We start from the raw sequence: 72,089 nt of genomic DNA on the forward strand, positions 1-72,089 counted from the left end.
ACAATGCTGATGAGTCTTAATCTTGACAGAGAACAAATACCTGATGGAGAAAAAAAGACTTCAGTCTAATACTCAATTTCTTATTGACTTCTTTGCTGTGACTGTCTACAAGATGAATAGAGTCTCCTATATATATTCCATTGCCACAGAGATCTACTCTGCTGTGTAATTGGTCACATGGACATATTTATAATGGACGACATACCGAGGATTTAAGAATGTTGGCCTAGAAACTAAAATGTCTTACTAGTAACTGATAAGAGAAAAGTGAAATCCAGAAGTTGATATACTGCCTCCTTAATAATGAAAATGATTTTGGACACTGGGCTTCGAATGAAACTAAAAATATGGACCTCGTTCGGCTACAAATAATGTTCAGTTTAACCATACATTATGGTTTTTGCATGTATTGAAAATATTTAAAAATCAACTTATGGTTGCTTAAACCTATTACTCCAATTTTCATGAAAGCTTTGCTGATTTTGCCAAAGAGTTCACTTTTTGTTTATAGGTAAGATAGCTATAGGGGAAAAAAGGAAGTTTATGATGTCTTTATTCATTTTAGTAATATAGTTATTATCTTGTGATAGTTTATATCAAAAATTATGTTTATCCCATTTACTTTGCATGACTTCTAAGATCTTTGTAATGTCTCTGTGAGCTACAAAAAGGCAAGGATTACTATCACTATTTTACAGGTAAGAAAAGAAACACAGTGTTCCTATTATTTGTTTAAATGTTTTAACACTGGGTTCTAAATGAAAAACCAAGTCTCTTCACTGAAAGATCTCTGTACACCACACTAAAATAATGATTCTGGGCTTCCCTGGTGGTGCAGCGGTTGAGAATCTGCCTGCCAATGCAGGGGACACGGGTTCAAGCCCTGGTCTGGGAAGATCCCACATGCCGCAGAGCAACTGGGCCCACGAGCCACAACTACTGAGCCCGCGCGTCTGGAGCCTGTGCTCCGCAACGAGAGAGGCCGCGATAGTGAGAGGCCCGCGCACCGCGATGAAGAGTGGCCCCCGCTTGCCACAACTAGAGAAAGCCCTCGCACAGAAACGAAGACCCAACACAGCCAAAAATAAATAAATAAATAAATTTTAAAATAATAATAATAATGATTCAGATATATATATATATATATATATATATTTTTTTTTTTTTATGTGACCATATAACTCTTTACTCTGTACCCTGGACTGCTATGGAAACATCATGCAATCAAAGCTTGGCTAATAAGGTGATTTTCCCCAGAAGTCTGAACTGTTGAGTGAGCAAGGCAAAGACAAATGAAAAATTCCAGGTTTGTCCACTGTGCCAGCATCCGGCAGGATGCAGGAGGACCATTGTTGGAGCCACCCTTAAGCAGACTGCTCCTGCAGATGATACAGTCCATATTCTGTTGCCTATCTTAGACCCTGAGCATTTTCTGAGCCTTGCTCTTCAGACTTCCAGCAATGCTATAAGCTAGCATATAAAACTCTAGCAAATTGTATATCAGCCTAAATTAAGAGGGGTTGATTTCTGAATTAGGTTAGAAGATCTTGACCAGTGCACCAGGAGAGCACAAAATTGACTACTTCAGTAGAAATAAGAACAGCAAATTGAGGTGCAAGGTATACAGGCTCCAGTTTTGAAATTTCTACTTAGTACCTGTGCAAAATCTTGCCAAGTAATACACATTCTTGTTGCATTCCTTCTACAGTAAAAATGAAAGCACTTGGTTAATGATCTCTAAGGTACTTCCCATATCCAAGATTCTATAACTGTATGATTTCTTTTGGCATGAAGACAGTGAGCCAAAGACAATGAATTAGAGGAAATAGAAATGGATCAAGCCTTAAAAACAATTTAACCCAACTCACAAGTCAGCTCAGTCTCTCACTAAATTTAAGGTGCTTTTCATCCACTCAACCTGTCTATTAAAAGGTAGAATAAACTCTCTCTTGAGAGCTATTACAGATATAAAGACTAGATAGTTTTCTATATACCATGTTAGATATTCAAATAAAATTTGTCATTCACATCACCAAAAAAAGAACAAAAAAGTGAAAATAGAAGCAGCCTTAAAAGGGACCCAGATATTGGGTTTAGAAAACATAGTTCTTAAAAAAAACCGTAATACGTATGTTCCAGAGAATAAATGACAAGACAAAAATTCCACTAACCATAATCTTTAAAAAAAATTAACTATATTAATTAAATGGAATATCTAAAAGGAAAATAGAAGTCTGTAATTGAAAATAACTAAATAGATGGGTTTAGATGCAGATTTGACACAGCAGAAGAAAATGTTAGTGATGTGGCAAATAGATCAGTAGAAAATAAGCAGGATAAGGGTTGAAAAGAGGAAGGGGTGGAAAATATAACAAACATTTGGGACTAAACCACATTTAAATTGAGTCCCAGGAAGGAATATTGACAGAGAATAGGGAAGAAGCAATAGCTGAAAATTTCCCTCACAAATTAAGAATTCAAGAAGTACAAAAAAACCACAAAAAGGTGTTTTGTCATTGCTGTTGTTGTTGTTGTTTTGATTGAAAAACGGCTGACTTCCCACGACTAAGATAAAATATTACACACACACACCACACACATACACACAGATATGAATTCCTTTAAAAAGAGAATTTTGCATAAAACACAGATGTAAGTATTTGTGGCAGTGTTCTGAAATCTTGATACTGTGTCCAGACTGTATGTTTTTTCCACAGCATGGAATGGTACATATGAGGATTATTTAAGAAAATGAAAACTTGTTTTTAACTTGAAAAAAGAAAAAGAGAATTTTGCTACATGGTGTTTATCTAAAGTATTTGAAAACTTATGTCCACACCAAAACCTACACACAGATGTTTATAGAAAGAAGCTTTATTCATAATTGCCAAAACTTAGAAGCAACCGAGATATATTTCAGTGAGTAAATGAATAAATGAATTGTGGTACATCTAACAGTAGAATATTATTCAGAACTGAAAATAAATGAGCTATCATGCCATGAAAAGACATGGAGGAATCATATTTCTAAGTGAAGAAGCCAATTTGAAAAGGCTACATACTATATGATTCTGACTGTATGACATTCTGCAAAAGGCAAAACTATGGAGACAGTAAAAAGGTAAGTGGTTGCCAGGAGCTAGGGGAGAGGTAGGGATGAACAGGTAGAGCACAAAGCATGTGTAGGGCAGTGAAACTATTCTGTAAGTTACTATAATGGTAAATACATGTCATTGTATATACTTTTTTATTGGGGTATAGTTGCTTTACAATGTTGTGTTAGTTTCTGCCGTACAACGAAGTTATTAATCAGCTATACGTATACATATATGCCCTCCCTCTTGGACCTCCCTCCCACCCACTCCATCCCACCCATCTAGGTCACCATACAGCACCAAGCTGAGCTCTCTGCACTATATAGCAGGTTCCCACTAGCTATCTGTTTTACACATGGTAGTGTATATATGTCAATCCCAAATTCCCAATTTATCCCACCCCCCATTACCCCCAACGTGTCCACACATTCATTCTCTACATCTGCATCTCTATTCCTGCCCTGTAAATAGGTTCATCTGTACCATTTTTCTAGATTGCACATATATGCGTTAATATACGATATTTGTTTTTCTCTTTCTGACTTACTTCACTCCTTATGACAGTCTCTAGGTCCATCCTCATCTCTACAAATGACCCAATTTCATTCCTTTTTATGGCTGAGTAATATTCCATTGTATATATGTACCACATCTTTTTTTTTTTTAACATCTTTATTGAAGTATAATTGCCTTACAATGGTGTGTTAGCTTCTGCTTTATAACAAAGTGAATCAGTTATACATATACAATATGTTCCCATTTCTCTTCCCTCTTGCATCTCCCTCCCTCCCACCCTCCCCATCCCACCCCTCTAGGTGGTCACAAAGCACCGAGCTGATCTCCCTGTGCTATGCGGCTGCTTCCCACTAGTTATCTATTTTACATTTGGTAGTGTATATATGTCCATGACACTCTCTTACCCTGTCACATCTCACCCCACCCCCTCCCCATATCCTCAAGTCCATTCTCTAGTAGGTCTGTGTCTTTATTCCCGTCTTGCCACTAGGTTCTTCATGGCCTTTTTTTTTTTTTTTTTCCTTAGATTCCGTATATATGTGTTAGCATACTGTATTTGTTTTACTCTTTCTGACTTACTTCACTCTGTATGACAGGCTCTAACTCCATCCACCTCATTACAAATACCTCCATTTCATTTCTTTTTATGGCTGAGTAATATTCCATTGTATATATGTGCCACATCTTCTTTATCCATTCATCTGTCAATGGACATTTAGGTTGCTTCCATGTCCTGGCTATTGTAAATAGAGCTGCAATGAACATTTTGGTACATGACTCTTTTTGACCTATGGTTTTCTCAGGGTATATGCCCAGTATTGGGATTGCTGGGTCGTATGGTAGTTCAATTTGTAGTTTTTTCAGGAACCTCCATACTGTTCTCCATAGTGGCTGTATCAATTGACATTCCCACCAACAGTGCAAGAGTGTTCCCTTTCCTCCACACCCTCTCCAGCATTTATTGTTTCTAGATTTTTTGATGATGGCCATTCTGACCGGTGTGAGATGATACCTCATTGTAGTTTTGATTTGCATTTCTCTAATGATTAATGATGTTGAGCATTCTTTCATGTGTCTGTTGGCAATCTGTATATCTTCTTTGGAGAAATGTCTATGTAGGTCTTCTGCCCATTTTTGGATTGGGTTGTTGGTTTTTTTGTTATTGAGCTGCATGAGCTGCTTGTAAATCTTGGAGATTAATCCTTTGTCAGTTGCTTCATTTGCAAATATTTTCTCCCATTCTGAGGGTTGTCTTTTGGTCTTGTTTATGGTTTCCTTTGCTGTGCAAAAGCTTTTAAGTTTCATTAGGTCCCATTTGTTTATTTGTGTTCTTATTTCCATTTCTCTGGGAGCTGGGTCAAAAAGAATCTTGCTGTGATGTATGTCATAGAGTGTTCTGCCTATGTTTTCCTCTAAGAGTTTGATAGTGTCTGCCCTTACACTTAGGTCTTTAATCCATTTTGACTTTATTTTTGTGCATGGTGTCAGGGAGTGTTCTAATTTCATACTTTTACATGTACCTGTCCAATTTTCCCAGCACCACTTATTGAAGAGGCTGTCTTTTCTCCATTGTATATTCTTGCCTCCTTTATCAAAGATAAGGTGACCATATGTGTGTGGGTTTATCTCCGGGCTTTCTATCCTGTTCCATTGATCTATATTTCTGTTTTTGTGCCAGTACCAAACTGTCTTGATTACTGAAGCTTTGTAATATAGTCTGAAGTCAGGGAGCCTGATTCCCCCAGCTCCATTTTTCGTTCTCAAGATTGCTTTGGCTATTCGGGGTCTTTTGTGTTTCCATACAAATTGTGAAATTTTTTGTTCTAGTTCTGTGAAAAATGCCAGTGGTAGTTTGATAGGGATTGCATTGAATCTGTAGATTGCTTTGGGTAGTAGAGTCATTTTCACAATGTTGATTCTTCCAATCCAGGAACATGGTATATCTCTCCATCTATTTGTATCATCTTTAATTTCTTTCATCCGTGTCTTATAATTTTCTGCATACAGGTCTTTTGTCTCCTTAGGTAGGTTTATTCCTAGATATTTTATTCTTTTTGTTGCAATGGTAAATGGGAGTGTTTTCTTAATTTCATTTTCAGATTTTTCATCATTAGTGTATAGAAATGCAAGAGATTTCTGTGCATTTATTTTGTATCCTGCTACTTTACCAAATTCATTGATTAGCTCTAGGAGTTTTCTGGTAGCATCTTTAGGATTCTCTATGTATAGTATCATGTCATCTGCAAATAGTGACAGCTTTACTTCTTCTTTTCCGATTTGGATTCCTTTTATTTCTTTGTCTTCTCTGATTGCTGTGGCTAACACTTCCAAAACTATGTTGAATAATAGTGGTGAGAGTGGGCAACCTTGTCTTGTTCCTGATCTTAGTGGAAATGGTTTCAGTTTTTCACCATTGAGGACAATGTTGGCTGTGGGTTTGTCATATATGGCCTTTATTATGTTGAGGAAAGTTCCCTCTATGCCTACTTTCTGCAGGGCTTTTATCATAAATGGGTGTTGAATTTTGTCGAAAGCTTTCTCTGCATCTATTGAGATGATCATATGGTTTTTCTCCTTCAATTTGTTAATATGGTGTATCACATTGATTGATTTGCGTATATTGAAGAATCCTTGCATTCCTGGGATAAACCCCACTTGATCATGGTGTATGATCCTTTTAATGTGCTGTTGGATTCTGTTTGCTAGTATTTTGTTGAGGATTTTTGCATCTATGTTCATCAGTGATATTGGCCTGTAGTTTTCTTTCTTTGTGACATCTTTGTCTGGTTTTGGTATCAGGGTGATGGTGGCCCACATCTTCTTTATCCATTCATCTGTCAATGGACATTTAGGTTGCTTCCATGTCCCGGCTATTGTAAATAGTGCTGCAATGAACACTGGGGTGCATGTGTCTTTTCGAACTATGGTTTTCTCAGGGTATATGCCCAGTAGTGGGATTGCTGGGTCATATGATAGTTCTATATTTAGTTGTTTAAAGAACCTCCATACTGTTCTCCACAGGGCTGTATCAATTTACATTCCCACCAACAGTGTAAGAGGGTTCCCTTTTCTCCACTCTCTCTCCAGCATTTATTGTTTGTAGATTTTTTGATGATGGCCATTCTGAACTGTGTGAAGTGATAACTCACTGTAGTTTTGATCTTCATTTCTCTAATGATTAGTGACACTGAGCATCTTTTCAGGTGCCTCTTGGCCATCTGTATGTTTACTTTGGTGAATTGTCTATTTAGGTCTTCTGCCCATTTTTGGATTGGGTTGTTTATTTTTTTTGATATTGAGCTGCATGAGCTGCTTGTATATTTTGGAGAGTCATCCCTTGTCAGTTGCTTCATTTGCAAATATTTTCCCCCATTCTGAGGGCTGTCTTTTCATCTTGTTTATGGTTTCCTTTGCTGTACAAAAGCTTTGAAGTTTAATTAGGTCCCAATTTGTTTATTTTTGTTTTTATTTTCATTACTCTAGGAGGTGGGTCAAAAAAGATCTTGCTGTGATTTATGTCAAAGAGTGTTCTTCCTATATTTTCCTCTAAGAGTTTTATAGTGTCCGGTCTTACATTTAGGTCTTTAATCCATTTTGAGTTTATTTTTGTGTATGTTAGGGATTTTTCAAATTTCATTCTTTTACATGTAGCTGTCCAGTTTTCCCAGTACCACTTATTGAAGAGGCTGTCTTTTCTTCATTGTATATTCTTGCCTCCTTTGTCATAGATTAGGTGACCATAGGTGAGTGGGTTTATCTCTGGGCTTTCTATCCTGTTCCACTGATCTATATTTCTGTTTTTATACCATTACCATACTGCCTTTTTTTTTTTTTTTGCTGTTACATTTAGGATTTTATTCATGTTGCTCTTATTGTGACAGGAAAGCCAGCTGAAAATTTCTTAAGCAAAAATGAAACCTTTTTGCTCCTGAAACTAACACAATATTGTAAATCAACTATACTTCAATTTTTTTAAAAAAGGAATACTGTCCCCTCCAGCTCCTTTTTTCTTTCTCAAGATTGCTTTGGCTATTCGAGGTCTTTCGTGTTTCCATACAAATTGTGAAAATTTTTGTTCTAGTTCTGTGAAAAATGCCATTGGTAATTTGATAGGGATTGCATTGAATCTGTAGATTGCTTTGGGTAGTATAGTCATTTTCACAGTGTTGATTCTTCCAATCCAAGAACATGGTATATATCTCTCCATCTGTTTGTGTCATCTTTGATTTCTTTCATCACTGTCTTACAGTTTTCTGAGTACAGGTCTTTTACCTCCTTAGGTAGGTTTATTCCTAGGTATTTTATTATTTTTGTTGCGATGGTAAATGGGATTGTTTCCTTAATTTTTCTTTCTTATCTTTCATTGTTAATGTATAGGAACGCAAGAGATTTCTGTGCATTAATTTTGTACCCTGCAACTTTACCAGATTCATTCATTAGCTCTAGTAGTTTTCTGTTGGCATCTTTAGGATTTTCTATGGGTAGTATCATGCCAGTGATACTGTCAAACAGTGACAGTTTTACTTCTTCTTTTCCAATTTGGATTCCTTTCATCTCTTTTTCTTCTCTGATTGCCATGGCTACTAGGACTTCCAAAACTATGTTGAGTAATAGTGGCGAGAGTGGATATCCGTGTCTTGTTCCTGATCTTAGAGAGGAAATGCTTTCAGTTTTTCACCATTGAGAATGATGTTTGCCATGGGTCTGTCAATTATGGCCTTTATTATGTTGACGTAGCTTCCCTCTATGCCCCCTTTCTGGAGAGTTTTTATCATAAACGGGTGTTGGATTTTGTCAGAAGCTTTTTCTGCATCTATTGAGATGATCATACGGTTTTTATTCTTTAATCTGTTAATGTGGTGTATCACATTGACTGGTTTGTGTATATTGAAGAATCCTTGCATCCCTGGGTTAAATGCCACTTGATCATGGTGTATGATCCTTTTAATGTGTTGTTGGATTCTGTTTGCTAGTATTTTGTTGAAGACTTTTTAGTCTACGTTCATCAGTGATATTGGTCTGTAATTTAATTTTTTTTGTGATATCTTTGTCTGGTTTTTGTATCAGCGTAATCAGAGAAGAAATAAATGAAATAGAAATGAAGAAAACAATAGCAGAGATCAATGAAACTAAAAGTTAGTTCTTTGAAAAGGTAAAGAAAACTGATAAACCTTTAGCTAGACTCATCAAGAAAAAAAGGGAGAGGATTCAAATCAATAAAATTAGAAATGAAAAAGGAGAAATTACAACTGATACCACAGAAATACAAATGATCATAAGAGACTACTATAAGCAACTATATGCCAATAAAATGGACAACCTGAAAGAAATGGACAAATTCTTAGAAAGGTGCATCCTTCCAAGACTGAACCGGGAAGAAACAGAAAATATAAACAAACCAATCATAAGTAACGAAATTGAAACTGCAATTAAAAATCTTCCAACAAACAAAAGTCCAGTATCACATGGCTTCACAGGCGAATTCTACCAAACATTTAGAGAAGAGGTAACACCCATCCTTCTCAAACTCTTCCAAAAAACTGCAGAGGAAGGAACATTTCCAAGCTCATTTTACGAGGCCACCATCACCCTGGTACCAAAACCAGACAAAGGTGTATATTTTTTTGAAAAAAGAGAATTTGATTTCTCAACAAAAACAATGAAATCCAAAAGACAATTGCATGACATTTTAAAATGCTGGAAAAAATTGCTAAGTTAGAAATCTTTCTCAGGCAACAGTATGTAGAATGATGGCAAAATAAAGGTGATTCTAGATGAATAAAAATCTGATATAATTTGTCACCGGCCGATCTACCCAAACAATTACTTTAGGACCTCTTCAGGCAGAAGCAAAATGACTCTAGGTAGAAACATGAAAATGTAGGAAAAAATAAAAATCAAAAATAAAAGGTTAACATGTGTATGAAATATAACTGAACATTGACTACAAAAATGATAATAATGTCTCTAAAAATGAAATAAAATATATGTGAGATTAAAATCATGACTATAGTAAACAAAAAACAGGAGAGGTGCAAATGGAGTTAAGTATTACAATTTCCTAGAATTATCTACAAAGTGGTAAAAGTACTATTTTATATTAGGACAAAATATGCCAAGGATACAAGTTGCAATGTTTAGGTTAACCCTTAAAAACAACAGTTAAATAATGTAAGCCTTACACGCTAATTGAGAGGAATAATGAAATAATAATGACAAATACAACCTCAATTAATCCAAACAAGACAAGAAAGATGAGAATAAGGGACATAATACATGTGAAACAAATAAAAAACGAAAAGAAAGATGGTAGATCAAAATCCAATATATCAGTGACTTCACTGATAGTAAATGGACTATCACAATTAAGTGAAAATATTGTCAGACATGATTAAAAAGAAATGTTCCTTACAAGAGTCACACTTGACAGATGACAGAAAGGTTAAAGTAAAATGACTGAAAAATCAAAAAGGAAGTAAGAAATGTCAAAGAAGTGCAATCAGATCCATTCAAATGACAATGTCATTCCTGTGTTGTCTTGGGGTCCTGAGATGGACTAGTCTTAAGTTTGGGGAAGAAGGGGTAGGAACTTATGTTCCTCATGGATGGGAAAGAACTTCTATTCCACTGTCCAGTAGAGCACTCTGCCTCTTATAAACTACAACTGGTCTTCATTTGTCTGGTTGGGCAAAGGAAAGAACTCACATTGCTCAGTCTCTGACTTTTCCAGTGACTCTGCAGTAAGCAGTTCTGCCAAAGATAGTGAGGGTGGAGGTGGGGGAGAGCAGTGATTCGGAAGCACATTGTCCACTGGTCCAAGTCTCAGTCTCTAATTAGTTTTATTCTTAATGAAATCCATACATTGATCTCTATCTATCTGCTCCTCATGACTAATTTGTCAATCGGTTCAAAGCTCTATAGTGATTTAAGAGGGAGACAAATGATTAATCTCCAACCTGCACATAATAAGTAGGTGTGAAAGTTCTCAGGGAAAATGCACCTATTTTTAATTTTTATTTCAGTTCCACAAACATACGCTCATGCACACAGTAAAACATGCCTGCTCCTTTATAAATGAAATAAGATTAAATTACTATCAAGCGCCACATTTATAGGAAAGAAAATAAATTGTAGGGCAGCCTGAGCAAGTTCATATCAACTCTGGTAGGATCTGTTCCCTGCACCCTCTTGACATCCTTTAGGGAATTACCCTAGGGAGGATCTGAGGTACGAACTGCATGAATGAATGTTAAGACTTGGTCAAGGCACAGCCTCCAATTGATTAACTGCCAGCAATTAGCCTTTGATAATCCATACTAGTGAAAGATGAACAAATATACAAATCTAGTTTCAGAACATAGGAGAGCCAAGACTTTCTTGCTATATTCACCTTCTCAATTGGTCTGAGATTAAGCAAGAACATGGAAAATATTTTCTAGAAAGGTTCCTAAATTTTGGCAAATAAACAAAGTTTTCTTTTACTTTCTGAAATAAAGTATACCTAATAGAAACCATTTATTATTTTATTAGTAGTAGCACTTCTGACATTCTTTCTCCTAGTTTCTTCAAATTTTTTCCTATAATTGAGATTCTCATTGTTAAGTGAGTCTTTAGACTCTGCATGCCCTTCTTAATTACAGTTGGTCTTCCTTTTTAATGTTTGGCTTTTTAAAAATCTTATTACTTATTATTACCAATCACCCATACTTAATGATATACACAAAAGTACCTTACACTTTTACTTTTTGATACCTTAGACTTAATGATATGCAATTGTTTGATATTCCTTTTTGTAGAGATGTGTCACTGTTCTCAGTTAGAGCTATTTTGAACTAGCTTTCATCTTTTAGCATTTAAATGATCTAAGTCCTATGTAGCTTGTTGTATTTTTCTTTATTGTTTACTCTTTCTCCCCTGTTAATGTCATCCATTGAAATTTCTGCTGCTTTTTTAAACTCCTGCTCTTTGTTTTAAAATATTCAAGTCAACCTTAGACTTCTTTATAACTCCCACACCCTAAGCATTGTTTTACATCTCACCTGAAAAAAACTTTAATAAACTTTGATTTTACAGCCTGCTTTGAAACTCTTTAAATTATAGAAGTACATGTGAGATAATATGAGCTGAAAAAGACCTAAGGAAAAAAATCTATTTTGAATCACACATTTCCAAGATCCTTATTTTATGAATAAGAAAACTGAACCACAGAGAAGTGATGTGCCTGAGTCAAGTCACACAGACTTTAGTGTCTAAGGTTGTGATCAGAATCACATCTTCTGCATACCAGGCTGGTACTATTTTCATTATAACATGTTATTGCTTGTACTAGTCCATTGGTTGAACCCTTCTAAGAATACTGACAGTTTCTTACCAACTAACCATAATCAAAATTAAATTCATACCTCCATTAACCAGAATAATCTATAATGCAGCCTTATGGCATTATGTGTAAATATGTGTACAAATGTTTACATGTATATATATGCCACATATATATAATGCATACTACATATATAGTATGTATATATAGTATACACATATATAGTATGTGTATATAACATATATAGTACATACTATGTATGGTATATAGTAGATACAGTATATATATAGTAGATACAGTAGATAGTAGATATAGTATATAGTAAACATGTATGTAGTATATAGTATTTACTATGTAGGAATTGGCCACAATGTCTTATTTTTGCTATCATTATCTACTTCTTTCCTTATCAAATATAATGAAACAAAAACAATCCAAGTTTGCTATTTTTTTATGAATAAGGATCTTGTAGGTAATGAAGGTATCCATAAACATGAATTACCATGACACAGGTCCTTAAGTAGAGGAATCAGGCTGAATTTTTACTGATTCCAGGAATGCAAACAAATAGTTTGATAGTTACTCCTTTCCGCCATAAAAGGGATTTACTGTTCTTCTAAACATAAAACACAAGCAAAATTCCAGTTAATGGGCTTGTTCTTATTTGTTGATTCAATGTTATTTTTGACTGATGAAAAAAACAACAATCTACTCTAACACTGGTTCTAGTTTTAGAACCAAATGGTAAAAGATACAACTGAGCTAAAATTCAGTATGCTTGAACACAACCTATGAGTCAAAAGATGGTGAAAGATGAAGCTATATAAGCAGACAAGTACGAGAACGTGAAGCAATTATAAAGATTACGAATTTTACCCTGAGTAAAAATGTCAGATACCAAAGGATTTTATACCAGGAAGCAACAGCACCCCTTTTTTATCCTGTGAAAATGGAAATCTTTGCAGTTGATCTTTCTAACACAATTCTGATCACGACAGTCTTCTATTTAAAATCTTCAATGATTCCCCATCATTTGCAGCAACAATTTAATTTTTTTATTCATTCATTATTTCCCACCACTTTTGATTTAGACATTAAATCTAGACATTTTGAAATTCCACAAACAGAATACCTGTTTGCAGATCCATCACTAGGGCCATGTGATTTCTTTAGTAGAATGTCCCGTCACCTCATCCTTAATTCCTATTTCCTCTTACCTCCAGTCTTCAGCCCCAAATTCCCCCAAAACTTGTATTGGTAAATATAAATCTCCTCTTATCATCCTGGGCCAAAGACAACTGTACACATTTCCAATGTCAATCCCAAATACTTGGTCCCTCTTTCCTTTAGGATTCCTAAAACTTTGCATTTGAATCTCACAGCACTTATCTGACTGTATTATGCATTCACCCAGTTTTTCCTTTACTGGATTCTAACAGTAGCTGTGACTTATGCATCTTTGTAACCTTAGCATATCACATAGAGTTGGCATTTAATAAATGTTCGTTAAATAAAAGAAGGAATGAATGAATTTACTGTGAAGAAGAGAAAGACTGGGCTTCCCTGGTGGCGCAGTGGTTGAGAGTCTGCCTGCTAATGCAGGGGACACAGGTTCGAGCCCTGGTCTGGGAAGATCCCACATGCTGCGGAGCAGCTGGGCCCGTGAGCCACAATTACTGAGCCTGTGCGTCTGGAGCCTGTGCTCCGCAACGGGAGAGGCCACGATAATGAGAGGCCCCCGCACTGCGATGAAGAGTGGCCCCCACTTGCCACAACTGGAGAAAGCCCTCGCACAGCAACGAAGACCCAACACAGCCATAAATAAATAAATAAATAAATAAATAAATAAATAAATAAATAAATAACAAAAGTGATTGTTAAAAAAAAAAAAAGAAGAGAAAGACTGATGAAAACTAGGGAGATCTATCTGGTTTATCAGATTAAAGTGTTTGAGAAAACTGAAGGAAGTGTGAATCTGAATAATATAAGAGATGTCAGAGAAGGATACATCAATACCAATTCAGATGAAATTCTTTATTCCTAAGTAACGATTCTGTACTGGACCTTAATCTTGCTCAACAAGAGTTAAAAATGGGGACAGAGGCATGCAAGGGAAGTTCTCTAATATTTTAACATAAGTTTCTTGTTTACTTCTCATTTAACTGTGAGTATTGCCTGACTAACAACATCGAAATACATCTAAAACAACTTGGCAATTGCAAAATATTTCATGATACTACCAGACAACTGATTAAGGCAGCTTGAATTCAGTGGAGATGAATTACACAGTGAGATCACTTAACATGATATATAACTTAAATTATCACCATCTTGTCTATAATGTATGCACTTAACTTCTTTTGAGCTTGTGAGGTAATGACTGCCTTATGTTGGCCAGAAATTGCAAAAGCATTGACTTGAGATTTTTAAACATCTCTGTCACACTTACACCATAGCATACTAGACAAAGATGTCAGCAAATTTTGTAAAATAATGAGGTACCCATACTTTTTTCTTGAAAAAAAAACTGTGTAAGAAAAAACTTAATTTTGTCCAAAAAAGGCATCTCGCCTTTGCCCTCAGATACTAGTAGGTAATCTCTAAACTCTTAGAATGTCATGTCTGCCAGTAGTGTCTTTTTTCAGGGTTGGGGCTGGTTATGCTAGAAAAACCAACAATAGGATTTAGGGTGGGGGCTTTGGATCACACAGTATCAGTTGACCTGGAGACTAAGATCAACAAAGTGGGTGATAAATCAATTCATCATGCACACTTGATGGAGCCCCAGTAAAAACTCTAGAGTCAAGGCTAAGTTGAGCTTCCCTAGTTGGCAACACTCCGTGCGGATAGTCACACACTGATGCCTTGTAAGTAAAGCATTCATGCCTCCGTGGAGGGAGAATAAAGGAAGCTCCACGTTTGGTGTCTGCTCTATGCATTTCTTCCCTTGTCTAATTTTCTTCTGTATCGTTTACACACCATACTAATAAATATAACAGCTTTCAGTGAGTTCTGCAAATCTTTCTAGCAAATTATTGAAACTGAGGGTAGTTTAGGGAAACCTCCCTGAGCCTGCAGTTTGTATCATAAGTCAGAGCAATCTTATGTGGACCGTGGCTCCAAGTTCATAATTGCCTAAAACTTTTACAACTTTCAAATACTTCCTACCCTATTCCTAGTCTGGGCCCTCATCTATTATTTGTTGTTTTATTCTCTGACATTATCTGGAGTGCTAAATGTATACCAACCAATTTTAGTTAGAAGAAGAAAGCCTATCACTGCTTTGTGTAACTTTGTTTAAAACTATTATATAAAGTAAGTCACATTTTTTAGTGACCAGTTATATGGTTTATCAACATTTGGTATGTATAGTTTTCTTGCCCATCTGAATCACCAGAGACCTAAATATTTAAGTGAAACTTGTTAATAATAGTGGATTTTCTGTTTGACGATTTTAACTCTTAGATTCTAAACTCTAAACTCTTAGATTCTAAAATAACATTTAACATTTCTGCAACCAAAATCAAAACATATCCCAAAGAAGTCCTCCTTCTGTAAGGAAGACAAATGAATAATACTTTTAAGACAGCAATTGCACAAGTCCAGAATGTATGAACAATCCTTGTCATCTTCCTGACTCCAGTACACAAATTATGACTAAATCCAGGCAAAGTGACTTTCACAATATCTTTTAGTTCAGATCAAGTGCTCCATCTCTACCAATGCCATCTAGGCCCAAGCACCTATCATCTCTTGCCTACACTTTGCAATAGCTTTAGTTTAAACAATTTAATGATGAACATTTTCTAACATACAGAAAGACTGAACTAATTATGCATTGAATAGCCTAATACCCATCTCCTAGTTTCTACATTTAAGATTTTGCTAGATTTGCTTTACACATGTCATATTTCAATGTATTCTTAAGAAAATATTATGACATAGATATTATTTGCCACATTTTATAAAAGAGTAAAGTGTCTCAAAGAGGTTAACCAACTTCTCCAAGTTCACTTTAAAGGAAAAAAAAAAACCAGATGAGTTGTTTATTTGGCCTGAGGAACTTGTGGGCCAATGTATATGTGCCTACCACAAAAAGAAGGAATCCTCAGGTTTTCTTGCTAGGACACCAGGTACCCAAGAATTCTGTCCAAACTTTGCATAAGAGAAGGCTCTGCCCAATATATATGGGCATCACGAAGTGGAACTCATTATACCCACTGCATGGGCACCATCTGATGATCACAGAACCAATTCTGCATAAAGTGCAACAGCAAACACACAGAAAGCATTGTTGGTTTGCAACTTCTGGAGTTCCCAGGTGAAATTCCAAACTGGTCTCCATACAGAGAGGAAAAGGGGAGACAGTAGAAGGAGGCAGGTCACTCCAGATTGGTAGGTGACAGGGTTAATAAGCAAGGGGATTCACATACAAGGCTTTTCTTAGCCGCAAGGTAACTAGGTCTTTGCACCCACCCGCCAGAATCTTAAAAGATTATAGAGAGGCCTTAACAGGGTTCAGTTATGTACATAATCCAGATGGTCTCAACAACACATAACTCTCTCAAGGCTGCATCCTTGAAAAAGCTTCAGCTACAGGAATGGTGGACAGAACACGCATTCCAAAGACTGGGGAGGAGGTGAGAACTCTCTGATCGCTCAGGTCCAGCTCCGGGGTCAACCAGCGGCCACATCTTCTAGATGACCTCCTCCAACAAGCCTGAGTGTTCAAGCATTCTGTATTGGTTTTCTATTGCTGAGTAACAAATCGCTACATACTAGCAGCTTAAAACACACCCAGACATTAGCTCACAGATCTATAAGTCAGAAGTCTGGGCAGGCTCGACAGGGTTCTTTGCTTTCGGGTCTCACAAGGCCAAGTCAAGGTATCTGCTGGGCAGGGCTCTTTTCTGAAGGATCTTGGGAAGAATCTGTTTCCAAGCTCATCCCAGGTGTTGGCAGAATCTAGTTCTTAAAGCTGTAGGTCTAATGTCTCTGTTTCCTTGATGGCTTTCAGCTGGGAGTTATTCTTAGCTTCTAGAGATCATTACATTCTTGCACATGTGGCTGTCACCTTCAAGTCATCAATGGTACTTCAGGTCCTTCTCCTCTTTTGAATCTCTCTAAATTTCTCTTTGGCCATCAGCCAGAGAAAACTCTTCTTCTAAAGGGCTCATGTGATTAGTTGTACCCTGATACTCTCCCTTTTGATTAAACACACAGTCAACTAATAACCTTAATTACATCTGCAAGATCCCTTTGCCATTTAAAGTGACATAATCACAAAAGTGGTAGCCCATCACATTCATAGTCTTAGGGATCAAGGAAGGTAATACTGGGGAACCACAGGTTACCTGGGCAGAAACACGTATTGACAAATCCTTCCTTCTGTTTATTGAGATTCTGTGAGACACTGGGTTACAGTGGTATGCCATTATAATCACAATTTTGTTATATGTACACTTGTTCTTTTTTCACTGTGGTCTCTGTGCATGAAGAAAACTGTGGGTGATAACTGAGCTCTCTGAGGCAGGTTTTTCCACAAGCAGAAGTTAATAATGCAGCTTAAAAAATTAACCTGACCCTTAGTACCATGGTCAATTCTCATAAAAATGTCAGGTCTCTTTCAGTGCTCTACTTTTATTGGAAATGACACTATTTAGTCTACAGCAGTCAATATTTAAAAACAGAGTAAAGTTGGCTTCCTGTATCCCAATACACGTGTGTGACCCTGAATAAGACTGTCAACTTATCTGGGTTCAAGTTTTAGAAAATTAGTGTACTTGAGCAAGATGCTCTCTACACTTGCTTGTTGATGTATGAATTTAATCAAGATTCCCTCAAAATATGGTTTAGTATATGCCAGATAAGCTGAAGGTGAGCTCCAAATGGAAAGCACTATGATCAAATTATGAGAAAGCAAGATAGCCACTATTATTAACATCCCTATTTTACAGATTCTGAAAAACTAAGCTGTAGACGGTTAAGTGCTTGCCTAAGATTTCCCAGCAGGTATGTTGTGGAGTTTGGCCCTTAATAAGGCAGTATGACATCTGAACACTTTACACCTAACCATATCTCTATGTTGTTTCTAAAAAAAAAAAGAGAGAGTCAATTGGATAAAAATCAAAATAAAAGTGTTACTGTATAAGATGCTCTTTTTTTTTTCCTGTGGGAATTCAAGATTCATTATATATAAGGAAACAATTGGTTGTAATTCACTTGTTAGTAAGAAGTGAAAATAAAATTAAAACCTAAGATAGACCTCACTCCAAATGCTATAATCAATTAATAAATCTCTCAATTTCAAGCTCTTTCATGGAAAATCTGTCATCCCTTTTAGCTACAAAAATGAAGCACAAAGGCCACCCTGACATAAACAGAGAGATTCCACAGAGTGGTGAGCACTTCCATTTCCTGAAATGCATCCCTTGTGTACATTAGGTTGTGAATGTTACTCAAATCAGAAAAACACAGTTTAAATAAAGCTGCACCAATTCAAAATTCAAAAGAATTCACATATTATTGTGAGAGGCTGAGTGATTCCAAAAGCTGTAAAAGAACTTTTCCACAACATCATATAAATTAGTTATCCACATGGAATTTTGGAACTTGATTAATACATTGAAGTTGTGCAATTAAATGCACATATTCTTACAATGAGGAAACTAAGAGCTAGGGAGATTACCTATGTAATTTTTAGCAAGACTCATTGGTAGACCTCAGATCAGACACTACTAAAAACTCCCTGATGGGTGGGATAGGGAGGGTAGGAGGGAGGAAGATGCAAGAGAGAAGAGATATGGGAACATATGTGCATGTATAACTGATTCACTTTGCTATAAAGCAGAAACTAACACACCATTGTAAAGCAATTATACGCCAATAAAGATGTTAAAAAAAAAAACAAAACATTAATTTCATATAGAAGCCAAAAAAAAAAACAAACTCCCTGACTTTCTTTTTCACCACATCAGACTATTTCCCTTCATTTTACAATAAAAATTTTCCCTTCAAAGTAATCATATAGAAATGTCTCTCAAAGTCTAATCTCAAAGCCATGTATATAAGAATTACCTCAACCAGCCTGTTAAAACAGTCTTAGGCTTTACCTGTAGCATACTAAATCAGAAAGTCTGAAACTGTTACCACAGTAAGCATGTGTGTAAGCATTTTGTAGGTAAAGTTTAAGAACTACTGCCTTTTGAAATATAAATCATTTAATTGTTTACTCATAGTACTGCAATAAAAAGATCCCTGTTTGAGTTCACTTCATTTCCTCAGTGATTCTACAATTATCCCAAATTTCCTTTCACCATTTCAAATGAAAATCAGCTTGTATATTCATTGAATTAAAGATAAATATTCTGAAATTCTTAGTAAATTTGCCAATAGTTGAATGCATATTACATGCCATTGATTAAGGCATCCTATGCAGTATAACCAAGATTTTCAAACAATGTAAAAACTGTTTTAAAATCTGGGTTTTCTTATTTTTAACCATCATAATATTGAAGATTACAATTGCTTTTATTCTGAAGTTACAATTTCTTTAGAGATAACTCAGTATATGAGGAATCTGACTCATGGTTAAAAACCTACCTGTGATTTTTTTCAGGCCTAATCCTAGGCAATTATCTGTCGGGCTACATGGGGGAAAGTTGACCTTCCCATGCCAGGCTTGGTGCACAGCAGCGCACAGCAGTCTCTGAAGGGAGTTGCAATTAAGGAAACAGGCCCCCTAGCCTGTCAGGCTTTCACATATTTCCATTTCTAACCCAGGCATTCATTCCCAGGTCTCTACATCTGAAGTCATAGGCAAAGGTCTTCTTGGCACCTCCCGAGGCCTCCTTATTGGGGAGAAAGCAGAAACCTTAAACTTTCCCCCACTCTGACTCAGCACCCAGGACTTTTCCACTCCTACCTCTTCCCCGTTACAACTCCCTATAGTCCATAAAACTGCTGGAGCCTTTTGTTCAGGTTTCCCTCAAAAGTAAGATGACTACCACCCACCACGTCTGTTCTAATCTACCTGACCCTTGATGGGTGTGCCATTCAATAGGGGACAATGGAATCGGTGTTTCTTCAAGTTTTTTATAATTCTTGCTTATACAATCATAGTAAGTAATGAAAGGCTTAATCCTTTCATTTATGGCTTGTTGCTTTAATTGGCAACTCTGACATCTGGAAGCTCAGTTCTTGCTCTCTCTGATCAGCTGAGCTCCTGACAGTATAAGAGTCATATTCCTTTTTTTAAGAGATCATCCTCTTTGGCTTTGTTAATAATAAGCACCAATTATTTGGCTCTAATTCTAGGACACTGATTTTCTCCTGCCCTGGGTACTCCTGGTTCTCAGGCCTTCAAACACTGATTGGAATCTGCACCATCGGCTCTCTGGCTCTCAGGCCTTCAAGCTACATCATAGGTTTTTCTGAATCTCCAGCTAGCAGTGGGCAGATGGTGGGACTTCTCAGCCTTCACAGTCAAGTGAGCCAATGCCATATAATAAATTTCTTCAGATAGATAGATGATAGATAGATAGAGATCTCCTATTGGTTCTGTTTCTCTAGAAAACCCTGACTAATATAGACCCTTTAGCGATAATTCACCATAGACCTGTTGCTAATGATATTTAGTACACCCAACCACTGCACATTAAACATTGACATTAAACGTTTGCTTATCGGCAGTTCCCTGTTTCAGCTCCAATATGTAAAAAGCTGAAAATTGTTATTACCATCTGTTATGAGCTGAACTGTATCCCCTCAAGATTCATATGTTGAAATTCTAACTCCCAGTACCTCAAAATGTGACTGTAGTTGGAGATAGAGTAACTAGGTTAAAATGAGATCCTGGGCCCTAATCCAATATGACTGGCTAGTGTCCTTATAAGAAGTGGAGATGACCGATAAACACAGAGGGAAGACCATGTGAAGACACAGTGATGAGACAGAGATGGCCATCTATGATCTGAGGAGGGAGGCCTCAGAAGAAACCAACCCTGCTGACACCTTGATCTAGCCTCCAGAACTGTGAGAAAATAAATTTCTGTTGCTTAAGCCACCCAGTCTGTGGTGCTTCGTTATGGCTGCCCTAGCAAATCAATACACCATCCTTACAGTAAGAGAAAGCTGGACAAACTGAACTCAACGACTCTTCTCAGACCTATCAAAAAAACTGAGATTGTAGGGAAAACTGCAACCTGAAATCTAGAAAGCTAGAGGACTCCAGAGTCAGAGCTGAGATCTGCTTACACAGAGCAAGAACTGTTAGAGCCCTAAACTAGCAGAAATACTGAAACGGCAATTTTGCCAAATTGCCTGAGGCTTAGTGTGGCCTACAGTGACAATGAGAAACTCTTGGGAGCCACAGTCTTAGCCCTCTTGCCACACACACACTTAGTTCCCCAAACACACACTTTCCTGGGCTTCACAGTCAGAAACTGCCCAGGTTTTCAAGTGTGGTCTGTGCATACTGGCTTCCTTCCAAAGAGTACACTGTAGAAAGGGGCAAAAAAGAGTCACTTTACAGTAGAGAAACTTGACAAAACCATCTCAGCAAGATAATTAACATCAACAGTGATGCCATGTTAACAGTATATACCTTTGACACATAGTGTGGTGAGAATGGCACTTTACCTGTGTGGCTTTCTCCCAAAAATCCATGACCTGAGTCTAATCATGAAAAAAAAAAAAGAAAAAGAGACAAATGCCAATTGAGGGACATTCTATAAAATTTCTGGTCAGTAATCCTCAAAACTGTCGAAATCACCGAAAACAGAGGAAAGTCTGAGAAAATATCACAGCCAAGAGGAGCCTAAGAAGACACAATGACTAAAATGCATTTTTACACCCTGAACGATATTGTGGAATAGAAAAAAGAACATTGGAAAAAAATTAAGGAAATGAGAGTAAAATACAGACTTTAATTCATTTTTTAAAAGTTGCTTAATACTTGCTCAAGTTTCTCTGTATATTTAAATATCATATATTATTATATATATTATTCTTTATATATATATAACTTATACTATAGGTAATAAATATATAGATGTGTGCACTTACACACGTACACACACATCAAAAATAAATCCAAAGGACCGTCGCCGGGCAGCCCGTGGTGGCTCAGGCGGCGGTGCTGGTCCCTCCTACAGCAGAGCCTCCAGAGAACAGAGACCACACAGACGTCAAAGAGTGAAAGAAGAACCTATTCCTGCCATGACCATATCACCACAGTGCAACAGGCACCTCTAGGTCAGCACCAGCTTGCAATAAAATATGTAACGCAACGCAGGACTCACGTGGCGGCAGTCTCCTCCAAGTGAACAGTGCAATGGCGAGTCCTCTGCACGTAATGGCGACACACGCCTTGCGGCCGCCTCCCTGCCGGCCAAACGCCAAAACCGCGCACAACCCGTTGGAGCAGTTCTAGGAGCTGAAGCGGGGCAAGACCGCAGATGGAGAGAGCGTGGTCATTGCCCTGAGTGTGGACACAGGCTAGCAGCCGTGCGAGCAGAGGGCGTCCAGAACCGACGGCCAGGAGAGCTCTTCTTACTTGAATATCAACTCCGTGGCGCCCACAGGAAACACTGACTCTCGCGATGCTCGGAGCGCATCTTCTCAGTGGGTAGAGGGCCCTGCGCTTGCGCTTTACACCTCAGCACGGAAAACACAAAACCCAGACGGCCTTAAAACTCCTTAAAGACAGAAGTCACTCTTGAGCAAAACCACCCGCGACAAAAGCAGGCTCGGGCTCCGATAGGGTCTCGCCGTCCAGCACTCGGCTTCCCGTCAGAGTGAAGCCTCCTGGTCCTTCTGGGGAGGACGCGCCTGGTGCCCGTGGACCTGCCGCTGGGCCCCAGCGGAGCCACCGCCCCCCGGCGCTGAGGCCGAAACAGTACTTTGTTGCTCCCATGTGGAATTAGACTATTTTGAGGTGTACTTTCTTTACAAAACAATGGGGCCTTTGACATTTCAGGTCACTCCATTTCTACTCTGGAAATTTGGGAATTCTAAGGATCCTTTTGTGTGGATTTCAGTTGGGGAGAAGGAACAACGTAGTCTTCTTTGTTTTGGTTGGTTGTTTTCAGCGGGTGGAATGATTTACTTCTGTCTGTCCAGATAAAGTCAGGTGGAGCTACTTGGTGACATCGGCAAATTTTCCAGTTAGAGCAATTGCCTGATGAATTTAATCCACCTCCACTTACCGGTGTAGGACAGTCAGACAGACAGACACCCGCGGGCTGCGTGTAACCCTGACGGAAAGACCTTGCTGCCGGACGCCTGGTGCTGCACTTAACTGCATAATTTTCCGCTCTAAGTAAAACAAGTCTACGTATTGTGTATGTTTACAAGGACAGAACTAATACTACTTCATTTGGGGGGAAAAGAGTCAATCTGTTATCATACACCAGACAAATGTCACAGATCTCTCCTTGGCACGTTCGTATTTTAGGTGCCAGCCGTCACCAGCTCTAAGCATCCTCCGAGCAGCTGGCTGTGGCATGATGCCGCCGGATTATGTTGCAGTTTGTCCCACTCGTGGCAGGAGCAGCTGCTGGGGTGGAGCACAAGCTGCCTGTTCCTACAAGGATCTTGGAAGGAAGCACCCTTCAGGTAAGCTCTGGAAACACCTAGGTCGTTTCCTGACTTGTAATAGGAAATTCCCCTCAACTTTTCAGAACTGAATCCAGTACTAAGGCTGCCTTCTCTCCTACAAAAGATAAAAAGCAGAGGAAAAGGAAACAAAGGTGAGGTTGAAAAGTAGGAGGCGCCACCTGGCCTCAGCCCATGCTCCTCCAGAAGACCACTCACCTTTGCAGAGTGTTCCGGGAATCATGACTGAGCAGCCATGCTAATAGAAAGAGAACTTTGGCCTTATTGTGAATTTTTAAATGTAATCAATATAACATTATTTATTTAAAGGTAGTTGCTTTGGTATTTAATATTTTTAAAGAGCGGAAAAGCTCTTTATTTTCCTGGTGGAGTGAAATGACTCAGAATGGTATATTTAGGCAATTTTAAAACAGGTATTATTTACCTAAAGACAAATTTAATAAATCTGTTCTAAGTATCGTGTGCCAATCCACGGTATGGAGCTATCACAGTATTATTGCAGATAATGCATATTAAAATTATGAAATTACTGCAAAAATAAATAAATAGAATAAATCCAAACAGTACAAAAATATATAAGGTGTATAAAAAGTAATAGATTTCATCCCTTCCCGTCCTGCTCCTATTCTCACTATTTATAGTGTTTTATGTATCTCCAGCATTTTCATACAAGGATTTATGTCTATGTCTTTTTAAATTTTTAATCAGTTTGTACTATACATATTGTTTTGAAACTTGGTTTAATTTGCTTAAAAATAAAAAATAAATTTGTTTACTTGTCATTCCACTAGTTACTGAGTGTATGCAGGATGAAGAATATGTCTTTTTCATTTTTGTAAAATTAACTCTTACAACAGTGTTTGGCATATAGTAGGCAATCAGTAAATATTTGTTGAACGAGTAAATGGGTAATTTAAATTTCTCAAAGCATAACTCACCCACTGATCATTTAAATTATGTTGTGAGAGATGCTAACTTATTTTGAAGCTGAAAATGGTAAATTAGAACTTTTCAAAATAGAAAGAGGGCATTTATGTGAACTTGATAGGCTTTTTGGGGGGGTATATTTCAATTTTTTAGAGTTCAATATCTGGAAACATAAATGAGATAAATTAACCACAGAGTAAATGAGAACTCTGAAACAGTTGGCTCATTTTTTTCACTTTTGCATTATTTTCTGGGGAGCACATTTTACGCTACATGCAGAAAAGGAAAATAGGGATTTTTTAAATAGTATTTAGGTATAATCCTTACATTTTTAAAAAATCTAGGTGTAATTCCATGGAATATAACAATTTAGCATACTCATAACATTTCTCCAATTTCCCAGTGCACTCATATTCATATGGTTTTCTCAAGCTTCTTGATATGAGTGTGTTCTGCCTGTTGCATAAAATATACCCAGATGTGAAATTCAGCACCTGCTTCATGTTTCACAAAACATCAATGACTTCGTTACATAGGAACGAATGGCAGAATTTAAAGAAGATATCAAGTGGCAATGGGAGGCAGGTTTACGTGGTATCTGCAAATGTCTTGAAATGTGAACTGAAGTTGTTAGGGTAGGCAGCTAGCTAGATGTGAGCAGAGAAGGGGGGATAGGCCAAATGGCAGGAAACCATACACCTTGTGAACAACGGAGATCCTTTAGCAGAAAAAGAAAAGCAGGAACCTCCAGACTGACAGGAAACCACACATTTTGGGGTGACAAGGGTCCTAGAGGCAAAGAAAGTTGGGAAAAGGCAGGAATCTCTGGCATCCAAATGCAGCCTTTTGCTCGTTGTGCCCTCATTACAATAAAATTAGCCTTGCAGATAAGAAGTTCCCATGATGCACCAACCTACGGCAGGACACTAACCATCAAAGCTAAATAAGGACAAAAATCCCTTCTCCCCTTTGTTACTCTCTGGCAACAAAGTCATCATGATTCATAAAATGTCTCTTGGCTTTTGCATTCAGTGCATTGAGTGGGAAGGAGAGGAAAGTTTTTTCAGCTTCCCTCAGTCTTGCTTCCTCTTCCACCCAACAAAAACTTCATTCTTTGGGTAAAACACATTTCTCTCTTGCGTGCAAATCAGCCACATACATTTCTCTTTCAACTGGCCCCTAGTCAACATTGCTTTTGAGGTCCTTCCTAGCTCAAGGTACTTTTTTTTTTTTCAAGTAAAGAAAGTTTCCTAATTGAGAGGCACTGTGCCAGTTGTTAAAATAATTATAATAAAACTATCACTGCATCATTATACCAAAAACAATAGAGGCATAAGGTAATGTTAATTCAGGGAAAAATTCAAGAAGTAAATAGAGACATTCTAACTATAATCAGGGTAAAAGTGTTCCAGTTGCATCTTGTTTTATTTGATAGAAGCATAATCATAAACAGAAATTCTAGAATTAAACCAATAAAAGGGAGAATGCTCTAACAAAGATATTGAGCTAAAAACAGAATGGGCTGTCTTGAGAAGTACTAAACTCTCCATAATTTTTACCCTTCAAGAAAAGGCTGGTGACACTTCAGGAGGTAATTAAGTATTTCTACTTCGGAGAGAGGATAGGTTAGATGAGTTATGTCTTTTCCACCTATGTGAAGATATGATTCAGAGACAGAGGTATTTTGTTGTTGTTGTTGTTTAAATCTAGAAATCCTCCTTTTAATTAATCTGTAAATTGTTAAACACCAGTGCTGAATAGGAAATTATATGAAGTAAAATGTGTAAAACTACTAAAGGCCGTTGACATAGCGCACATTCATCTGAGTCTACTTGCAAACTTTTAGCATTTAGGGGATACCTATGATATGTTTTTTTGTTTGTTTGTTTGTTTGTTTTTAACTTACACTATTTCACTCCATTGAATATCTGGGAATATGGTCCTAATAGCATTGTTTAAGGACAGTGGAAAGAGAGGATTAGTTCAAACAGGAGACTATCTCAGAAGCTGTATGGTTATAGTGGATAAAATATTATAGTGGAATAGGGGTACATTTAAGAAGGAAGATAAGAGTGAACCAGGTAGAATTAAGAACAGTGGAATCAAGAGGGCTCAGTCCAATGCACGTTGAGACTCTCACACAATAAAGCCTTTTATAGCTTTCTTGATTTGGTCCAAAAAAAATTTGCCTTTGGAGGGAAAGCAATTAAAATCGTACTTTTCTAGAGCTGTCTTGATATTTTTTAATTGAGGTATAATTGACATATAATTTATATTAGTTTCAGGTGTATAACATAATGATTCAATATTTTTATATATTGCAAACTATCACATTAGGTCTAGTTGATTTTTTTTTAGTTTAATAAATGGCATACATAGATAAATAAATTAAAGATCCCTTCAGAACTGCAGTCCTAATTGACGTCTTCCAAAGTGACATTGAATTGATAATGGCTCTAATGACCCTTTTCACTCAAGGTCCAACTCTAAAACCCTGGCTGCAAGATCCTGCCTTTGTCCTCTCTTTGTAAGTAGAAATTCATCCTTCCCCATCTTGAATCAGCTTTCTGATGACAGCTCTGCCTTGTCTGAGCATTGCTTGGTAGGCAAAACACCGCATTTGATTAAGAAAAAGAAAATGCCTTTCTGCGTTTAATGTAAAAGCAAAAGTTAAATTTCAAACTCCACCTAAATATTCAATGTTAAGAATGTACTTTTTAACATCTTTTAGATATTTAATGGCCATCATGTGTCAATATTTTTCCCAAATATTGCATTTTGTGTTTCTTTTATTGCATTTTCAATCTATGAATATTTTTTATATTCCTATTTTCCTGAAGAATCGTACCTCTAAATAATTTTAAATACCTATAGACAAGCATTAATACATATTTATAAATATATAAAACCCAACATTCATATCTTAGCACTTTCAAAACCTGCCAACTGTTGGTGAATGTGTGTTTTATTCAGTCAACCTTGTCGCTTTCTTGTTTTATGCCCAAGGCTTAGCGATTGGAGTTTCAAAGCATCAAGCTTTAATGTTTTTGACTGACATAAAATTTTTCTGTAAAGACTTTTTTTTGCCAACTTTACCTTTTCTCATATTTTCCGTTGTTCATAATCACAAAGCTATATGTCTTTGTGAATTAATAAATACTGCCATTTATTTAAACCCCAGTACGGAGTAGGATATTTTTCAAAGCAGAGGGGAAGAAAAGCTTTGCTTAATGTATGTAGACTGTTTAACAATCATTTTTTCTTTGCTTAATAAATGTAAATGTGAAAAGATAATGCAAGACATTAGACATGCAAATGAAGAGTTGACTACAAAGAACTACTAGTGTATCTATAATTAAGTTTAAGAAGAGCTTCTGTTTTCACTGCTTTATGGCTGCTATTCAAGTCAACAAAAGCTTCATATTAAAAAAAAGAATATGATTTTCTTTCACTTCCACTCTTTGTTAAGAAACTTAAAGGGAAAGGAGAATAAATTTTAAAAATCTAGTCCCTATTATCAGATACCAGAGTGGAGATTGATCATGAAATATGATTATGTTAATACATACTGGCTTTGTTGGGTATCACATAATCCTGACAAAGACCACTAGACTTTGAATCAGGAGCTCTGCATTCTAATCCACGTTATGCAATTAATTAGCTGTGTGAACTTTAACAACTCGTCTAAACTCTCTCAGACTCAGTGTCTTTATTAAGTCATGCTGACCACATGGCTTTCAGAGCCTCTTCTAATGACAGTTAATTATGCTGAATAATCAAAACAAAATTATTCTTTCATGCTGAAAGAGAGAACGGAGTGGGGAGGTGTTCTCATTTTCTGAAGATGGCCAGTTAACATGTTAACATCCAGGACCTTAATTTTACAACAATAGAGACTTACATGAGAAAAGAGACTAGTAGTGAAAAATGCTGCTTCGGGGTGATATAAAGAGGAATGATTTGTATAGGAAATGATCTATCCTTGAAGTCCTGGGAAGAGATTATCTGATTCACTTCTGGGATGGAGAGAGATAAAATAAATCTGGACCCTTAGCCTTCCATTACTTTCAAGGACATTAACAGATAATGTTGTTCATGAATGAATGATTATTAGCTGTTCTAGAAATTGCATATAGAAATGCCCAGCTAGGTGCACAAGAAATGGTTATAGCTAAATATGTTTATCGTGTCATTTTTCTTCCCATTAAAGTGGAACTCACAAGGATACCTCAGAATTGTTATAGGAAAACTCTTTATGTCCTTTACTGGACATTTGATATAAATAACAGTTGTATATAGTGTTTATCTTATTGAAGTTTATATTTTTGAATAATTTTCAGAAATTTAAGAGAGGTGGCAAGGTGTAAAGACTAAGAGTTCAGTCTCAGGATCTAGACTATCTTACTTGTAAACTTGGCTTTGCCCCTTACTATCTGTGAGACCACAGGATGTTGTACACGGTATGCAACTTCTCTGTGCCTCAGTTTCCCTGTTTATAAAATTGGAATAATACTAGTACCACAGTAATATTGCACTAGGATATAATGCTGAGGAAAGTAAGTGATATATATGTGGTTCATATTATCATATCCTCATTGTCATTATTAAGCACCCAGCAAAGTGGGAGTGCTCAATAAATGGTATTAGCAGTGCATGGACAGATCATTTCCATATAATATAGGAACTCTGGGAACCAGTATGGCAACTAGAACAGGGATAATTTAGTGATAGAATTAGGTTTAGAGTTCTGCCCTCTACCATACTTTAAGGTTCTTGGGGGAAGCAGGGACTGCTTCAGATACGTTTTTGTGTTCAAGAATTCTAACAGCAAGAGCACTTATTTATCGTGTCCTTTCCTTTTTCATAGCAACACAGCAGAAAATTATTATGAACTTACTGAAAAGAACCCTATCTCAAAGGCAGGGTAAGATTGAGCATTGTGGACTTTAGCCTCATCATTAGGTAGGTAATCTCCACAGAAGGGTGGAAATCAGCTTCCTCGAGGCACAGAGTAATTTTTTTCAGAGATTGGAAAATAACCCAATTGTGTGAGAAGAAGTGATACAATAAGATCATTTGTATTTTGAAGGTTGAAAGGAAATTGTGATCCAGACCTAAAGATGTAAATTCACTCTATGCTCAGGAATAATGTGGTTCTGAGCTTATGAGGTGGTGGATACCTAATCATCAGTATACACCCTGTACATTTCCTTCTCCTTGAGTAGGGGCTGAGCCTATGAATAGGATGAGATTCACTACCATGATTATGTTACGCTATATGGCACAGTTGGCCTTAAGAAAAGCAGATTTTGTCTGGTGAGACTGACCTAATCAGGTCAACCCTTATAAAAGACTAGTCTCTTTCTAAAGACTGAGATTTGACAGGAGGAAGATTCTCCATTACTGGATTGGAAGTTGGAGGGGAAGGGAACATGGAAAGGACTTGAGAGTGGCCTCTAGGAATTGATAGTAACCTCTGGACAAGAGCCAGTAAGAAAGTAGAGTTTGTCCTGTAACCACTGAGTTCTACAAACAAGCACATGAACTAGGGTAAATTCTACAAACAAGCACATGAGCTAGGACAAATTCTACAAACAAGCACATGAGCTAGGACAAATTCTACAAACAAGCACATGAGCTAGGGAAAATTCTACAAACAAACACATGAGTTTCCAGAGACGAATGCAGCCTGGCTGACATCTTAATTTCGGCCTTGTAAGACAGCTCTCAGCTGTGCCATACCCAGACTTCTGCTCCACAGACCTGAGAGTTAATAAATGATTATGATTTTAAGCCACTAAGTTTGTGGTAATTTGTTGCAACATAAAAAACTGGTACATGTGCTGAAAACCTGTCAAGTTCACAGTGGTTGAGTCAAGTTTTCCAAACTTCTAATTTTCACTGGAAAGCTCAAATTTTATCAACAACTACTGCAGGTTGAGAAGATCACTTCATTCATTTGGAGAAAATGTGCATCAAAATCCCAAGTTTGAGTAACCACAGTTTTTCAGGCATTTTTTCAAGTTACAGAAAGTAAAATACAAAAGCTTTTTACCCACCATTGCTTTTGTGCCATCAAAATGTCAACATAATAAAAGGGCAAACGATGTTTTCATATAATTATAGAAAAAAATTTTTGATCTTCAAATCACCTGAAATTATCTCAGGGACCCCCAGGTATTCATGAACTACACTGACGAACTATGAACTATTGGCTTAAAACAAAAAAGTACTCATGAATAGCAAGGGTAACAGCAGACAGATAGGATTCCAGAGTCTCCCTTCTTGATCCTGGAAGTCAAATGATGTTCCCAGCATTTTGTATTGATACAAATAAGTAGGGCCAAATCAGGGATAATATAATTTCAAGAGGAGGCTACTGTCAAGCAGAATCAGAGTAGGCAAGCACTTTTCTCATGGTGCTCCCAGTTGCATGGGATCGCCTATGTTGTGGGTCCATCATGACTCACAGATACTTTCACTAGGATTTTAAGAAATCCGGAATCATATTTACTTCTCAGTCAGCCCTGGAACTTTTCAGTAGCATAGCTTGCCTATGTGATTTCACTTTTGTCCTGAAATGTTTTTACTGTATTTAGTACCTGTGAGCTTTCAGCAAATTTTATGATCTATAGAATCTGTTCATAAATATTGATAAACGGAGCTTACCAGACATCGTTGTGCCACACATATATCTGAAAGGGATATTATAAAATGTGGTAATATTATACATAGGTATCAATCAAATGAGAGAGGGAAAATAAGATATAACTTTGCCAACTCCTCTTTTTCATACAGGCATCCATTTGTGTCTAAGTTCTAAACACATGTCTCTTTATAAGATGTATAATAATTCTATTCAAAAAAATATATCCATGATGGAAATTATTAGCATTCTAAGTTATTCTGACTAGAAGACATCCTTAGCAATGAATAGAAAAAGGTTAAATGAAAGGTTATTTTCTTTCATTTTTTTCTTCTTAGTTCACTGCTATATCTATAAAAATTGACATGAAATACAGTGATGAGGAAGCTCTGAAATGGATAAAATGGGGATTCTGAAATTCCTTCAAGGAGAGATATATGGTACTTGAGGATTAATAGGAAACATAAAAACAAGAGATGGGACTTCCCTGGCGGTCCATTGTTTAAGACTGCGCTCTTCCAATGCAGACAGCACGGGTTCGATCCCTGGTCAGGGAGCTAAGATCCCACATGTTGTGGCATGGCCAAAAAAAAAGTCTTCTTTAAAAATATATATAAATAAATAAAAATAAAAGCAAGAGATGTGTCCACATCATAGGATTACATTTGTTCATATTGTATATGTCAGGAACTTAGTGCCTCATCCTGATCTTTGACAGCCCAGGAATTCTACTGAGCAACTCATTTAAGCCTATTTTTAATACACAGAGCCTCAGTTTTTCGATTTTTCTTGCCTAATGACCTTTCCTTGTTTGAAATTCTCCCATCCTCCTTACGCACCTCAAACTCTTTCCGAACTTATTGGTTTTGTGTATCACCTCAGATTAGGTTGAAATGATGTTTACTAAATTCTTGTGGCTGATGTTAACTGTATCCCTTTTGCCTTATCCCTTAAGCCACTGTTTAGAGTTGATATTTTCATCTAGTGAACCCAAAGACACAAATGTTGAAGGGACTGTGAGTTAGCTGAATAGTCCAAAGTTTACTTGGCTTGAAATCCCAACACCAGAATCCAAATACAATATCTACTACTTAAAATATAAATTAAATCATGAATTAAAAAGCTTGGCAATTTAAAAGTAACCAATGACTATGAGTGGAGTAGGATTCTTTCTTTCTCCTCATTATTTTTAATGGCTATTCTTTGTCTTTTGATTCTCAAATGAGTCCTTGTACCTCTTTAGATTATTTCTGCTCACTTGAAAATTCATTCTCACTAACTTGAAGACTTTATCTAATATAATGACTTTGATTCTAAATATCTGATGATGATAATAATGACCCCAAACTTTATACCTTCAGCCTGGATTTCCCTTGAAATTTCAGACTTGTATATTCAACTGCCTATATGATATCTTTACTTATTCCCTCAATTTATCTCATCTTGAGCATTCAGAATTAATTTGTCCAAAATTGAAATATTGGTCTTTCTCTCCAAACCTGCTAATACATAGGCTTTTCCCCCTTGTTAATGGGAATTCTATCCTTCCAGTTGCTCAGGGGAAAAAAGAAAAAACTTTAAATCGTCTTTCCTTTTTCTCTCATTCTCCCAATCAAGATAATCAGCTGCCTCTATCTTCATAATATATTTAGATTCTGACCACTTCTCACTGCCCCCATACAAGCACACTGAAACAGGCCATGTCCATGACTCATTACCTGGCTAGATTATCTGCTTTTGCTCTTGTTTGCCAACAGACTATGCTCCATAAAGCTACCAGAGCAAGCCCACTGAAATAGTCACATCACTTTATCCCTTTGTGCAGACTCTTAACACCTTCCTATCTCAGAGTAAATTCCAGGATTCTTACAACAGCTGTTTTATCAAACAGATCAGGCATGCTTCTGAAGCAAAATTATTTTTTGTTTTCTCCACTGTCTTTATATCCTTTCTTGAAATATGTGTGGTTTGCTCCAGATCTCCATTAGGATATTGTTAAAATGCTACCTTCTCAATTAATCCTTCAGTGAGAAATAAAATGGCCCCTCCTAAAACTTACTCCCTCTCCTCCTTTCTTTTTTTTTTCACACCAATGCACTTATCATCAACTAATATATTTACTTTCTTTGTTTATATTCTGCCTCATCCAAGTAGGATTTCACATTCGTGAAGCCAGGGGTTTAGTCAGTTTTATTCACTGCCATCTCCTCAGTGCCTAGAATAGTTTTTTGTGTATAAGAAATATTTTCAAATGAAGGAATGAATGGATGAAATGAATTTATGAAGAACATTAAACTCCTACATGCCAAATGAACATCAGATTATTTTCCTGCTACTTATTTTTGTAATAGGTTATACTGTTCTTTATTGAAAATTTTTAACAATAGTAGCATAATGAAAAGGAATAAAAATTTACAGGTGATTATGGAAAAAACTCAATAATGAGTGAAACTGAGCTGCAAATCTTTGGGAAATACATTTCTCTGAGTCCAGCTTAAGCTAGGGCTGAGCCTATTCTTTTGATGCTAGAGAGCATCAGGAGTGATTTGGGTATTTATAATATAATCAAAATACACATAACTGTAAGGCTTGCTGAGCATGTAAAAATTCATTGAAGAAATCAAGAATTTAAGAGCAAGCAGTACATTTTATTATCTGACTAAATCGCTGCTCAGCAATTCTCGTTACCAAAATGCTTGCACGTGCACACACATAACACACATATACACACACAACTAATTATATTAGAAAAATGTGAAATTTAAAAATGCTTGCTTTCACCTTTGTGAAATTTCGCATGTGAATAATAGATTTACTTTTTTTCTATATATAAATTCTACAAACCTTTCCAAATCATGTTTAAAGATTGCATATGATTTATTTAGTCTATGTGGACATAGCACTCCTAATAAATCAGGCAGAAATATGTAGTCCCCACACAAGATGCACAGCAAACACTTTATTTTTCTGATTCATATTTATAGAAGGACTGTATTTCCAAGGAAATTTTGTACTCCAAAAATACTGCTTATAAACCTCTCCTCAGATTTCTATGAAGGAAGGAAGAGTTTGCGGAGTTACCAGCACAGGCTGTTCCTCACGTGGCCTATTTTGCTATTATTATTAACAAACTCTATAAGCCACCTTGAAATGTTTAATAATCTATCTCCAACAGAGCTTGTCTCCTGTTTTTCTGGTACAACCTCATTATTTCTTTTCTGTTGGTCTCTTTACCTACTCACCCTTTCTCTTTTCATTGGTTTGATGATTCTTTCCCTTTATTAGACTTAATCATGCCCTTTCTATAATCTGAAATGATGTCTCTACATATCTCTCCTATAGCAATATATTTTGACCCTACCATATGTCCATATTGAATGCCTTTGTCCTGTTTATGTTTGTTGCTATTTGTTCCAACAATTAAAATATAAGCTTCTGTCCAATGCCTAGCAAATATCACTGTAAAAATAAATAGCAGGGATCTTCAAGATGGTGGAGCAGTAAGATGTGGAGATCAAGTTCCTCCCCACAAATACATCAAAAATACATCTACATGTGGAACAACTCCTACAGAACACCTACTGAACACTGGCAGAAGACCTCAGACTTCTCAAAAGGCAAGAAACTCCCCACGTATCTGGGTAGGGCAAAAGAAAAAAGAAAAAACAGAGGTCAAAGAATAGGGACGGGACCTGCACCACTGGGAGGGAGCTGTGAAGGAGGAAAAGTTTCCACACACTTGGAAGCCCCTTCACTGGTGAAGACGGGGGTAGGTGGGGGGGAAGCTTCAGAGCCATGGAGGAGAGTGCAGCAACAGGGGTGCGGAGGGCAAAGCAGAGAGATTCCTGCACAGAGGATCGGTGCCGACCAGCACTCACCAGCCTGAGAGGCTTGTCTGCTCACCTGCCCAGGTAGGCAGAGGCTGGGAGCTGAGGCTCGGGCTTCAGAGGTCAGATCCCAGGGAGAGGACTGGGGTTGGCTGTGTGAACACAGCCTGAAGGGGGCTAGTGCGCCACAGCTAGCCGGGAGGAGTCCAGGAAAAAGTGTGGACCTGCCTAAGAGGCAAGAGACCATTGTTTCGGGGTGCATGAGGAGAGGGGATTCAGAGCACCGCCTAAACGAGCTCCAGAGACGGGTGCAAGCCGCAGCTATCAGTGTGGACACCAGAGACAGGCATGAAACCCTAAGCCTGCTGCTGCAGCCACCAAGAAGCCTGTGTGCAAGCACAGGTCACTATCCACACCTGCCCTCCTGGGAGCCTGTGCAGCCCGCGACTGCCAGGGTCCCATTATCTAGGGACAACTTCCCCAGGAGAACACATGGTGCGCCTCAGGCTGGTGCAATGTCATGTTGGCCTCTACCGCTGCAGGCTCGCCTCACCTTCCGTACCCCTCCCTTCCCCGGCCTGAGTGAGCCAGAGCCCCCTAATCAGCTGCTCCTTTAACCCCGTCCTGTCTGAGCGAAGAACAGATGCCCTCAGGTGACCTACACACAGAGATAGGGCCAAATCCAAAGCTGAATCCCAGGAGCTGTGCGAACAAGAAGAAAAAGGGAAATTTCTCTGGGCAGCCTCAGGAGCCGTGGATTAAATCTCCACAATCAACTTGATGTACCCTGCATCTGTGGAATACCTGAATAGACAATGAGTCATCCCAAAATTAAGGCAGTGGACTTTGAGAGCAACTGCAGACTTGGGGTTTGCTTTCTACATCTAATTTGTTTCTGGTTTTATGTTTATGTTAGTTTAGTATTTAGAGCGTTTTATCACTGGTAGATTTGTTTATTGATTTGGTGGCTCGCTTCCTTTTTTTAATATATATATTTATATATTTTCCTTTTTCTTTTTTGTGAGTGTGTATATGTATGCTTCTTTGTGTGATTTTGTCTGTATAGTTTTGCTTTTACCATTTAGTGTTCTGTCTGTCCATTTTTTTTTTTTTTTGTATAGATTTTAGTTCTTGTTATCACTGGTGGATTTGCTTTTTGGTTTGGTTGCTCTCTTCTTTCTTTCTTTTTTAAAATTATTTTTTAATTTCTTTTATTTTTAATAATATTTTTTAATTTTTATAACTTTCTTTTATTTATTTTGTTTTTCTTTCTTTTTTTTCTCCCTTTTCTTCTAAGCCAAGTGGCTGACAGGGTCCTGGTGCTCTGGCCAGGTGTCAAGCCTGAGCCTCTAAAGTGAGAGAGCCGAGTTCAGGACATTGGTCCACCAGAGAAATCCCAGCTCCACGTAATATCAAACAGCGAAAGCTCTCCCAGAGACCTCCATTTCAACACAAAGACCCAGGTCCACTAAACAACCAGCAAGCTACAGTGCTGGACACCCTATGCCAAACAACTAGCAAGACACGAACACAACCCCACCCATTAGCAGAGAGGCTGCCTAAAATCATAATAAGTTCACAGACACCCCACAACACACCACCGAATGCAGTCCTGCCCACCAGAAAGACAAGATCCAGCCTCATCCACCAGAACACAGGCACCAGTCCCCTCCAACAGGAGACCTACACAAGCCGCTGAAACAACCTTACCCACTGGGGGCACACACCAAAAATAAAGTGAACTATGAACTTGCACCCTGTGAAAAGGAGACCCCAAACACAGTAATTTAAGCAAAATGAGAAGACAGAGAAATACACACCAGATGAAGGAGCAAGGTAAAAACCCACCACACCAAACAAATGAATAGGCAGCCTATCTGAAAAAGAATTCAGAGTAATGATGGTAAAAATGATCCAAAATCTTAGAAATAGAATGTAGCAAATACAAGAAACATTTAACAAGGACCTAGAAGAACTAAAGAGCGAACAACACAATAAATGAAATTTAAAAACCTCTAGAAGCAATCAGTTGCTAAATAACGGAGGCAGAAGAACGGACAAATGACCTGGAAGATAAAATAGTGGAAATAACTACCACAGAGCAGAATAAAGAAAAAAGAATGAAAAGAATTGAGGACAGTCTCAGAGACCTCTGGGACAACATTAAATGCACAAACATTTGAATTATAGGGGTCTAAGAAGAAGAAGAGAAAAAAAAGGGACTGAGAAAATATTTGAAGAGATTATAGTTGAAAACTTCCCTAATATGGGAAAGGAAATAGCCAATCAAGTCCAGGAAGCACAGAGAGTCCCATACAGGATAATTCCAAGGAGAAACATGCCAAGACACATATTAATCAAACTATCAAAAATTAAATACAAAGAAAAAATATTAAAAGCAGCAAGGGAAAAGCAACAAATAAATAAAAGGGAATCCCCATAAGGTTAACAGCTGATCTTTCAGCAGAAACTCTGCAAGCCAGAAAGGAGTAGCAAGACATATTTAAAGTGATGAAAGGGAAAAACCTACAACCAAGATGACTCTATCCAGCAAGGACCTCATTCAGATTCGACAGACAAATTAAAACATTTAGAGACAAGCAATAGCTAAGAGAATTCAGCACCACCAAACCTGCTTTACAACAAATGCTAAAGGCACGTCTCTAGGCAGGAAACACAAGAGAAGGAAAAGACCTACAATAACAAACCCAAAACAACTAAGAAAATGGTAATAGAAACATACATATTGATAATTACCTTAAATGTAAATGGATTAAATGCTCCAACCAAAAGACATAGACTGGCTGAATGGATACAAAAACAAGACCCATATATATGCTGTCTACAAGAGACCCACTTCAGACCTAGGGACACATACAGACTGAAAGTGAGGGGATGGAAAAAGATATTCCATGCAAATGGAAATCAAAAGAAAGCTAGAGTAGCAATTCTCATATCAGACAAACTAGACTTTAAAAGAAAGACTATTACAAGAGACAAAGAAGGACACTACATAATGATCAAGGGATCAATCCAAGAAGAAGATATAAAAATTGTAAATATTTATGCACCCAACATAGGTGCCCCTCAATACCTAAGGCAAATGCTAACAGCCATATAAGGGGAAATCGACAGTAACACAATCATAGTAGGGGACTACAACACCCCACTTTCACCAGTGGACAGATCATCCAAGATGAAAATAAATAAGGAAACACAAGCTTTAAATGATACATTAAACAAGATGGACTTAATTGATATTTATAGGACACTCCATCCAAAAACAGCAGATTACACGTTCTTCTCAAGTGCTCATGGAACATTCTCCAGGATAGATCATTACTTGGGTCATAAGTCAAGCCTTGGTAAATTTAAGAAAATTGAAATCATATCAAGTATCTTTTCTGACCACAGTGCTATGAGACTAGGTATGAGTTACAGGAAAAAAGCTGTAAAAAATACAAACACATGGAAGCTAAATAATAATACACTACTAAATAACCAAGACATCACTGAATAAATCAAAGAGGATATCAAAAAACACCTAGGAACAAATGGCAATGAAAACACAATGAACCAAAACCTATGGGATGCAGCAAAAGCAGTTCTAAGAGGGAATTTTATAGCAATACAATCCTACCTCAAGAAACAAGAAACATCTTAAATAAACAACCTAAACTTACACCTAAGGAAGTTAGAGAAAGAAGACCAAAAAAAAACCCAAGTTAGCAGAAGGAAAGAAATCATAAAGATCACAACAGAAATAAATGAAAAAGAAATGAAGGAAATGAAAGCAAAGATCAATAAAACTAAAACCTTGTTCTTTGAGAAGATAAAGAAAATTGATAAACCATTAGCCAGACTCATCAAGAAAAAAAGGGAGAAGACTCAAATCAATAGAGTTAGAAATGAAAAAGGAGAACAACTGACACTGCAGAAATACAAAGGATCATGAGAGATTACTACAAGCAACTATATGCCAAAAAAATGGACAACCTGGAAAAAATAGACAAATGCTTAGAAAAGCACAACCTTCAAAGACTGAACCAGGAAGAAATAGAAAATATAAACTGACCAATCACAAGCACTGAAATTGAAACTGTGATTAAAAATCTTCCAACAAACAAAAGCCCAGGACCAGATGGCTTCACAGGCGAATTCTATCAAACATTTAGAGAAGAGTGAACACCTATCCTTCTCAAACGCTTCCAAAATATACCAGAGAGAGGAACACTCCCAAACTCATTCTATGAGACCACAATCACCCTGACGCCAAAACCAGACAAAGATGTCACAAAAAAAACTACAGGCCAATATCTCTGATGAACATAGATGCAAAAATCCTCAACAAAATACTAGCAAACAGAATCCAACAGCACATTGAAGGGATCATACACCATGATCAAGTGGGGTTCATCCCAGGAATGCAAGGATTCTTCAATATTTCCAAATCAATCAATGTAATACACCATATTACAAAACTGAAGGATAAAAACCATATGATCATCTCAATAGATGCAGAAGAAGCTTACAACAAAATTCAACACCGATTTGTGATAAAAACCCTCCAGAAAGTAGGCATAGAGGGAAATCACCTCAACATAATAAAGGCCACATATGACAAACTGATAGCCAGCATCGTTCTCAATGGTGAAAAACTGAAACCATTTCCACTAAGATCAGGAACAAGACAAGGCTGCCCACTCTCACCACTATTATTCAACATAGTTTTTGAAGTTTTCGCCACAGCAATCAGGGAAAAAAAAGAAATAAATGGAATCCAAATCGGAAAAGAAGAAGTAAAACTGTCACTGTTTGCAGATGACATGATACTATACATAGAGAATCCTAAAGATGCTACCAGAAAACTACTAGAGCTAATCAATGAATTTGGTAAAGGAGCAGGATACAAAGTTAATGTACAGAAATCTCTTGCATTCCTATACACTAATCATGAAAAGTCTGAAAGAGAAATTAAGGAAACAGTCCCATTTACCATTGCAACAAAAAGAATAAAATACCTAGGAATAAACCTACCTAGGGAGACAAAAGACCTGTATGCAGAAAACTATAAGACACTGATGAAAGAAATTAAAGATGATACAAACAGATGGAGAGATATACCATGTTCTTGGATTGGAAGAGTCAACATTTTGAAAATAAATATACTCCCCAAAGCAATCTACAGATTCAATGCAATCCCTATCAAACTACCAATGGCATTTTTCACAGAACTAGACCCAAAAATTGCACAATTGCACAATTTATTTGGAAAAGACCCCAAATAGCAAAAGCAGTCTTGAGAAAGAAAAATGGAGCTGGAGGAATCAGGCTCCCTGACTTCAGACTATACTACAAAGCTACAGTAATCAACACAGTATGGTACTGGCACAGAAACAGAAATATAGATCAATGGAACAGGATAGAAAGCCCAGAGATAAACCCACGCACATATGGTCACCTTATCTTTGATAAAGGAGGCAAGAATATGCAATGGAGAAAAGACAGCCTCTTCAATAAGTGGTGCTGGGAAAACTGGACAGCTACATGTAAAAGAAGGAAATTTGAACACTACCTAACACCATACACAAAAGTAAGTTCAAAATGGATTAAAGACCTAAATGTAAGGCCAGACACTATAAAACTCTTAGAGGAAAACATAGGCAGAACACTCTATGACATAAATCACAGCAAGATCCTTTTTGACCCACCTCCTAGAGAAATGGAAATAAAAACAAGAATAAACAAATGGGACCTAATGAAACTTAAAAGCTTTTGCACAGCAAAGGAAACCATAAACAAAGTGATAAGACAACCCCTCAGAATGGGAGAAAATATTTGCAAATGAAGCAACTGACAAAGGATGAATCTCCAAATTATACAAGCAGCTCATGTAGCTCAATATCAAAAAAGCAAAAACCCAATCCAAAAATGGGCAGAAGACCTGAATAGACATTTCTCCAAAGAAGATATACAGATTGCCAACAAACACATGCACGGATGCTCAACATCACTAATCATCAGAAAAATGCAAATCAAAACTACAATGAGATATCACCTCACACCGGTCAGATTGGCCATCATCAAAAAATCTACGAACAATAAATGCTGGAGAGGGTGTGGAGAAAAGGGAACCCTCTTGCACTGTTGGTGGGAATGTAAATTGATACAGCCACTATGGAGAACAGTATGGAGGTTCCTTTAAAAACTAAAAATAGAACTACCATACGACCCAGCAATCCCACTACTGGGCATATACCCTGAGGAAACCGTAATTCAAAAAGAGTCATGTACCACAATGTTAATTGCAGCTCTATTTACAGTAGCGAGGACATTGAAGGAACCTAAGTGTCCATCAACAGATGAATGGATAGGAAGATGTGGCACATATTTACAATGGAATATTACTCAGGCATAAAAAGAAACGAAATTGATTTATTTGTAGTGAGGTGGATGGAGCTAGAGTCTGTCATACAGAGTGAAGTAAGTCAGAAAGAGAAAAACAAATACCGTATGCTGACACATATATATGGAATCTAAAAAAAAAAAAAAAAAAAAAAAACTTGTCATGAAGAACCTAGGGGCAAGACAGGAATAAAGATGCAGACCTACTAGAGAATGGAATTGAGGATATGGGGAGGGGGAAGGGTAAGCTGGGACAAAGTGAGAGAGTGGCATGGACATATATGCACTACCAAATGTAAAATAGATAGCTAGTGGGAAGCAACCACATAGCACAGGGAGATCAGCTCAGTGCTTTGTGACCACCTCGAGGGGTGGGATAGGGAGGGTGGGAGGGAGGGAGACGCAAGAGAGAAGAGATATGGGGATATATGTATATGTATAACTGATTCACTTTGTTATAAAGCAGAAACTAACACACCATTGTAAAGCAATTATACTCCAATAAAGATGTAAAAAACAAACAAGAAACAAACAAACAAATAAAAACAAAAAAACAAACAGAAAAAGCGTCATGAACCACAATTTTCATTGCAGCTGTATTTACAATAGTCAGGACATGGAAGAAACCTAAGTGTCCATCGACAGATGAATGGATAAAGAAGAAGTGGCACATATATAAAATGGAATATTACTCAGCCATAAAAAGAAATGAAATTGTGTTATTTGCTGTGAGGTGGATGGACCTAGAGACTGTTATACAGAGTGAAGTAAGTCAGAAAGAGAAAAACAAATACCGTATGCTAACACATATATATGGAATCTAAAAAAACAAAAAAAGAAAAATATGGTTTGAAAAACCTAGGGGCAGGACAGGAATAAAAACGCAGATGTAGAGAATGGACTTGAGTACATGGGGAGGGGGAAGGGTAAGCTGGGACGAAATGATAGAGTGGCATGGACATATATACACGACCAAATGTAAAATAGATACCTAGTGGGAAGCAGCCGCATGGCACTGGGAGATCAGCTCGGTGCTTTGTGTCCACCCAGAAGGGTGGGATAGGGAGTGTGGGAGGGAGACGCAAGAGGGAAGAGAAATGGGAATATATGTATATGTACAGCTGATTCACTTTGCTATGCAGCAGAAACTTACCCACCATTGTAAAGCAACTATACTCCAATAAAGATGTTATAAATAAATAAATAAATAGATAGCAAAAAAATCACAATAGCTAAAATGCATAAAATATACTATCGAAGTAAACATAAATATATCTATATCCATTCATTGCAATTAAAATTTACAAAAATGATCCCAGAAAAATTAGACTACATAAAAGTAATCAACATAGAATGATACTGATTATATTTAATACAGAGTACAAAATAAAATTATTATTGCCTACATTTTTCAAGGACAATATAGTATTCTTTTTTTTTTTTCAATATAGTATTCTTTACAAGGGATAGATTTAAAAGTTTTGACCTGAAAATTTTGAATTTTGTAAAAGTAATATCCACAATAAAATCTAACAATGGCAAAATCTGAAATTTTTAGATGACTCAAATATTTTGTAAGATTTAAATAAGAAAATAATTATACAGATTATATCAGTAAAAATTTAGAAAAACTTTTAAAACACAGACACATGGGGCTTCCCTGGTGGCACAGTGGATGGGACTGCATGCTCCCAATGCAGGGGGCCCAGGTTCGATCCCTGGTCAGGTAACTAGATCCCACGTGCATGCCGCAACAAAGAGTTTGCATGGTACATCTAAGGAGCTGGCAAGCTGCAACCGAGGAGACCGCCTGCTGCAACTAATACCCAGCGCAACCAAGTAAATAAATATTAAAAAAAAAAACACGGACACACACTACATATAAATACACATACATACATACATTATATGTACATAATCCTAGGAGAATGTTTGTCCTAACCTTAGTCACATACCATTTGTCATTGTCAATCCCTCTGGTTCCATTTGAACTCACTTCCTAAATATTTGATACTTATTAATCACTTTTTTTTTTTTAAGTACTTGTATAATGAAAATGCTTTAATGAAAAGTGGAGTTTAATTAAATGATGAGTTTACTATTACAGCCTCCTCACAGGAACATAAAGACATCAGTAGACTTACATATTAACTTCTGTCATTCAGGTATTTTCACTCTTGCATCCTTCCTCCATTCCTGTAAGAAACTGAGATAAGAAGGAGACAGGTGAATCCATGGCACCTCTGAGTAATATTTAAAATATAACTCTAATATTCGTATGAAGTACTTTCTGAAACACATGATAAATAAAATAAATAATAGTTGAATAAAATTGATGCTTACATGTAGAAAGCCATTTTATAAATTCTGGAGTCACTTTTGGTCTGATACCTATGATGAGTTACAGATTACTACAAGCTGAGTTCCTAGGGGATTTTGATCCCAACCCAGCTGGACCTGGAAAGAGTTTAAAGTTATTTTACACCTAATATATCAGTGCTTGGATAAAGCACATGAGAATGCATACAGCAATACATTATTCCAGCAGGAAGCAGCATTAGGAAGTCACTAAAGAGCTACATGAAAACAAAAATCAGTTTCAAAGAAAATCACCAAATCACTAGAATTCCTTTGTATGACTTCCAGAAGAATGCAACCAATGAATTTGGTGAGGAGTATTAATGTTTATTGAACAACTTATCATTAAGCAGGAGCCTGACACAATTATGTCATCTAAGTTACGCTCACAAGTGCTCTAGGAGTTAGGTGATAATATCCCCATTTAATATAAGGAGACACTAAGGCTCAATGACCTTTAACTGTCACATAACCCTAAGACCTTTTAAGTGAATGAGCCAGACTTAGTGACATTTTATTGATTCTACTTCATCAGTTTCCCTTTCATAATCATATTCTTTCATTATATTTCATGAAATGCCCATATAGTATCATGACTGTGACATCATAAAGTTTATTGATTCTCAGAGTAGATAGGATATGTTAAGACCCCAAAATGTATTCCCATAGAGTTCTTTCAGAGTAACTACTTTAATTTGTGTGATTTTTTTTTTTAAAGAGCTGGATTTTTTTCATGTTAAATGTTCCCAAAGCCATCTCTATGTAACACACATTGAAGTGGAGACACAAATTACCTTCTGTTCTAGAAATATTTCAGTAGCCTATTCCAAAAATACAAATCAGCTTTTTCACTTTGGGGTCTTGACATTTGCAGAATGACCATCGGCCTTGCTTAAATCCTATCAAAAGTTATTGTTAGCAAAGTACTGGAAACATAATAAGCACTCAAGAAAATCATAAATGGCCGTACTTTCATTTGTCTCAGTCCTCCCTGAAACTGAATTGGCTGCTCAGATTTTAATTTTGCCTTTTAGCTGTGAAAAATACACTTTTAAAGAAATGTATTAGAAATTGTTTTGCTTTACACATCTTACCTCAGACTCATGAGGCTGGATCAGAGCTCAGTATAATCACTAAGGATGTTGTAACTCCCTAAAAACATAAACTTCAATTAAAAAATCTTGCAAACATGTTAGATAAAAAAAGCAAAAACAAAGCAAGACCCAGCTAAAATTTCCACTGAAGGGGAACTTCACTGAAGACTCTTCTGACATATCTTTGTGTGGCCCACTTTGTAGGAGTCAGTACAGGCCCAGAAAGACAAGGTAAGACTGCAGAACTCAAATTGATGCAAGATATTAAAAACCAACTTGAAGAAACGATAAAATATAAATCTTGCCATCTGATATGTCTAATAATATCTATGTATGCAACATAACGAGGAAAATAAATATGAGCTGTTTTACCAAACTAAAGAGAAGTGGAGGCTCTAATAACGAGCGTTAGTGATGATGCCCACGCATTTCTCTAAGGCTTTTCTATACAGATTGAGATGAGCCATGTAATAGAATCAAAGTAAATAAAAGCGCTGCTGTTGCTTGTTGCCTGTGAGGTGGGGGGATTCTGATGGAGAGAAAGTACTGCATAGTGGAAACATCCATTTAAATAATTGAGGACTCCTGGTGTGAGGAAACTAAGGCCAATTTTGCTGATTTTTCTTTCTTTCTTTTTTTCTTTTTTTTTTGGCTGTGGGCAGGAGTGTGTGTGTTTCTCCATTTTTAGTGAAGCAAGAAAATTAAATGTGATTATACCTACCAGTCACATCCTCCAGGAAGATAAAACTGTTTTTATTTTGAAGAACATTATAAAAATACTTGGTTTACTCATCGCTTAAGGCATTATGGGTAATTTATATACAGCATAATATTACTAAAAAGTTTTTGCTTTACTTAGAAAATGGGTTTCTCCATATGGATACTTGAAAATGGGTTTCTCCATATGGCTACTTTTCCACCAGGAGAATTTAACTATTAAACTATGGAGTTTTTAAATATCAAAAACTTACTAAGCACACCATTTTTTAAAGATTAATATATTTTATTCTAGAACTTATTAAGCAGATTTGGAAAGCATGATAATTCTTCTAAAATGCAATCCTTTATGTTTATTTCAGCTCTGCTTCTTATGTCAAGTCTTCTTTTAAGGATTCAAGTGGTCCTATGTAACTGTTTAAATCAAAACCTAGTCTGAATTATTATTGATTCTAAGCAATCAAAACACATGCAAAATAAATATGTATGAACATGTGTGTATAGATATGTAAATATATACAATATGTATAAGAATATATAATACACATGTATGGACACAGTTGCTTCTGTCCTCAGGAAGCTTATTGTTAAGAAGTGAGATATGTATTTCACAAGTAATTAAAGGGCATGACATATCACTCATTGGAATGTACAGGATGCTCAGGGACCACTGGCAGGGCACTTCAACCCAGTCTTGCAGAGGAAAGACGGTCCTGGATCGAGGCCACTTTTAACTGAGGACCTAATTAAATGGAATCAAAGGGGATGAGGAACATATTCCAGGCTGAAGAAATGGCATATTCAAGGACAGAGAGGTGCAAGTTAAGTGACACATTCCAAAGATTAAAAGCAGTTCAGGGCTTCCCTGGTGGCGCAGTGGTTGAGAATCTTCCTGCCAATGCAGGGGACACGGGTTCGAGCCCTGGTCTGGGAAGATCCCACATGCCGCGGAGCAACTAGGCCCGTGAGCCACAACTACTGAGCCTGCGCGTCTGGAGCCTGTGCTCCGCAACAAGGGAGGCCGCGATAGTGAGAGGCCCGCGCACCGCGATGAAGAGTGGTCCCCGCTTGCCACAACTGGAGAAAGCCCTCGCACAGAAACGAAGACCCAACACAGCCATAAATAAATAAAAATTAAAAAAAAAAAAAAAAAAAAAAGCAGTTCAATACGACTGGAGAGGAGAGATCAGTCCAAAGATTGGGAGCTAAGGCTGGACGTTGAAAAAGAAGCAGAGCGTGGGCCATGTATTTTATGTTTGGACTTCATTTGTAAGAGAAAGCTCTGCAGGTATTAAACAAGGAAGCACTGTGATCAAAAGTAGTTTTGGAAAATGACTCTAGCTACAGTGAGGAGACTGGACGTTCAGAGCATTTATAAAATGGAGACAGCACTTCCTACAGGAGAACTAGTTAGAAAGCTGTTTCAATAGTGGACAAGAGTGATATCGTATATTATGGAGTAAGAATCAAAGGAGAATTTGTGACACTTTGGGGGAATAGGAAAGGCATGAGGAAGGTAAGGTAAATATCAAGGGTGACTGGCGAGTGCTGTGCCCGTGTATGTGCGTGTGCATGTGTATGTGTTTTAATCAGTCTAATTCAGGCAAGTAGTAAAATATTTAAATAATAATGATTTGCAGAGATAATGATTTATCATTGCCTCTTGATACAAACCAGTTTGTAACCTCAAGTAGCAATCATATTTATTTATTTTTTAGTTTTTCTCAATTACATGCACATCTTCATAATTAGCTTGATATCAATTTGCTAGTCCAGAGTTGGAGGGCCCCTTCTGCTTCCACACAAAGTGGCTGGGCAGGTTGGGAGGGTTTTCCTTTTCTACTGTTTCCCAAGTATGACAGCCTGCAACGCAGCCACCATCTGTTTTTGGCTGCCACCAAAACATACCAAACTGATCCACGTGCAAACCATGCTCTGGCATCATTTTTCTCCTCTGTTTTTGGCTGCCACCAAAACATACCAAACTGATCCATGTGCAAACCTTGCTCTGGCATCATTTTTCTCCTCCTACAACAGATTCTAAGGGATCCCTCATATATAGGTATAAGCTGAGGGAGGTATACTTGTGCTTTGGTAGTAAGAACCTCAGCCACTTACTGACGCAGCTTGAGTGTGTTGTTTGATCAGTTCTGATACACCAATTCCATCATATGATGGATTGCTCCTAGGCCCACCTGATCTTCCTGGATCTGACAGAACCCAGATCACAATGGGAAGTTCCAGATCTGTGGTCATTTGGTTTTACATGATCAAGCATTCTGCCCCTCCCAGGGCCTATATCATTTTCTGCTGCAGGTGCCATGGCCTCGCTCCAGAACTTAACCATTGTGATTCTCCCACTGGGGCTTACTCTAAGCTCTACATGACATTTTTTCATCCACTGGTAGTTCTAAAGCCATAGAGTATTCCAGATTGTATGGCCCAAGCATCAGGGCTTGGATGTGCTTCAGAGCCTTGTCCTGCTCTGTGCCTCGTTCAAACATGGCAGATTTTCATGTCGCCCAGTATATGGGTCAGATCAATTTCCCAGCTGGAAAATACCACCTCCAGAATATCCTTAAACATTAATTGGTCGGACCTGCAAGATGCAATATTTCATCTTTTACTTTGGAGACCATGTCCTGTTACACCTCTTGTTAACAGAACCCTGAAATGTTTAATGATTGTCAAGCCCCTGAATTTTTGTAGGGTTTACCTCCCACACTCAAGAGTATGTGTATGTTATCTAGGCTTGCAACTTAATAACTTCTCTTTCTTGATTCAGCCTGATGTTGTGGACCATTATGATGCTGTCTGTTGGAGGTCCAACTTGGTCCATACTAGACAGAGGATAGGAGAGTTAACATATCCTTAGAGCAAAACTGGAAATAATCATTGTTGTCTATTCCATATGAATACTAACTGTTGCTTATCCTCTTTTCTCCTGAGAATAGAAAAGCATACATTTACAGCAGTGCTGCTAAATTACTAGCCTTGATGCCATATTAATTTTCAGGCACAGAAGCTGCAGTTGGGACTTCCTTTAGTTGTTTTACAGTAGTGGTACATCATCCTGCAGTGCTATATGATTTATAGTAGTGAGTCAGAGACCAGTCTGGTGAAGTAAAGGAGATGGGTTAAGGAACCATATGTTTGCATCCTTCGGACCCTTTGTGATGGTGCTGGTCTCGGTCCCTACCCCCCATACAGACATGCCCCTACTCATGAGATTTTTTTTTCTGATTAACACTCTTGGCCAGAAGGAAGAGGCATTTCTGTAGCTTCCACTTGGCCCCCTCACCATATTTCTTACCTCACAGACAAGGATGCAATTGTGGAGGTTACTGTTAAGAATGGTAATTCCAATTGTACATTTCAGGGAGCTGGGAGATGACCACCAAGTGGGGCTGCAGACTCAGTAAACCAAGTATATGTTACCTCTAGTCCAGAATTCCATTTATTTCCTGGTCCTTATATGTCCCCAAACTAACAATGATACCGTGATGACACTTCATGACCTAAATGGCAACTCAGATACTGTATCCAATAGTCCTCAAAATGTTCGGGCATTCCTGTTTTCCTAATGCACACTTATCTGCATAAATATCTGAACACATAGACTTCATAATTTGTGGAGCCAAGTGCAAAATGAAAATGTAAGGCCATTTATTCAAAATGCAAGAAAAATAGCTTTTGCCTTTCTCTAGCAATCTTTCGGTATGTCATGGTGTATTTTATTTGCTATATAATGTGCCTTCCCTCAGGCAAAGGATATTTGTCAGGTGAGAGCAGACTCTCACCCTCTACCCTCCCTGCATCCAGCCCAGACATTGGTACCAGATCCCCACCAGGAGCCAAGGGCAGCAGCATCTGGGAGGCAGCGGAGAGTGGGCTGCTGAGGACCTGTGAGGAGGAGAGTTGATGGGAGGCAGGATCGTGCGTGAGTTAAAGCTCCATCCGTAGTCTCTGGGTGACTGTATGCCTTAGAGACCTTAATGCAGCAAGTGAAACAACAATGAGAAATGCATTTTTGCTGTGCTGAACCACTGAGACATGGTGACTGCTTCTGAGCGTAGCTTAGTCTGTCCGGATTAACAATGTCACAAGGAAAATGAGATTGGACTTGGAGAACTAAGTTGCCTTCTTTTGCCAGCCATGCCAGTATGGCCATGCATTGGATTGGTAAAGGTGTGAGGGATTATTTTGGGAATGTTCACACATCCCTCTCCTCCTGGATAGGGAGTGGGGAGAGATCCTGCCTTCAGTATTACCTCCAATGTATCTTATACTCACATCACTACATCCTGGTTCTGTCCTAGAGAGCGGAAAGTCAGTATCAAACAAGTTGGCATATGTAAAGTACTGTGAATAATGTCTCATGCATAGTAAAATGTAGTGTTAACTCTTACTAGTCTCTCTCTAGAATTGAACTCCTTGAGAGGAGAGATTTCTGTCCAATTTATTTGGTGCTTATACCTCAGCACCTGGAACCCTGTCTAAAACATAATATGCATTCAATCAATATGAGTTAAATGAATGATGAATAATTATGAATATTTGATTTTCCTTCCTTCCTGTCTCAGTCTTTATTTTTGCTTCTTCTAATATATTAACTCTCCATGTCCAAAATTAGGTAGAAACTTTCCTTTGACTTTCTCTAGTCATATATGCTTTCCTTCCAATACTAGCTTCATTGACACATTATTGCCACTGATATTTTCTATACTTTACAGAGGAAGTGTTCATTCTAGTCAAGCCTGCTGTCCTAGTTGAAAACTCCCTACCTTTGAGTTTAAACCTCATGCAGAGATGGAAGGTAACAAGAATCAATGATGTGAGGTGAAATCCATGAAATTAATATTCATGGAAAAGTGTTCCCCATTACATGCCCTTTTAACTTTACAGCACCAAGTTGGTAATACTTATCTTCTGTTCTGTGGTTTGTATTGGAAAACTTGTAAATAATGTTTACATTATTAGGATTTTACTAAGACCTTTACTACAGAACCAAGTGTTGTACTATGATTACATTTATTTGCCTGTATGGCTCTATTTTTCTTCCATTGTTAAATTCCCTTGCACTCTCTACCATCATCATATATTTACAGACATTATCAAAACTGTTGATTCTCCTTTGTTTGCCATACACTTGCCTCAAAAAACTCATGTCTCTCAGCTTTTATCTTTCATTTACACTGATCATTCTTTGGGTCAGATTCACACCTGTTTTCCAAAGACTTCACATCACTAATATCCTGAGTGTACTTCATTGTTGTTTAGATGCCCTGTCTTTTTGTTTTGTGATTTTCTCCCTGTTTTTTCTAGAGCACACCCTCATATAATTCCCTAAAAAAGAATATGAAAGCAGTTAACTGTCTAAGTAGTATCCAATTGAACTAGTACAGAATTCTAAGTTAAAAACCCTTTCACCTGAGAACATTGGAGACATTGTTTCCCTACTTTTAGTTTGGTTCAAGAAATTTTGATTCCAGTATGATTTTCTCTCTTTTCTTTTTTTGGTGAGTTTATGTTTTTTGTTCAAGGATTTCTGGTAATTTCTTTATCTATGTCATATGAAATTTCAAAATGCTACATCTAAGTGTGGTTCTTGTTGATCATCCTTTTGTTTTGATTTTTTTTTCTGAATCCTGGATGGGTCTTTCCTGCTTGAAGATTATATCCTTCTTCAGTTCTGAGAACTTCTCTTTTATTGTTTTTGTGATAATTCCCTTTGATCCTTCTTATCTATTTTTTTCTGGGTAATTAACAGTAATAAAATGATGGATCTGGCTTGGTCTTTTTCGCCTTTTAACTTTTATATTTTTTCTTGTTGGTATGTTTTAATTTCTAGGAGATTATATCAGATTTGTGCCACAACCATTAATATAGCACATTTATTTAATTTCAACAATTAACAGTGTTAATTTGTAATGTGGCCTAATTTTTCAGGACAATCTCACTTTATAGATTATTTTTATCATTAATTTTTGAAGATGTTAATACAGTCTAGTCTTTAAATGTTTTATTCTGATTAAATTATATTTTTTTCTGATTAAATTTAATTACCTCTTTCTCATGCCCCCCAGGGTCATTTTTTCTCTTTACTTTTCTAGGCCAAATTTTTTCAGGTTGCAGCATTTTATCAATTATATCTGGACAACCATTGTAGTTTGATGATGATTACAAATAAAGCAAGAGGCATGCTGAGTGCAGGGCTCTGTGTATGTGGGGGAGGGTATTTTACTGGCAGGCCCAATTTTATTGCAGGTAGCTATGGAGGCAGCAGTTGTTTTTTTTAATATCCTTAACTCTTGGGCAATTAATTTTTAATTACTTACAGCATATCCTGTATACAAAATAGCATAATAAAAAGAACACCTATGTCAGCACCAACCTGATTAAAAAACTAGAATGTTTAAATATTTTTGATGCTCCTAGTGACTTTGATAATAGCGTCACAACCCATGCCGCTCTCCAGAGGTTACAAGAGTCTCTCTCTCTCTCTCTCTCTCAGGTTTTACATGTTTGTAAGCTTCCTGTAAGTGGAGACATATTGTATGTATTCTTTTGTGACAATTATTTTTCATAGAACATACTTTTTTATGTGATACATAAAGCTGTAGGTCATTTACTTTTATTGTTTCTGCCAGACATCTGGGGACACAGGAATTGCTAATCGCTTTCAACAACATTCCTTCCTTAAGAGTTTCAGGCTACATAGAGAATGTCACATTTTTGAGAGTACTGGCTTGTTATTACGAGTTTTCGAGGTGTACTGTTTTACCTCATCCAAGGAGATTTGGAGTAAGAACAATTCCTCAGTCTTCCTCAGTAAGTGGATTTTTTTCCCCTCCTAATTCACTCATGGATAGCTTATCCTCTTGTGGTTCTTGGTAGTGTGTGGGATCCCTAGGACCGTTTGCCGCAGGACTCAGGCCCTCTGCTTTGTTTCTAGCACACCAAGCATGGGCCATCAGAATAACATGGGCCAGCAGAAACTTTCAGGACAGAGGCCAGATTCAGAACCTGTTTATCTAAAAGCATTATTACTCTCCTCTACTTGGCACAGAAAATTATCCTTACTATTTTTTCCATCTCAGCTCTTCATATAAAAAGCCTTTTGTAAACATGTTTTGTCTAATATTTTTAGGTGTGTTCCTCTGAGGAGTTATGTACGTTTAGACAAACATGTTGCCAAAAAAGGGAATCCCTACTATTTTATTTATTATTATTTTTAATTTGGCAAATGCTGGGCTGCTGTGTATTGAAAAGTGGTGTAATGGGAAGGATGTGATTGTGATTATGTGTGTGTATCAACATTTGTGTGTATAGTTTCAATTAACACCCCACTTTCAGTCCCATGTTTCACTACTGTGTTCTCTCTTACCTAAAATCTTAGGCTCTGGGCCTTTCTGAGATGTATCTGTGAACATCAGCTCCCTAGAACATAAATGTAGTCTGCTCTGCTTTTATGGTATACCTAAATTTTTCTTAATCTGATTCATCATTCCTCTACTCACTTCCTATTTTCAGAAATTTATTAAAACATCTTTTTCAAAAGACCCACCTCCTATACTTTTATTGCTGTAGGTCTGCTAATTTTAAAGAGGTCTCTGAGGATAGAAAGCCCAGAGATAAACCTACACACATATGGTCACCTTATTTTTGATAAAGGAGGTAAGAATATACAATGGAGAAAAGACAACCTCTTCAATAAGTGGTGCTGGGAAAACTGGACAGCTACGTGTAAAAGAAGGAAATTAGAACACTCCCTAACGCCATACACAAAAATAAACTCAAAATGGATTAAAGACCTAAATGTAAGGCCAGACACTATAAAACTCTTAGAGGAAAACATAGGCAGAACACTCTATGACATAAATCACAGCAAGATCCTTTTTGACCCACCTCCTAGAGAAATGGAAATAAAAACAAGAATAAACAAATGAGACCTAATGAAACTTCAAAGCTTTTGCACAGCAAAGGAAACCATAAACAAGACAAAAAGACAACCCTCAGAATGGCAGAAAATATTTGCAAATGAAGCAACTGACAAAAGATTAATCTCCAAAATATACACGCAGCTCATGCAGCTCAATATCAAAAAAGCAAAAACCCAATCCAAAAATGGGCAGAAGACCTAAATAGACATTTCTCCAAAGAAGATATACAGTTTGCCAACAAACACATGAAAGAATGCTCAAGATCACTAATCATTAGAGAATGCAAATCAAAACTACAGTGAGGTATCACCTCACACCAGTCAGAATGGCTATCATCAAAATATCTACAAATAGTAAATGCTGGAGAAGGTGTGGAGAAAAGGGAACCCTCTTGCACTGTTGGTGGGAATGTAAATTGATACAGCCACTATGGAGAACAGTATGGAGGTTCCTTAAAAAACTAAAAATAGAACTACCATATGACCCGGCAATCCCACTACTGGGCATATACCCTGAGAAACCCATAATTCAAAAAAGAGTCATGAAAAAAAAAAAAAAAAAAAGTCATGTACCACAATGCTCATTGCAGCTCTATTTACAATAGCCAGGACATGGAAGCAACGTAAGTGTCCATTGACAGATGAGTGGATAAAGAAGATGTGGCACATATATACAATGGAATATTACTCAGCTATAAAAAGAAATGAAATTGAGTTATTTGTAGTGAGGTGGATGGACCTAGAGTCTGTCATACAGAGTGAAGTAAGTCAGAAAGAGAAAAACAAATACCGTATGCTAACACATATATATGGACTCTAAAAAAAAAAGGTTCTGAAGAACCTAGGGGCAGGACAGGAATAAAGACGCAGAGATAAAGAATGGACTTGAGGACACGGGGAGGGGGAAGGGTAAGCTGGGACGAAGTGAGAGAGTGGCATGGACTTATAAATACTATCAAATGTCAAATAGATAGCTAGTGAGAAGCAGCCGCATAGCACAGGGAGATCAGCTTGGTGCTTTGTGACCACCTATAGGGGTGGGATAGGGAGGGAGGGGGGAGGGAGATGCAAGAGGGAGGGGATGTGGGGATATATGTATATGTATAACTGATTCACTTTGTTATAAAGCAGAAACTAACACACCATTGTAAAGCTATTATACTCTAATAAAGATGTTTAAAAAAAATAAAAATAAAGAGATCTGTAGTCTATCATTTCACAGTATCTCAGGAACTTAGGGAGCATAAATTACAGTAGCCTGACCTCCTGTATTTAGAGCATTTCCAGGTTCTTTATTCTTCTTAGGCACTTTAATACTATAATCTTAAATTCTATTATGGAATATTCATAATCACCATGTGAGGAACATTGTCAATGCTGTTATTTGACAAAGAACTTACAAACTGGAACTATATAAGTAGGAATTGATTCCATAATGTTGTTTGCTTCATATCTTGTGTATAGGTAGGAGAAAACCCTGTGTCCTTCTTAGTTAGGTAAAAATAGTACTCAAGCCCAAAACTAACTGTCACACAGTGTGTAATAGGAGCATCCAAGGTCTTGGATATAGATAGATAAAGTAAAAGTCAGGAAAACAGGATTTTGGCACAAGGTTCATAATTAAAAAAACATGGACTTCAGTATAAATCTTGGAGCCATTGTTAACAGTGGGGCAAAACTGAGGCAAACTGTTTAATTTATTAGATGATCAACATCAGCATCTCAAATATAATGAAACCCCATATAGGTTCCAATTGTAAATTCAATTTCATGTATACTTCAGAAGGATTACATTGAAAATATTAAATGAGACACTAGTAAAGCAATTAATGCATTGCTTGGCACCTAATAGATAGTAAAAAATGGTTTGTCTTTCCCATTCCCTATCCTGCCTTTCCCTTCCTTCCACTTCCTTAGAATAATGCCTGCTACAAAACACAAATATTGGCTAATTGGATTCTTGGTAAAGTCCACTGCAAGAAACAAGTTTTGTCTATCCTTCCAGCTCAGGTCTTTTCCCCTCTTGTCAAGACTTACCCCCTTGGAGTGGACTTTTGTCCCTAACTCAGCAAGTGCTATTGCAGGGGCAGAGGTAAGAAGCTGTGTCTCTACATTAGGTTCTGTGTAAACAATTTTATTTCTTCAAATGAGCCACATTTTTGGTTCATTTATTGCTTAAACTGTCAAAAATCAATTCAGATGTTAAATACCATTTATGATAATTTCAGATGACCTTTAGGTTTTGAAAGCATATTTAACAATTATTCGTCTATCAACTTGCCAATGTCTACTGGATTTTACCCTTTTGCATTATGCATACATTTTAAAGGTGTTATATAAAAGCAATTTATCCCTTATGCATTGGAAGTGTATTTCAAACACAGCTAGGAACTCTATTCAGCCATGAGATACCCTCTCTCACTGTTCTCTGGGATTTTTGCAAAAAACTGCCTTTGATATTTCTCATATTTATATCAACAATCTGGATGTGATTTCTCACCCTTCCTAGGGAGTTACAAAGAGACAAAGTTTCATCATCTTTGCGACTGAGTCATTCACTGCAATAACAATAGGAAAACAAGTGTACTCCCCAGGAAATGATCATGATGGCTGATATGAAGTTTATTTGGAGCTAGAATTTCCATCAAGAGGTTTATATCTGTAGAGGAAATAGGTAGATATACAGAGTCTTATTTCTTCTTCAATTCAATTCAAAAATATTATTATTAATGCCTCCCACATTTAAAACAAGTTTTTAGGTATAAGCATTAGGTTATACAAGGTAACTCTGACATGGTCTTACACTCAAATATATATAATGCAAAGATATGTGTTGTAAAATTATTTTGAATACCACAGACATAGAGTGAGTATCTATATGTGGCAGGTTAGGATGGGCTTTAAGCACGAGGTAGGTTTAAAATAATGGGTAGGATTTTGACAAGCAGGAGTACAGAGAGGTAAACTTTCCCAGCACAGGAAAATAATGTGGGGTGTGTGTATGTGTGGATGTGCGTGGGTTTTCACATTATAGTGGTCCTTGATCTTTTGGTTGCAAACGCGTTGAGGCTGATATGAGCTTGCTTAAAGGACAAACATTACATGTTGGAGATACAGTATGGAAAATTTCAGGAACAAACTAGAATCAGATGTCCAAATACTGCAAGGTTTATTGTCCTGCCTCATATTTCTCTTTCTTTCTGTATGTCTGCTTCATTGTATGTTTTGCTGAAGACTAGCTTCCCTTGTTTTCCTGTCTTCATGATTTCCAGAGCTCTTGGATTTATTTCTCTTTCATTAAGTTTGACCAAACTAGGGCTAGAATCTCTTAGCCTCAATTCCAAATTCCCAATGGAAAATATTCATTGGTCCATTTTGCTTAAGGTCTCATCCATAATCCAAGCAATTTTTCTAAAGCTTTAAAGAAACATTGAAGAAAGAGGGCCTCCATGGTTGCCCCTCCATGGGTTCCATGGGTGCAGCCAAGTGAACAGGGTAGGATAAAAAGCTCCAGTTCCTATTAAAAAGGAGACATCTGGAATAACCTCCCTAGAAGTGCCAACCTAGGTGGTGAATATTTGAACATCTGACATTTTAGATGTAATAAAGTATGAATGTAGAAGTATAAAAGGCAAAAAAACTAGGAAAGTTGAGATGACATCATGAGGACTTTTAATAAAATTCCAAGAAATTAGAATTTTATTCTTCATGCAAGGAGGAGACATCAAATATATTTAAATAGGGATATGACACTACGAGTAGTACCTATAAGTAGAATCATATGGAAGCAAATTAAAGACACAGGGACCACCAGGAAAGAGACCACAAGGTTTCAGATGAGAAGTGATGGTTTAGAGATGTAACATTAAGACTCGAGAAGGAGGATTCTAGTGCAAAATTGATTCACCTGGATTTGGTGTCTAAATTTTTGTAAGAGGAATAGAGAGATGGAATGAGTGAATGTGAACAATTAAATCTCCAAAAATAGCATTCTCATATTTATATTGTACTAACATGGCACAGAGTGATTTTTAAAAATGAAAATGTCTGTCTTCTTTCACTGTTATGGTCCAAATGCTCATCTTTTTGAGGGCTCAGTGAGTGAAGGCTAGGCGTGTGGGCTGTGACTTCACATTCCAATAGAAAAAAGCATATGTCATAGTTGAACAGAAGAGAAAGTAATACTACACAATGGATTGTTGTGTGCAAGCCATAGATATTAAATGAAAAGGGGGATATATAGACAAATTAATTTGGAAAATGACGATGTAAGCAATTTTAGAGAACTTATTTCCAAGACAGCTGCAGATCTTCAATAGATTAATGTTTTGTGTGAATCTTTAAAAGCAGCAGTATGTTATGTAATCTCCCAGATAAGCATGAAACCACATTTTAGAGGGAAAGTTGTATGGACTAATATTGTTTGAAAGGAAATGTAGAGTTTTCTTAGGATAAAAATGCCATCTCCATGGAGAATATCATTTAATATATTTCACTTTAGAGTGAGGTAATTCAACTAGAAAAAGAAAATACACATTGCACCATATTAAAATGACTAGGAATGATTAAAGCAGTGAAAAGGGCTCTCATCTTCTTTTAGCATAATGGTCCAAATGCTCATCCTTCTGAGCGTATGCTGAGTGAAGGTCAGGAGAATGGGTTTGTGACTTTTGCCTTCCTAATGGAACTACACACTTGTCATGAGTTCTCCAAAGGAGAAAATTATACTACTTACTGTATTATCAAAGGATTATTTGGCCCGTACCTTAACAGAGAAAAGTGCTAACTACACTGACACTAAGGCCATGGAAATAAAAATTCAGAATAATATATGTTTAGACACATAGAGAACATTGAGCAGGAATGGTGCAGAGCTGCAGTCCCCTAATATCTTGCTATATTATTTAGCAGAACATTCTAAGAAAATGACTTTGAAGAATGCTGTTGATCTCTGGACATTTAACTTTGATCAACTCTTCCCTTTAGAAACAATTGTAATAATAATAATAGTAATAATAATAACAATAAACTTTTAGAGGAGAAGGTATTTATTAAATAAATATGCATTCTCTTACTCTTTGTCGTCTTAATCAATTGCAAATTCAATTTCAGATAACTTCAGAAGTTCAGGCCAACCCTGAGACTTTTTAATCATGTAATGATAAATCTGAATGATCAGCATCACTCTTTATCCAGTGTGTTCCTTGAACTACCTGGACATCAGAATTATTTATGGAGACTCCACCAGAGACCTTCTGAATCAGAATATCTAAAGATGTGGCCTGAGAATCTGACCTTTTAGTAAATGCCCAGGTGATCTTATGCACACAGTATTCTGAGAAACACTACACTAGGCTTTCCTTGTCCTAAGGTTGCGTTATTGTCACTATCATTTTAAAAATGTCCAAAGGACAAACCAAGCAAAAACATAATTATTCATTAGTTTAGCTGACCACATACTATGTGCTTTCATTATGATGCCCTCAAAGATTTATAAGGTATTGCCTCAGCTTTGAAAGATCGCACATGACTCTTCTGTTTTTGATATTAAACCAACACATAAAAAGAAATTTGTCAGTATACTGAGAAAGTCACAGAAGTATCATTTGGCATTTCTAGAGTTTCATTTCTACAGGTAAAAGTTGGTTTTCTTTTTTTTTTTTTGTAGAAAGTCTAGTTCTCAAAAGTGGTTTGCAATTAGTTTATCCACTGTGGAGGTAGATATAAATGATAAGAGTTTCACATACAACGTATTTTTAATATGTAATTCCTCCCAAGCTTTCTGAAGAAATGTCTATCAAATTGAATAGTTGATGCACTTTGAACACTTAGCTCCAAAAAGAAGATGACATTTTTTCATTAGTTTAAGATTTATATGCTAAAGTATCTGTCACAATAATAATAAAATCTGACAGTGCAGATCATATGGGTTTTCACATAGCAGAGGTAGTGTGTTCTTTGGAAGATATAAATGACAATTTGTTCAAATCAGAGATTTAAAAAATTGAGACAAGCACAGGAGCTCCAACACTTTATATTTCGGCATTTCAGAATCATTCATTTAATGATATTTATGTCATGTCGGCCATAAAGATTAATATTTTGTATATAAGAATGAATATAAATTGTTACTATTTCATCATGTACTGTTTGGTTAATAACATTTTCAGAAAAGGTCAGGTGCCAATCAACTTAAATGTATCTAAAAAGAGAGATGTATTTAGGCATAAATTCTAATGTACTTACTCTGTGCTATAGCTGAGTTCTCTGTGTTTTTGTGTTTGTTTCTTTTTCCTTTGGTCTCTGTAGCATGTGAAATTCCGATTCATTCTGTGCAAGAGTACTGAAAAATATGCACATACCGCAACCTCGAAATGAAGAGGAAATAATGCCTTTTCAGAAAAATATATGGAAAATCAATGTGACACAACCACTGCTTTTCTGCATTGCACTAAAACCCCCTGTTTATGTAATTGTGCACATCTAGACTGAATTCCTCAAGTGAAGGGTCACCTTAAGGCAGGTGTTTAATAAATGTGAGCCAAACACTACTGAAAGTTTAAGTTTGCTACATGTCATTAAACTACATTAAGTGCTATAAGTGAATTACACAGATATTTAGGGACATTACAACCACAAATACTTCTACATTCAAAAGGAAAATAAATGGTAGAAAAACCACATTCTAGGTTTCTTTTGGATCTGTGCTCCCAACTATTCCAACTAACCATCTATTTAGTTTTGAATAACTAGGAAAAAATGTGGCCTCTTAGGAAACTATTTAATGCTGAGATAATAATTTATCTAGAAAGAATTAATATAGCTCCTGAAGTGCCTTATATATTCTCAAGAAGTAGTTTATGTTGTGGGAGTTTAGCTTCTTAAGACTTAATTTCTCTACACATGGAATGCTTATTTTAGTTTCTTTACCTGAGACCTTTAGAACAGTCATCATTTTTTATTCTCTAAGCTACATTTCTTGTCAAATCTTATTTTACGTGAACACTGCAGAAACTTCAAGTTGCACTCTCAGGGAAAGAATCTCATCCCATCTCCAGTCCAAGAAGGATTAATCACAGATAAGTATAATGAGAAGCTATAGCATTTTATAACATCACTAAAACATCTTTATGTAAACATAATGCCACAAACTTTCAGAAATAAAAAGAGAAGCTCTCATAGTGGAGCTTACATTAGGAATAAAATCTTCCTCCATAGAAAAAGTCTCTGGAGAATTTTTTGGGAGGTACAAAGTCAGGCACCTTCTAGAAAACCATTCAACATGTTTGGAAGGAAGCTGACATACCCATCCTCAACTTTTTTCGTTCAATGAGTCTCTTATGCATCAGTTCTCCAGTTCTTTCATCTTCTTTATAAGATCTACAGGTATTCACTTCTGTTAGTATATAGGCCTTAAGTGAGGTAAAATGAATGTCCTGAAGTCCTAAAATAAACTTTGTTTACTATTTATTTTTAAAATAGTCATCACACCAAGTGTCATCCAACCAGCAAACACCTCATAAATACCTCAGAGCCCATCATTTGAACAATCGTATATAAAGAAAAAGAAGAAAGTAAATTATATGTATGTGTGCATGTATATATGTATGTATGTACATGCAAGTCACGCATGTATGTGCAGTCTATCGCTTTGGAGGCCTATTCAGAATGAATTCACAATGCAGGGATGGATGTTCAGGTAAGTCTGAAAAAAGAGGGACAGATATTCAGAGTAAGCACTCCATAACTACTTCTTTTATTTTGCTCGGTCAATTCACATAAGTAAACTATTATAGAAGTATGCAAAAAAACCCATTTCATTCAGTCATTCTAGTAATAAACAACACCAAAAAGTCAGTGACACAGCAAGAAAGGTAGCTACCTTACTCCTTCTACATGTCCATTACATATCAGCAGTGGGAGCTCTGCACATCTTATCACTATGAGTCAGAGTGGCCACCATCTTGAATATTGCTAGTTACAGTGCCAGAGCCAAGGGAGAAAGCTCTGTAGAGATTTGTTCTCTAAGTTAAAAGCCCCACACCTGAGTGGCATCAGATATTACCATTCATAATTTATGGCCTAGAAGCCATCACTCTATCACACCCGTGCAAAAGAAGGTCAGCAAATACAATCCTACCAAGTGACTGGAAGGAGAAAAGATCCAGGTCTGAGTATTTAGCACTGATGACTCCCTCTCATAATTACTTCTAGCTCATGCATAGGTCTTTGCAGCAGTGCAGAAATATAGATACTATGAATGAAGTGCTCCCCTACTAAGGTGGCAAGTCTGGGCAACCTGGCTGACATTTTCTTTTGAGGAGAATACCCAATTAACTCTGTCTCTTTGTCCAGCACTGTCGACCACTTCTCATTGTCCTGAGTCACTTTATGGTACAGTCTGAAAAATTGCCTGGCTCATCCCTGAGATTATGAGCTCCCTGAGAAAATTTACCATTTCTCATTCCTTTCAGCACAGGGCCTGACATATTGTAGGTACTCAATAAATTTAATAAGTAAATGAATGGTTCTCAGAACCTTTTAATCAGAGGGCTGAACAGGATTTATACCACCCTCAATTTTGATTATCTCTTACAAACACAACTAAACTTTAGGTCTTTATAACATCGCTTTATTCAGTTTAGTTATGGAATCAAACATTTCTATAAATAGTTAATCATTATTTTTAATACCCAGGTTATGTTATCCTTGTAATCAATGTTACAGTTAAGGAGATATTTTTGCAAATAGGGTATTTTAGAAGCCAATGTCTAGAAACAAGGACCAGTTGAAAGCCAGAATTCGGTGTCAACGAGAATCTAAATAATGAAGCCTAGAGGCTTAGAGATTTCCAAAAATCATTTTAATCGTATTGCAGAAATATATACATCTACAGTGTAATACAATTGGTTCTTTTAAAAAGTGCATGTTTTCTTTCTGTCCTCTCCTTTTACCTGATATTGGACCTGCCCCATTATGTGGGTGAAGTGTTGACCTCTGACTTCAGGTTGAAAACTATGTCCCTCCTTCTCACACAGACAAAGAGCAAATGTGATCACCTATTTCAAAATTCCAGCTTCATAAGCAGAAAATTTTGTTAACCAGGTTATTTTAAAAAATAACTTAGGTCTCTGCTACCTGGCCAATTTTAGTTGAGTCAATTAAGGGCTTATTCATTTCAGAAATGAACAAAGGAAAAATTTTACTAAGGCTAGTAGAGTTTTATCCTACTCAAACTGAATAATCTTGGCTTCAGAATTTTACTTTTCATAATGGTCTTTCTATTTAGATGGTGAACAGACCCAGAGATGACAAGAGTTAGACAACAAGAGAGTATGTTTATCAGGATAATGTATTACTCTATATTGCAGCTTAATGAAGTATAATTGGCTTAAACCATCGCCCATTTCAACTCCCGCAAAAAAACAGTTTGTAGGGAGGGGATCCTAAGAGAGGAATAAGCACTCATAAATGCTAAGTGTAGATGTAGGGCAGACTTCATGTAAGACTTGCCTTACCTCATGTGAGAACACCAAGAGTTCATTTTTTTCCTTGTAATCACTCTCCTTGGGCTATCTAAATCCCTAGCCGTGGTGACTGAATCATTTGTTGTTTAATACCACCACAAAACTAAGTGGTTTAAAAGACAATGATCTTTTATTTCTCACAATAATGTTGGATGGCTATGGTTCCTCTACTGCACTCATCCATGTACGTTCACTAAGATGAGGGTCAGCTGAGTTGGAAGGTCCATGATGGCCTGACTCACAGGTCTGACAGTTGAAATTCGTTGCCGTATTGATCACCATGGATCTCTTCCTTGTTTAATCATCCTCTAGGGACTAAACTGGCTTCCTCACATGGTAGTCTTAGGCAGAGTTCCAAAAAAGGGAAAATGGAAGCTGCAAAGGCTTAGTCTCAGAGTTGCACAATGTCATTTCTTTCATCTTCTATTGGTCAAAGTAAGTTAGAAAACCAGCCTAGATTCAGTAGGTAGGGGGAAAATGTCCATCTCTTGATGAGACGTGTGGAAAAAGCACACCATAAGGGAATATGGCCACAGGGACTTTTGATTCATTCTTCTGCAATGTCCAAATAGTTGCTTTATTTTCCTTAGATTTTCACACACCATCATACCATCCAATGAATAGCAATGTATATTTTGGTAGTTCTTGCAGAAGAAGGAAGAGAGAGATTGACTACTTAACATGAAGTTCTGGCAAATATCTGACCCAACTTCAGAGCCAGGAAAATGGTTACCTAAGCCAATTGGGGACTAATACTTGCAGCTGGGAGTTGAGTCAACAGCATTCAGTCTACATGACTGATGATTAAAAGTGGTGTTTTAGCTACACAAGATTAGGGTATTTCTTCTAGAATAAGGAAGACCATATTGTGGATCTCTAAAGCAAATGAAGCTGGGAAACGAGATTTGCAAACTTTACTCTAAATCTCTTAACAAAACTTCTGGTGCCCTTTCAGTCATACTGTTTCTCTTTCCTTGTTGATGTTTTGCACTTAGAATTAGGATAATATGAATCAAAGGCCATTAACCTCCACGTACTCTTTGTATGACCTTAATCATCCTCTCTGAGACTCAGTTTCTTCAAAGACTATGAGTAATCATCATGATAGGGATGTTGAGAAAATTAAATAAGATAACCTATGGTAAGTAACTAGCAGAGTATCTTGCAACTAGTAAACACCTCCCGGGTGACATGTACCACCATCAGCATCAGCATCATTATCAGTATGTCGAAAAATAGCTTAATAAAAATGATTTATAAATGCATTTTTTCCAAATAGTACCCTTTGACTGAATACTTTTACTTTAAAATTTGGGTTATATTTCTATGTGTGAATCATTTCAATAAATAAACAAAAAAAAGCATAGGATGGCCAGGTAGCAAAATCCTGTCTGTGTTGTGCTGACCCAATTCTTATAGATGCATTCTAGAAACACATATGATATACTCCAGGGTTTCTAAGGAAAATTTTTAACCACAGGTATGAACATAATCTAAGTCCATCAAAAGTCACTTACTGTAAGCCGTCTGTACATGTGAAGTTTAATCATAAAATGATTTGCAAAGAACTAGGGAATACTGTAGCTCAGGAAGTTTAAAGATGACCTAGATTGTGTACCACAATCATTACAAGAACTTTTCTCTGAATTTAAACTTGAAATATATGCAAGCTTTTTGAATACACTTTTCTATAACATTATTCACATGTCCTTATACAGAATTTTAAACAAAAACAAAAAAATAAAAAATGGATATAAGACAGGGTTGACAGGCTTAATATTGGCTGGGGATCTTGTTTATTCTCTCACTTTCTTATTTCCAGATTTCACTCGACCTTAGCTTCTGACTTTGGTCCCCTCTTGATTTGATTATTGAGCTTTGAGAATCTGTTTTTAAAGTAACTTAAGAGCTGAAAAATTTTTATTCTCAATTGCATTTACTTGAGGCGTACAGACATGTCCTGGTACCTGTATCCTCAGGGCCTTATTTCTTCCCAAGAGCAAGCACTACTCAAAAGTATGATAGCAGCTTGCATTAGCTCTAACATGCAAGCCCTTTCATTGCCTTGGAGACACTCAGGCAATTTATGATCATTTGTTGCAAAGAGGTTCTGCCATTACTCTCAGCCAGAAGGAAAATAGCATTGCCTCTTCAATTGCATTTCAAGGACTCAGCTAATGCAGCCCTGGTGTTCTTCTCTGGATAGAAATATCTACAAAAGCTTTGAGAGCTCCGATCAAGTATTTTCACTGTCAGCCACCAAAGGCGTTCTGCCCCCTGCCTGCCACAATTACAGGACTTTCTAGCCAGCAGAAATAGGCAATCTGAAATTTCTTCTAATGCTCCTGTCAATATTGAACCATGGATTGCCTGAAAAAGAGTCATTCTTTTTCCTTAGTGGCTCAAGTGCATTGTGAAGGGTCTTTAATAGTCTGTGCCAGTCTGGGGTATGAGACTTAGAGGCTGTGCCATACCCCATCACTAATGCTGTATAGAACTTCTGACCCACTACTGGGTAAATAGAGGGGGCACTTCCTCCAATATGTGGGCCTCTTCCAGAGGATGAGAAGACACCAGAAATGGAGCTGAGAAAAGAGAATGTGACATAGTGGATTTTAGAACATGAGTGGTTATTACAGCAATGAAATCAAGAGAGGAAAAAAAAAAAAAGATTCTGCATTTATGCCTGTTTCGTGAGGAGGACATGATGGAATTGGCAGATCCCAGTATTCCGATTGGTTCTTTTGTTCTTTAAGAGGAAGCTACCCACGGCTGAGTTAGAGTTCTCCGGACCTTTGAGTTCAGAAAGGGGTAAAGAAATACCCGAATGTACACAGCAGTCTTTCCTTTAGTTGATACAACTTCTTCAAAGCATTTCCTATTGAAATAACCCGGTGGTTCTGTATGTCTAGAACCAAAATGCTGCCAGGTGTGAGATTCAAGACCCAGTGTTGTTAAAGGTAGTGTAGTTACTCCTTCAGGGTACAGTTAACTTGGAGAAGATAATTAAGAGTGTGTAGAGCGATATGAGAGAAAGCCTGGGTCTCTGCCATGCATCATTAGCTATATAAGATTTCCAATTTATGTAAAAATGAGACCAGTTAAGCAGTGTTGTTCACCTTAAATATTTGATGCTTTAATAGCCTGCCTGTTCTTTAACTGCCACTTACTCCATCAACATTGGCTAATACACTCGAGAGAAATTGTTCTCTCTGTGAATTCCTACAAATACAAAAACTAAAATATTGTCTCCATAGTTTTCCAAATTGAAAATACAAGATCATCCTTTAGTCTTTTAAGTGGCACTAATGTAAATAGTATTAAAGTCTAAGGGCTAAAGAAAGGAGAAAGTAGGGAACAACAAAACTCTTCACATAAATTAAAATGCAAAACCTTTTCAAAACTATATTCAAACAGAGAAAATTCCCTTTAGTTACTGTTGAGTTTAATCTGTCTCTTACAAAGCAAGGGGAAGCAAGGGCTAATCTCAAGAGTTATTCAGTGAGACTCCCATTTCGAGTGGAACATTTATTGCATGCTAGGCACAGGAAGAGAAGGATAGAAAAATTAGACACCCTGCATTCCTGGAGCTGATCATCTGATGGAGGACACCAAGTGCCAACAACCATCTATAACAAGAGGAAAATAAATGCAATATAAATCAAGGTATAAGTAAGCATGGCACAGGGTACAAATGAAGGAGTAATTGATTGATTTTAATGCAAGTGTCTGGAAATGATTCACTGAGGATGTGGGACCTTAAAGTAAACTAAGATTTCAGCATGAGAAATGAGATCACAAATATAGCAGGAAAAGAAAAAAAAGCATGAGGGAACGTACACAGCCATGAACATACATGGCCCATTAAGGGAATGGGGTATATAGCAGAATGAAAGACACCTAGGATAGGAGTGGGGTGTGTAAGGTCTTAATTCAGAGAGATTTATATGTATTACATACAGCCTATAGTTTTTATTTTAGGAAGATATATATAACAAAATTTACCTATTTAACCATTTTTAAGTATATAGTTCAGTGGCATTAAATGTATATACCTTGTTTGACAACTGTCACCACCATCCCTCCAGAATGTTTCACTTCACCAGAGTGAAACTCCATATCATTAAACAAAAACTTCTTAATCTCCCATTTCCCCAGTCCTTGAAACTCTCATTCTACTTTCTGTCTCTATGAATTTGACTAATCTAGGTACCTCATATAAATGGAATCATACAGTATTTGTCTTTATGTGGCTAGCTTATTTCACTTAGCATAATATCTTCAAGTCTCATTCATGTTGTAGTCTGTGTCAGAATTCCATTCTTTTTTAAGACTAAATAATATTTTATTGAATGTGTATACTATGTTTTGTTTATCCACTCATCTGTCAATGGACTCTTATATTGCTTCTACTTTGGCTATTGTAAATAATGCTGCTATAAACATGAGTTTACAAATATCTGTTCCAGTCCTTGCATTCACTTATTTGGTTAAGTACCAAGAAGTGAAACTGCTGGATCACATGGTAACTCTATTTTTAATATTTTTGAGAAAACACCATACTCTTCCATACTGGCAGCACCATTTTACATTCCCACCAGCAGTGCACAAGTTCTCCACGTTCTCACCAGCATGTGTTAGTTTCTCTTTGTTTGTTGTATAAAAGACATTCTAATGGGTGTGAAGTGGTATTCATGTGGGCTATTTTAGTGAACTTTTTCAGAACAACATTGTCAGGATGACATTATTATTCCAATTTTATAGATAAAGTAATAGACCTAGAGACCTAAAGCAACTTTTCCAAGTGTCTTAGTTATGAAATGGTTTATGTAGGATGAGATTTGAAGATAACTGCATAAAAATGCAAATGTATTTGTTTATCATGATACAAGCGTGGGATATGTCTTTTAACAATGAATTAGCATGGGTGGTATGGCAAATGAGACATGATCCTGTCAGCTCCTCTGAGCCTTATATGTTCCACCTTGCTGTACCCTCCCTTTTATCTACAAGTGCCTTGTACCCCACACTGTTCACAGCACTAACTCTAATACATGTGTATTAATTCATCATGGACATATCCTCACCCCAGAATTTGAATGCATGATTTGCTTTCTCAGTTAAAACTTCTTTACACACTTTTGACCAATGGCCCATAACCACTTCTAGGTATTCTTTCCTGAAACATGATGTGGAGTCCCTTTTGCATTTGATTATTCTGTGCCACCATGAAAAGGGTATCTATGCTTTACCAAGGTCCCAGGCAACTCCGCTCAGCATAATTCCTCAGATGTAAGATTCTTGCTTTGTTTTCTCTGGAACCTTGAGTAGCATCAAGGTAGTCTCAAACTATTTTTATAAGATAATTCTGGAAACAATGGGAGCATCAAGGAGTCAAGGACAATAATTAAGAAGCTACTTCAATGATAACTGAGGTAAAAAGTAATGACGTGCTGACTTAATGGTTAAGTAGTAAGCATGCAAAGGAGCAGAACCGATAGGAGTGGTTGTATAGGAGACGAGGAGGATGTGGAACGAATGATGGATTGTGACTAGTGGAATGGTAGAACTACTACTCTAGATAAGGAACACGGGGAGAAGAGCACATTGAAAGGGGTGAATATAATAAATCAATTTTAGATCTATAGAATATAAAGTGAGTAAGGAGATTTCTCTTGGAAAAGGTTATTTAGGTAGAAGAATGTCAAAGAGAGTGTGATGGTTAAATTTATGTGTTAACTTGAAAGGGCCACAAGGTGCCTAGATATTTGGTGAAACATTATTCTGGGTGTGTCTATGAGGATGTTTTTGCATGAGATGAACGTTTGAGTTGGGAGACTGAGTAAAGCAGGTGACGCACCCTAATGTGGGTGAGTGCCATCCAATTAGTTGAAGACCTGAATAGAACAAAAAGACTACCTCCTGCAAGCATGAGGGAATTCCTCCTACCTGATGGCGTGAACTCAGACATGTCTTTTTCTGCTTTCAAACGCAAATTGAAACATCAGATCTTGGATCTCAATTCTGCCAACTTTTGGACTGCAGTTAGATCATGCATTCCCCTGAGTCTCCACCTTGCCTACCTTAGGTCTTGGGACTTCTCAGCCTCCATAATCACTGAAGCCTATATATATAGGGTCTTCTCTTACCCTTTTCCTTTATGCCCTTTCTTTCTTATATACACAAACTCTTTCTCTTATGACCTAATATAGTCTATTAAGTATTACAGTTATTTAAGTTTAGGTTTATTGTTAATATGATTGAAAGGAATTGTAAGTATCTGAAAATACTCAGCAAGTGCATGTATGAAGGTTACAGTGAATGTTGAATCAATAAAAGAATAAATGAGTCAGTGACTTAAATTGAATACACATTTTTGTATCAAGGAAAAGCCAGGTATGTGTGCTTGAATCCAAGCATTAGATTATTCTCAGCTTCTTACAAATGAAGTAAACTGCAAAAAAAAAAAAAAAAAAAAAAAAAAAAAAAAAAAAAGAATGTGTTTCATTAGCAATAAATCTCCAATCAAAGAAATAACAAAGGGAAAAAAGGAATTGGAGGAGAAATGTAAACAATGTAATCAGTCATTTAAGAAAGGTAAGTTGAAGTTGACAAAAATATCACCATTGCTGGATTTGCAATTTAACAATAGAAGAACTAACCTGTTGCTTGAAACAGGGATGGATGAAGGGAAAAAGAAGCCAGCAACTAGACGTTAACTGCATGTGAGCAAAGTTGGTTCTGGTATTTTCATAAGTTTCAACTTAAGTAGCAGCCTTTGCCATTCTCTGGAATCAAAGCAATTTATCATCCACGAACAACTGCCAACCAGAGCATCACCAGGGACATGCTGAGACTGTGTTTTTACCGGGCCTGGGTTTTCACATAAAAATATTGAATTTATCTGGACTATGGAGAATTGCTAAGCTCAGTGTCAAGGGAAAAGGCCCATCTTATTAGCAGTGATGTTATCTTAGTTATTGTAGTCGGTCATCGTCTGGAGAAGGAGGGAGATGCATGTCGCTGCTGTTGCAGACAAATGAGAATGTGGTTTTAAGGACCCCCATGTTACTGACCTTGTAGTTTTGACATAGAGGGCCTACTTTAAAACAGAGATTTTTGAGGGCACAGAGATCACATCTTGAAATCTCACAAATGAAAGTAAATGTGTTTTAAAACGAAAAAATATATATTAATGGTACAACTCTGTTCTTTTTTTAAAAAATCAGATTGGAATGTAGTCCCACTGACAGCATATATAGAGGAACACCCATAAACATATGATGAGAAGCTGCGTGTGTATAGAAGCCTGGGTACATCCACCAGAGGAGGGAAATGCTTGGCCTTCGGAGAAATCACTCGAGATGCTCTGGAGCTGAGGGCACATTTTAGAATTTTCCGAAGGGCGTATCCAAATGCACGGCTGGCTGCGATAGGGTAAAAGGTTCGTATCCTTCATGAGAGCGTAATGCGCTGTCCCATCACACGCTCCACAGGAGCCTATTGTGACAAATGGATGGGTTTGCACGCGGGCCTCAAGGAGGCCGGATGGACTAAAGTGACAGGGATTTCTATGACGGGAGAGACAAGGGGTCTCTGTTTTCTCCTCCTGGATACAATCTCTGTTGGAGAGTAATAGGAATCAGCTTTACTATCACTTCCTTTAATCAGAGCACAGCTGCAGCATCAGTTTTGAGATTCTTCTGTGGTAGGGATGTGTGTTGGGTTCTCTAGAATAAATTCGTGACTATCCATATGCACCCGACACCCACCCACACAACTCTAGCACCCATCTCCACCCTCATGCACACCCGCCATCTCACCAGGGCTGCGAGTCAAAAGGATTAATTTTGCCCAGAAAGGTTTGAATGAGGTACCTATGTTAAGTAGGATTAAATCTTTTTCCAATATCTCTCAAAATCTAAGTTTGGAAAATAGCAAAAGAAAGCTTTCAGGTCAGCGTGAGCTCCTAAACTCGGTAAGGAGCAATCTATCCTTTAATCTGAGTGTTGCAATGCCATCCAACCTCAGTGACCAGAAGGAAAGTAGAGAGAGCAAGCAGGAATTGGTCCAGAACTGTTACACAGCCTCGCCACCCCAATCATATACACTTCCCCCCTATATTTTATTAGGATAATTTTTAAACATACAGAAAATTGAAATGATTTTATAGAAAACATACAGACCTAAAACTAACCTACTACCACCTACAACTAACATTTTACTATACTTGATTTACCACATACTTAGGTATAGATTCATCCCTCTACTTGCCCATTAATCCAATTGTCAATGTATTTCTTAGCAAGTTGCAGACATCAGTGTCCTTTCCCCTAAATAATTATGCATGGACACCAATTACAAGAGTTTGATATTTGCTTTGGGTCCTTTATTTTCTTTTTCAGGTAAAATTTACATACAATAAAAATTATGGGGCTTCCCTGGTGGCGCAGTGGTTGAGAATCTGCCTGCCAATGCAGGGAACACGGGTTCGAGCCCTGGTCCGGGAAGATCCCACATGCCGCGGAGCAGCTAGGCCCGTGAGCCACAACTACTGAGCCTGCGTGTCTGGAGCCTGTGCTCCGCAACAAGAGAGGCCGCGACAGTGAGAGGCCCGCGCACCGCGATGAAGAGGGGCCCCCGCTCGCTGCAACTAGAGAAAGCCCTCGCACAGAAACGAAGACCCAACACAGCCAAAAATAACTAAATAAATAAATAAATTAAAAAAAAAAAAAAAAGAGTTCTTAATAAAAAAAAAAAATTATGTGTGTGCGTGTATATATATATATGTATGACAATGAGTTTTGGCAAATTTATATACCTATGTAACAAAAATCTCTACCAAAATAAAGAACATTAACATCGTTCCAGAATGTTGTCTCATGGCTCTTCCCAATCAATCTTTGCCCCTAAGCCCAAGAGCAACCACTGTTCTGTTTTATTTTGTTTTTCCACAAAGATTAGTTTTGCCTGTTCTAGAATTTTATTGAAAGGAAGTCATAAATATGTGCTCCTTTGTGTAGGACTGCTAATGATAGACAGGATAATGGCTTCCCAAAATGCCCACCTCATAAACCCTAATTAGAGTAGTATATGGGG

This window comes from Eschrichtius robustus, chromosome 4, assembly GCF_028021215.1.
Source record: "Eschrichtius robustus isolate mEscRob2 chromosome 4, mEscRob2.pri, whole genome shotgun sequence".
In the NCBI taxonomy this organism is placed as follows: Eukaryota; Metazoa; Chordata; class Mammalia; order Artiodactyla; family Eschrichtiidae; genus Eschrichtius; species Eschrichtius robustus.